This window comes from Spea bombifrons, chromosome 10, assembly GCF_027358695.1.
Source record: "Spea bombifrons isolate aSpeBom1 chromosome 10, aSpeBom1.2.pri, whole genome shotgun sequence".
Classification (NCBI taxonomy): Eukaryota; Metazoa; Chordata; class Amphibia; order Anura; family Pelobatidae; genus Spea; species Spea bombifrons.
The window spans coordinates 29,010,828-29,068,445 of NC_071096.1; the positions used below are offsets into that span (position 1 = coordinate 29,010,828).

General features: G+C 39.9%; 2 protein-coding genes across 2 annotated transcripts; one reads left to right on the forward strand and one right to left on the reverse strand.

The window, feature by feature from the left end:
* Positions 1-2,779: 2,779 nt before the first annotated feature.
* Positions 2,780-14,697, forward strand: RBL2 (RB transcriptional corepressor like 2). Its single transcript, XM_053449787.1, has 22 exons — positions 2,780-3,191; positions 5,256-5,386; positions 5,904-6,104; positions 6,508-6,674; positions 7,794-7,922; positions 8,130-8,290; positions 8,540-8,604; positions 8,824-9,007; positions 9,482-9,648; positions 9,825-9,934; positions 10,372-10,475; positions 10,565-10,702; positions 11,381-11,545; positions 11,702-11,819; positions 11,964-12,209; positions 12,341-12,576; positions 12,739-12,915; positions 13,040-13,111; positions 13,239-13,317; positions 13,552-13,757; positions 13,876-14,043; positions 14,368-14,697. Exons 1-22 carry the CDS (start codon positions 3,033-3,035, stop codon positions 14,536-14,538), a joined length of 3,354 nt encoding a protein of 1,117 aa, XP_053305762.1. The 5' UTR covers positions 2,780-3,032; the 3' UTR covers positions 14,539-14,697.
* Positions 14,698-32,707: 18,010 nt separating this feature from the next.
* On the reverse strand, positions 32,708-41,982 carry TPPP3 (tubulin polymerization promoting protein family member 3). The gene is made up of 4 exons (XM_053449607.1): positions 41,752-41,982; positions 35,329-35,534; positions 34,572-34,725; positions 32,708-33,866 (listed from the first exon to the last, which is right to left on the reverse strand). The coding sequence occupies exons 2-4, from the start codon at positions 35,514-35,516 to the stop codon at positions 33,678-33,680; spliced, it is 531 nt and encodes a 176-aa protein (XP_053305582.1). The 5' UTR covers positions 35,517-35,534; positions 41,752-41,982; the 3' UTR covers positions 32,708-33,677.
* Between the last annotated feature and the right edge of the window lie 15,636 nt (positions 41,983-57,618).

Sequence of the window (57,618 nt, forward strand, 5' to 3'; positions counted from 1 at the left end):
GCTCTTCCTTTGGCATGATTGATTTAACTACTAAAAAAGATTGCAGCACCTGGTGCAGTGCCAATGGGTGCCTTTTTCTTGAACCTAGTAAGGTCGAGGTGTCCACACCTGTCTATGAAGGAAAGGATTTTCATATAACAGACCATTCCTTGAAGGCTTGTTTTAGACCTGTTCCCCTAGGACATTTTTGAATGCAGTCCAAAGTTGATTGCTATTTCCTTACTGCCACCTTCTCCATTTTTGATGTTCCTCATCCTTGTGGTACAAAGTGTCTGAGGTCCAAGATGGTCTTGTATACAGGTTCACCAGAGAATACATTCATTTTCTTACACTTTTGGATAGATATCTGCACCTATAAATTGATTTTTTGATGACAATACATTTTTTTAATTATAATTTATACAGTAATATTGTAGCCAGGGAATATCTGTGCTTTATTATCCATAAAATGGATCCAGTGCATTTGACCCGACTGTGTATTACTATACAGTACTGATAAGCAGCAAAGGGGATTTAAGCAATTATGCATTTTTTAAAACAATAATGTGATCATTTTCCATTTGAAATCTTTATGGGCCTTAAAATGCTGATCTGCTAGTGGCTGTCATTTGTAATTTGAGTCTTTTTTTGTCATTAACTGAGACTTTCCATGTATCTCTATAAAAACAGTGTTTAAACTTGTTTAACCCACAAGTGGCTTCTTAATGTCCAGAAATTTCAGGTTTTGTCCATATTTTAATGTTAAAATGAGCCAAGCTCGAATTTGGTGTTAATAAAAGCATTTCCCTTAAAACTCTAGAGGTTAGAAACCGAATTAAGTTACCAATTCCGATTGATCTTTGGTGGGTTCTGAGGAACCTCATTAGTGAAACGTTGGATCAGTTAGGTATGTATATTTTTATTCAAAACATATTGGTGTCCATTATGGACAAATTGAGAAACTGTCCTACTTAAGTATGCATTTGGGCAGTTTGATCTCTTTAGGGTGGGGGTGGGGGGCTCTATTGTATCGAAGAACAAGTCGGTGGAAGGTACACGTTTCTGGAGGACAACAAAAATCCCATTACTATCTACTCTGTGCCCAAATTTTTTTTATTAATTGTTTGTTCATAGATAGTATGAGGATGTTGGATGTTAAATGACTTGTACTTATAGCCCCTGGCTTCTCAAACTGAGTGTTCTGTTTACTTTCCAGATACATACAATATGCTGGTTGTGTTCTGTGTGGTCTGAATCGGCTTGTAGTTGAACACGCGTCTTCAGAGAAAAGTCCTTTGTAATTTATTGAATTTCTTTCTATGGTGTTCTATAGAGCAAATGGAAGTTTAATTATTTTTTATTAAACATATTCTTTGACTATCTGTGATGTAAATCTCTTTGACACACGACCTGGGTATGATGATTCATAACTAATGTTTGGTGGGAAAGATGATGTGATATAGTGAGGGGTCTGGAACATCGGTGCTTGCGGGATCTCCTTCACCCCAGGGTTTAAGGATGAGTACCACATGGTTCTATACATGCTGTGATATATAATGTTATGCCTAGGCACATATTTAATTGGAGGTATAGAATGTATCTAAGACTTGTAAAAGACCCTATTTTGGGGGGGAAACACACTAACTGCTTGTTGGTGGCCTCTGAAGCTTTTCTAGAACCAGGGTTGCCTTGCATCCCTTGCACGTGTAGGTTGAGAGGACATCTAGTAATTTTAAGTCTTCACCGTTGACATAGTGTGTATTTTTTTGTTGTTTTTTTTTAACTTTTGTTTGTATTGAATGTCCTTACCCTCCATTTTTCTATTTTTTAAAAACTCTGGAACTAGCTGATAAGTTGCAAAAATGTAAAATAACTTTTAATCTAGAGAGGGACAAATATGGCAGCCTTCCATTCCTGCCACAGTAGTCTATATTGTGCCTTGGTAAGCACAAGAGGTCTCCAGGCATTTGCCAAGTGTGCGTGATGGATAACCCACCACTGCCAAAGCATAAAAACTTTTTCACTGCGCAATCCTTCACCTGGATGCCACATTCAAAGTCTTCAAAACTATCATGCGTTAACTAGCATTACTTACAGAAACACCTTCAGTCATACACCAAAATATAAAGGGGAAGGCAAAACCTAAAAAGCATAAAACACATACACATTCAGATTCCCGAGTTGCTGCTGGAACGATAATGACCCACAAATACATAAAACAAACAATTCGGTATTCAGCACCTTAGTAAGCAATATAACTGAGATAAATTAGATAGGGCCAATCAATATATGGCTCTATAGTGCGATGGAATCCCCAATATTTATGCAGTTGGTTTTTGAATGGTGTTCGCTGGGTATCCCCTATTTTTTTTAAATGTATACAGACAGCCTTTCCTTGTACACTGTATTGTATGTTAATATCTTAATCCACACACTGCTCATCAATACACTATACAATATATATTTATTATAGAGATCATATATATATATATATGTTTTATGGCTGTGCCTTCTATGTAGATATCTGTATTATTATTATTATTATTATTATTATTATTATTATACTTGGTAATCCGGGGTCTCCAGTAGCCGGGGGGTAAATGTTTATACTGTACTGTTGGTGATTGTATCTGTTTTAACCATAACATTAAGCACAGTTTACAGTCTCATTGACAACAAGCTCAGGTCCAGTCCTCCACTCTACAACCAAACAAATACATTTATAACGACAGCCAATGAAATGTCTAAGAGGTAAAACTAACCAATAGACTTGGGCGCTTTAATAGAACTGTCCAATCAGAGAGGCACATTTAGCAGCGTTCACCCCGCCCCTTTACACTCACAGCTTCCCGTCATATCTACGAAAACTGCGTAGCTTCGATTGTGGAAAAGGGGGGTTTACAGTGACAGAATGCCGTAACTGTGTCTGTGAATCCCGTTGCGCTGCTGTCAGACAGAGACGAGACTTTTAAATGTCTTCGCGTTGTCAGTCGCGGCGCTGCGTGGCTTTATTTGGGGACAGGGACGTGAAGGGGTCCGGGTGAGGCCTGAAGATGATTAAGGAAGAGGAGGAGGACAAGGAGAGCCGACAGGGAGAGGAACAGCTTCGTCACCGCTATGAAGAGCTTTGCAGCAGCCTTAACATGGACGAGAGGGCCCGGGGGGAGGCCTGGGACAGCTACGGCAGGATAAGCCAGAACTATACCCTGGAGGTGAGGGGCTACACGGGCACTCGACCCCTGGGGTAACCCTGCCAGTATGGTATGGGGTATATGTCCCTGCTGGGGGCAATTAGTGACAGTGGGGGCGGGAGGCATTACACCCACCAACCCCACCTTGTGGACTTAAAGGGCTTGACAGATGTGTTTATGTAATAATGCCAGAGGAGTGTGTACAGTATTGCTCAAACTCCTTGCCTTTAATGGGTTAAATGTTTAGTAAAATGACAATCAAATGTAAGGACGGGGTTTTTTTGTATCTATCATATAGATATATAAGAGGCCATGCAATATATATATATATATATATATATATATATAATGTTTATTATTTATTTAGTTATATTTATTTTTGCGGTGACCTCATATGGCTTTTTTTTGGCTTATAATGACTTTACATTTTCTTACATCAAGTGGAAGACGCCAGATGGGAGAATGCCATATGTGTCCGTACCCGGGAAATATCTAAATGAGACTCTTCTTGAAATGTTATCCCTTTAATATCACATTGTGCACTTTCCATATAGAAAGGAGTCTGTGCCAGACTGAGTGACCCTGAGAATCTGCCCCTTCACCCTGATATTGGGGCAAAAACGCTCAGTGTCCGGGTCCAACCCTGAGAGCCAGATATATTTAACAAAGTAAATTTATCAATATATTATTTTTTTATAAAGACAAAAAAAGCACACTTTTTTTTCTTTTTATATCCTATTTTCACTCGTAGTATTTATTTAGGTACAGCGATACGAGTAGTCTGGTGAGGTATAATAAATCTTGGCTTGTGATGCTGTTGCCATAGCGCGGGTTGCTTTGATGGTCCTGTTGGCTTGGCTTGTAGGCTTACAGCTCGCTGGATCACAGGGTTTGATGTCGGGTGTTTGTTTGGGGTTGGTATGGTGAGTAGTTTGATGGAGTCCCCACTGACTGCTGCTGTAGTGTAATTGATATTTTAATTGATTTCACTGTCGAGTCCTCCATTTGAAGGCAGATATTTTTTTTTTCTTAGCACTAACGAACTTACATATATAAATACTGAAATTAAGATAACTAAAGTTATACGAGTCTCAAAAACCAAAGAAAGAGGAACAGTCACCATATCCACAGATATTTTCTCCATCCAACACAGTAACACTTGTGTTAAAAATATTTATTAGATCTGTAAACATTTGTATCTCCTTGAATGTTTTCCCTGATTTGTAGTTTATAAGGAGAGTTTTAGTAATGATTTCCCCACTTTTAGAATTTTGACCGAGAATTGCTCTTTATAACGCCATCTCTATTTATTAATAGGCAGTAAGCATTGATCTCTGTTGATATCAATTTGATCTGTTAACAGCAAAGCTTAGAATTATTTTAAATTTAACTTTTTCTTTTAATTTGTTTAAAATTCGATTTTTAATTTGTTTTAATTCACTTTCAGTGTTACTGATTATCTCACAAAGCTCTTTTAGAACCTGGCCATACAGGGTTCTTATGAATGAAGAAGTCCTCATTGATTCTCTATGATGTAATGTAATTAATTACTTGAATGGATTTCATATAAATCATAAAATTCTGACAGGTTTGTGGCCCCCTGGTCCAGATTTGACCAGTCTACTTAGTTTTTTTAAATTTATATAGCTCCATCAAATTCCTCAGAGCTATACAATCAATCAGTGAGGACTCAGTCTGATTCAGTTTATGATTAGGAGGAACAGTACGTGTATATGGTTGGAGATTTACATACTCTGGTCATCAGATTATAGAATAATATATAAAATAAGTCAAGCTGGCAGCAAGAACTTTAGAAGTAATAGGTCAATGGCTCCGGGGATTTATCAAGCTTTTCATGTACATGAATAGCGTGTAGGTCTGTCCTTATTGTAAGAGAGGTTAGATCTGGTATTGTAGAGATCATCAAACATTGCTGGCTTTAGTTTAATTGTTACATGGTAACAGTCGATGGATGGGTGCAGTCCTACATCTTTCACAACGGCTTTCAATTAAAATGTAACATCTACCTTTTCTACTGAGACGTCAATGCTTCTGTCTTCAACCTCTGTCTTCTTGTTTTGACAGGGTAATTCCCTGCACTGGTTGGCATGTGCATTATATGTGGCATGCAGGCAGGCTGTACCGACGGTGGGCAGAGGGACAGTGGAGGGGAACTATGTGTCGTTGACCAGAATCCTGAGCTCTTCAGAGTTGAGGTACGTCATAGGAAAGACTGTGAAAGTGTTTTTATCTGTGGTATCAAACCATGTATAAGCCAAACCTTTAGATACCACCTTGATTTTCACCTTGAAGTCATAGACTGTAGCCTCTGTGCCAGTTCATGTTACTAATATAACTATTGGGGCCTAAAAAGCTCCCGCAAGACTCTGCCACAAGCACATCCCTTTACAGAATCATGGGAACCGTGTACATGCAGGTCTAGCTTATTGGCTTTCCGTGGTCTAATTAGCATCTTCGCTTCCATATAACGCAACAACATTTAATCAATGGCACAGTTAAGGCAGCCGGTGTTCATAACTAGCAACCAAGCTAATCATTACCTTCATGAAACGCACCAGAACTGCAGCATGACTACCAATAGCTTCTCAAATTTACAGGTCAATTCTCCCCACCGTATTATCATTGTATAGTTATTTGTTCACTGATGCAAGGCTTCAACAGTTTGGATCCTAGCTTATGTTATTATTTTATTTTATTTGTTTATTTTTTTAGTCTGATTGAGTTTTTCAACAAAATGAAGAAGTGGGAGGACATGGCAAATCTACCAGAAGAATTTCGTCAGAGGACAGAGAAGCTGGAACGGAACTTCACGGTCACTGCTGTCTTGTTCCAGAAATACAATCCACTCTTTCTAGAAATCTTCAAGAACCCACAAGAAGAACAGCCACGGCAGCACAGAGGTCGAAAGCAAAGGTGGGTGTAGGTAGCGGGGTTCTAGAACGCTGTTACAATGAGAAGCCTGGCTTGTTACCTTGGACCGGCGAGACACGGGTATATATAGTCCCAGGTGGCGAGTCCCGTCTGGACTATTCATGATTTAGGAGTATTGGCTAATGCTTAATGTATGTATTTCTTCCTGTTTGCAGTTTTCTGTGGCCGGTTGCATTAGTCATACGAGTATTAGTGAGCGAGTAAAGATACTTCTCGTTTTCCTTTTGCTTTGTTTTGTTTGTTTTTGCTTTTATTTTATTGTTTCATTTTGCCTTTTAAGGAAAACACATTCTTTAGCTGCTAATTAAACTGAAAAGTGCCGAGCAGTGATATTTCAGCTAGGCTGGCCTTTTAAATCCTTTGGGTTCAGCATCTCTTATCATAGCAACTATACACAGAAGGCAAGTTTGGGCTTGTCTGTGCAAGAGAGCGTTGCCTCTCAGACCAATGAGGAGCAGCTTCCTACCGGGACTGCCCTGCCTTTCTTGATGGGAGTCAGAGTCTGTCTGTCAGCCGCTCGCAGCTGCCGGTGCTTGTTCTTGCTTGCTGGAGGCAGGTGACTGGACGCGGTTAGAGGTAATTAAAGGGGGTTTATCTTCTGCAGCCAGCAGTGATATGACAGCACTTTGTACGTTTTATTATTATACAAAAATCATTGGAAGCAGCAGATCTATCGGGTGATAGTTAACCTCTCAAATGTGCATGTGTGTGTATGTGTGTGTATGTGTGTGTATTGTGGGATGTTCACAATATAGTTGTGTATTGATTTAGAACTTTGCCCCAGACTTGCTCTTTAGAAATGCGGCTCGGTGTCTGGAATAGAGGAACGTGTGTTATGCTTGGACAATGAAACTTGCGCAAAAGGGTCTTTGTCGTGTAAATGGTTTATTACTCTGGAAAATGAACGTACCGGATGCCGCCATCGTGCTGCTACTGTAGGTCTGTTTTGGTTCTGTGGTTAGACGCTTTCCTGTGTTGAGTTTACTTTTTCTGTTTTGTAACACGGTTTTACTAAAAACATACAGTCTGCAGAGAATTATAGGGGGGGGGATCAGGGCGCTTGTTAAAATGTGACTCTCATGATGCCCAGCAGATATCTTCCACAAAACAGAAGGCAGCGTTGTGGGTCCGCATCTGTTGGACGTTTCCCGTCCGCTGGAACAGCCCAAAAGGTGGTCATGGAACTTCAACTCTCATGATGACGAGGAAGCCATTGGGTTGCTGAGCTTGTTGGGATTTTTATTTCTACAATACATGGACAGGACCTCGTGATGTTATTGAGAGGGACGCTGCCATCGCTGCCATCACATAGCAGATTTTTGTGATAAAATGGAGATGTAATTAAGTGTTGCAGAATATGTTATATTGGCTTTTTACCAAAGTTCTACATTTTTTGTTATACTTGACATCCGGACCAAGGCTTCCATGTAAACAGATTAAGGGTTTTCGAAATCACAAGGGCCCCTTTAAAAGATGTTAGAGGCTTGAGATACAGAATCTTCCATTTTTAAAGGGACACTTCATCATGCGCTCTTTAAATTATCACGGGATGCCCCTGGCATGGGGAGATTGTGCCGAGCCCCCCATATGCATTTGCCCCTTTCTGTGCCCGTTTGGCTGATTCATCTCTTGATCTGTTCTGAGCATCTTTCTGATTTTTTTGTTTTCTAGGAAACTTTCCAATGATCAGTGATGATTTGGTGAATTCATACCATCTCTTACTCTGCACTTTGGACCTGGTTTATGGGAATGCCCTTCAGTGCGCCAACCGCCGAGAGCTTCTGAACCCCAATTTCAGTGGTATAAACTACACAAAAATGATACATTGTCCCCCCAACACTACGTTAGAAACATAAGAGCCTTACGACACATTATTTAGTTTAAATTAATCATGATTGCTGACTCATTATTATAGTATCGTAATTCAGGTAAATTCCCTTGTTTTTGGATACTGTCTTTACTAAGTGTTTTAGCTGCTTACGGGACACCATTTGTTTTTTTGAGCAGGCCTTCCTGAAGATTTCCAAAGTAAAGACTTTAAACCTCCTGCTGAGTCTCCCTGCATCATTGAGACCCTCTGTAGCCTCCATAACGGTTTACTTCTAGATGCCAAGGGAATTAAGGAACATTTCTGGAAGCCGTATATCCGGAAGCTCTTCCACAGAAAGGTTTGCTTTTTGGGACATAGGAAGCATATTTCAGGGGTTAAAGGGTTAAAGCGGTTTTCAAATAAATCACATCCTATTTCTGTCTCTGTTATTAGGTCATAACTTATTGTTTGTTTTTTAAGTGACATAATATCTAAGACTTATTGTTAAGTCTGTTGCTTTTTGACATAACCATTAGCCCTCATATGCAAATGAACCAGACTCCATGATAACATAACCAGTAAAATGGTTCAAATCTCTACTTTCCAGGTCCTGAAGGGGAAATCTGAAGCACTCACAGGATTTCTGGATCCAGGGAACTTTGCAGAGTGCTTGTAAGTGAATTACATTCATCTGTCGTGTAATTGATACTCTAGTGACGGTGAACCCGGGCAACTGCGTAAGGTAGCTAAACCAAGAATGCCGCCGGCAGTCGCTCTTGATAATACGACAGGGCCAACAGCATATAATATTAATCGGAATGAATTCTGCAGCAAGATGTTTCTTCTATAAGACAACTATGGAATCTATACGTGTAATGCTCTCACTTACAGGAAATCCATTAATAAGGCGTACGAAGGATATGTGCTGTCTGCCGGACATTTGGATGAGAGAGTCTTCTTCGGGGACGCGGTGGAGGAGATCGGGAGTATAGGTCGCTGTCTGAATTCTGCAGAAACAACTGGGTCTACAGAGAGGGCTCAGCTGACTCAGAATTTACAGCAACACTTTGAAATGGTAATTAGAAAAAAAACCGAGTCGAAATCACAACTTTGTTTTATTTATTTTTACCCCTGTTAAAGCCAAGAAAAGGCAGGCAGTGTCAATGTTAGATAAAACGTTGAAAGAGAAGGATCTGAGTCCACCCAACAGACATTTAAGTAAAAGCCTCGCTCCTTGAGTAGGGTTATAAGGCATGAAAAAGGTTAAGGAACGCGAGAGTGTGGCGGTAGGACCCGATGTTCCCTGATGAACCCTTTTATTGTAGGACAGCGTGAAAAAAGACCTTTAATGTTTGTTCATATCGTTGTTTGCAAATGAGTTTGTACTTCAGGTCAGGTGCAATAAAGATGTGGATTTCACAGTAATGATAATAGTATGGGTTTCAGTTGGCCGATACAGCCAATGCCTTAAAAGAAATATTTGGAAACATTGTATATTGGAAACACTATTGTATATTCATGTAGCACTTGTTTATTTCCTTTATCACAGATGAAATCACTTCAGATTTCCACCCCGCTTACAAGTCTAAAATACATACGGGATAGCAACCCGTACACCACGCCAGTGTCCAGCGCAGCCTACAGCGTGAGCCGGCTTTTTGCCATCCTATCTGGATTGAAACCATCTCCCAGCGAGAAGCTACTTCAGATGCTAAGGTAAGAGGAGGCTACCGACAGATCAGAAGATGTGGCCTAGTGAATTTACATTAATAAGCTGCAGACAGTATACAAAATGTGCAAAAACATACATGTTAAGACCAACCGGTACAGGAGGGTAAGAGGGCCCTGCTCTTGCTTGCTTATACTGAACCTGTACCTCAATTGTACCCTAGGTCTTGTTCCAGAGATCCCACTCAAGCAATTGTGCAGCGGCTGAAGGATATGTTTGAGACATTCTGTGAGCACACTGTTTCTGAAGGAGAAGACAGTCAATATTGCAAAGGTAAGGAAAATGATCACTTAAGTGGTTCAATCAATTTGTGGTTTTAATAGCATGAGCCAAAAAGTTAGCTTATGGCAATTGAATTTCTGATGCAGCTTAATATCAACCTAATTTTCCCGCGAGGGGTATAATGTAGGAATATAGTTGTGTAATGGGCAATATACACACTCAGGGATCTTAGCTTTATTTCATATGTAGCCCCACATCTCTTAAATATTAAAACCATGATTTGTGGAGTACTGCTAAATTAACCTAATTGACAGAATATGTCATTATCCCACTTCCTAGAGCCAACCTTGAAATCTGGTCTGTTTTGGAATGTATATAAGATTCTATGAACTTCACATCAATGAAAGCATCACATCCAAACAAATGCAATGGCAGCACGTTCTGACAATGGCCAGTATAGATGAAGCAAGATATTTTTCTTTCCACAGACATCGCGAGAAAATATTTCTGCTTTGCTGAAGTGTTCTATTACAAGGTCCTAGAAACGATTATAAACCAGGAGAAAAAGCGCCTTGGTGATGCAGACCTTTCTGTAAGTAAACTAAGGTTCTTGGTTTTCCGTTAAGAAGACATGGCGTTGCCCTGTTAAGCAATCTGATGGATGATGTCACTTTATTTCAGGTCATTCTGGAACAGGATGTCTTCCACAGATCACTGTTAGCTTGCTGTCTGGAGATTATCATATTTGCCTACAAGCCTTCAGGCAACTTCCCTCAAATAATTGTAATGTTTGACCTGGTGCCTTATGATTTTTATAAGGTATGCTAAGAGAAATTACCTTTCCCCTTTTTATTGCTACCATTCTTCTTCCTTCTCATGTCTGCCCCTGTCCAGTTAAAACCAGGTAAAATTTTCATTTTGCAGGGAATTAATTTATGTATTAGAAATATTGTCAGTATCGAAATGTACTGCGGGCATGTTTTGAAGTCGCGCCATTCCTACTTAACGCGGACAAGGGATGATGTGTCCCTTCCCAGGGCTGCCATCAGAAATTTGGGGTGCCGTCGCTAGAATCTAGCACTAGTGACCACATTTTACTTCTACCATTAATATTGTATTTAAATTATAATATAAATACAATCATTACCAGAAATTAGCAGTTTCAGGGAATCAACCCCTCTATTACCAGGCATGAGCAGTGTCAGAGAATTAACCCCTCTTTACCATACATTACACACACAGACAAATACAGTTACATACACGCATTTCTTGGTGCTGGTTGCAGCTTGCACTGAGCTCGTTATGAAGGAGAGACACCTGGGCCTTGTAAGGGGTGTACCATAATGCATCCCTGGACTTGATGTTACGTGTGTGTGCATGTATGTATGTGTATATACGTATGAATGTGTGTATATATATATATATATATATATATAGATATATAACACACATATACATACACTGAACTTTTCATGTTGCCACACTTTCCTGTTGCAGGTGATTGAGATCTTCATAAAGGCAGAGGATGGTCTTTGTCGGGAGATGGTAAAACATCTAAAACATATTGAAGAGCAAATATTGGAGAGCATGGCCTGGGAGTTGGATTCACCCCTATGGGAAAAGATTAGAGAAAACGATGGGAAAATCCCATTCTGCAAGGAGGTTAGTAATGCCGCAGAAATAAATATTGCAAAACAGCATCTATTAACAAAGAGCTCAACGTTCCTTGTTACTTTTCAATGTGTTTCATTATTTTACATTCATCAATTCAAGTCAATACTCCAAAATAACTTGATATTTGGTTTTCTTATATTTCAGGTCATGCCTCCTCAGCATTATGTAAAATCGCGCTGTAGCAGCTTGACTAGTTCCCCCACGCCTCTCACCCCAAGAAGAGTGAACGAGATCCGTGCTGATGCAGCGGGCCTGGCAAGGAGTAAGTGACCCAAAGGCTGAATATCAGATGTGATGATGTCTATAAGGAAGATGGTCAGAAACCAAGACTGAACACATTTTCTATGTTCTAAGCATAGTTTAAACATAATCAAAAGCTTTTCTTTCTTCTTTTCTCTCCTTTTAGGTGTTCCCTCTTCCCCGGTTACTCTGAGTGAACGATACAGCTCCCCCGCCGCTGGTACTACACGAAGACGCCTCTTTATTGATACAGACAGCCCGTCTGATGCTGCAAGTACACCTCAAGCTTCCCAGAGCGTTACTCCAGCTGAGCCTGCTAGTGCTCCTCCGGTTCCAGGGCAGACCTTGGTAACGATGGCTACTGCCACTGTGACAGCCAATAATGGCCAAACGGTCACCATCCCTGTGCAAGGTGACAACCTCTAGCTGTTTTAAAATGCCCATCGACATATTATAAGAAAATGCTGTACATTTTATTCAACACAAACTTGTAATAAGAGCTGCTAAATCGGTTCTAAGATGTCTGCAATACTTTTTACTCAGGCATTGCCAATGAGAGTGGAGGGATAACATTCTTCCCCGTACAAGTGAATGTCAGCAGCCAGCCTCACAACGTGGCCAGTTCGGTGCAACCCCTCACCGCTCAGGCTCTTGCAGGACCAGTGACGCCTCAGCCGATGCAAATCACTGCCACACAGGTTCCATCATCCCCAAGTCGGCAGAACCTGGCCAGCGCTAAGCTGAAGAAGGCCAACTCCTTTTCTCTATTCTGCAGAAAGGTAATTCTCACAAAATAGGTTCAAACGAGACCAAGAATCTTCCATAGCATAATGCTTGCCCGAAGTGTTCCATTAAATCAATTTGTATGTGTATTAATAATTATATCTATGATTTTTTTTTTTATTTCATCATTGTTTTTACTGTGTTTATTCTCCGAATAGGTTTACACTTTAGCCAGTGTCCGTCTCCAAGATCTCTGCCAGAAGCTGGATATTTCTGATGATCTCCGAGATAAAATCTGGACTTGCTTAGAGTACAGCCTGGTTCATTACCCTGACATGATGAAGGATCGACACCTAGACCAGCTCTTGATGTGTGCGGTGTATGTGATGGCCAAGGTAAGATACATGGGAGAACTCTAATAGGATCAGCTACCACATAGATCTTAAGATGAGGATGGTTTTTCTTCTTACAAAGTGAACCATATTTAGTTGTTTTCCTCTATTTTATCTCACTGTTCAGATCACAAAAGAAAATATATCATTCCACAGCATCATGGGCTTCTATCGTACTCAACCCCATGCAAGGAGTGATGTAAGTGTTCATTAAGTTCCTTTCCTTAAGAAAAAAAATACTTCATGTTACATTCAAGTGAATCAACCCCGTTGACTATACATTGTACAAAATTAACCTCCATAACTGATTCAATTTCTTCCCACAGGTATACCGAAGTGTCCTCTTAAAGAGATGCAGGCGGCAGTCTGGCAGTAACCCTAATGCCCAAGAGACTTCCCCGCTAGGTAACACCAGAGATCCCAATAAGGAACTTTCTGCTGCATGTCGTGAAAGGATGTGTAGTTTAAAAAAATCTGGAAAATAGCACTAGAAATAGTATTCCTGGAATGGTTTGAGAAGTTGCCTTAGGGAATACTTGAAGAAGAACTAAAAATGAGTTTGTAGTTGATGAGACAATGGTCTGTCTATATAGGCTATCTGTCCATAACCCGACGGTGTTTCTGTTAATCCTTCTCTAGAGAGCCGTGAGCCCAGTCCAGTGGTGAGGTACAGTAGCACCTTACCATTGCCGCAGCCCAGCAGCGCTCCTTCCACCCCCACGCAACCGACCGGAGCCATCAGCGACCTGGAGGCAGATGAAAGGGGGCACCTTGTTCAGTTCTACAATAGCATTTACATTGAGAAGATGGAAAGCTTTGCAAAGAAGTATTCTAAGGCTAATATGGTAAGTGCAGGAGAGCGGTGCTGGCAACTGGCGTTTGTGGCTCGCATTTGGATTACCATTGCTCCTTATGTTGCTCTTAATGTTTGCAATATTGTAACCAGCATCTCTTTTTTTACAGAACGAGACTACTCCACTCTCGCCCTTCCCTTCAATAAAAGCTCTGTCCCCGCGACGTGTACAGCTGTCTCTTAGTCATCCTATATACATCTCCCCTCACAATGTTGAAGCCTCGTCCATGACATCTGGGGAAAAGATCTGCTACTACTTTAACCTCAGCCCAGCAAAGGTGAGCTAGTGTCAGACATAGATAAGAAGGGCTTTTCGGACAGTTCGTATTCATTGTGTACGGCAGACACTTTCATTTGTTTCCCACGTGACCGGCTCATAGGCATAATAACTTCTAGATAACAATTAATGCAAAACTGTGTCTTATCAGCATAATTGCCCCATTTATCGCCACTATAGATGAAACTGTAGAGAGTCACCATCTTGTTTTTCACATATACTTCTATGTCTGGTGAGAACATCACTCGTAGCCCTGACTGCAGCACGTTTTGAGAAAACACCATTTGCTATTAATTTTTTTCTTTCCATTTATTCTTCGATACAGAGGTTACAAGACATTAACAGCATGGTCCGGACAGGAGAGACTCCCACTAAGAAAAGAGGAATTATCCTAGAAGAAGGAAGCGAGTCTCCGGCCAAGCGGATGTGCCCTGAAAACCACACTGCCCTCCTGAGAAGACTGCGGGATGTGGCTAATGACAGAGGGAGCCTCTGAGTCCCTTAAAAATATGCATTTCATGTATCATAATAATGTAAATAGTATTGCAACCATTCTGAAACGTGACCGGACCTTGGTCACCTACTGATTTTGTATATTGATTTTCTTAACTGCCCAATGGTTTGGCAAACAACAAGAATTAGCTTAATCCCTAAATGGTCGGTCCTGTTTTGGTAGGAATTAATACACATAAAGTACAAGTAAACATTACTTGTAGAGTGAAATCTCTGTAATAGCGTTTAGTACGATTTTGGGAGCTGAAGGTACACCAGAATTAGTAGACTTCTGTACACAAACCAGACTATAGTTACCAAGGTGGACATACTTAGAGGGTGCGACATAATTAATATATTCCCTACAGAACGGCTTTGCATAAAGGTGTTTTAATTACTTAATGGTGAATTGTATTGACACAAAAATGCCATCTCATTTAGGAAGGCCCAGTCCCAATGGCAAGAACATGGTATTGGGACTTATAATGGATAGTTAATGAGTGGAGATGGTGCGATTCCTCCCAACACAACTAAGCTTTGGTTAATCAATAGTGCTTGGGATACAAACTATTCATTTTAATGATACACCATTTGAGCTGGTTTCTTACTTTTTGTCTAAATTTGTGCACACTATTACTGTGGCTACATCACACATAACCAGTGTTCTGTATGTGAATTTAAATCTCTAATCATCGTCGGCAGTATTGACCATGGTAATTAACCAGTGCAAAAAAAAACCTTAAGGACAGGTGGTATTAATACTATTTGTAGTATTAATATTGTATGGATCTAGTGATTTTGAGTTGTGAGAAAGGCTTGCACCTTGTTAACCTTTCAAACCTTTTGGTGCATGTGCGCAAGGCTTTCCATCTCCAGAATCTATATTCCGCTCCAGCCACATTATTTGTATGCTCAGAATATCAAAACTCTATCCTAGGTTCCAGGCTAGAATCTAAGTGGGCCAACATTCTAGAATAATGAAAGCGGTACTGTTTGAAACCGAACAGATCACTTTAAAAATGAGTATTGTTTTCTTTATTAGGAGAATTATAGGAGAGTATAGAGTAAATCCTTTGTTTAAATGGTGCTCCCCAGTGATAGTGTTTTATTATTATCTATGTTTAATTCATAATTGGAACTTATATACGTGATACCATTGTATATAATATAAATGATAATGTTCTATTTAAAAGCACTTTTGTTTAGACTGTATATTTTATGGCTATGAAAATATTAATGTACTTATGCCCCTTGTTTTTTTTTTCTTAAGGCAGCACCTTGATAGAGCATGAATGCGTATTTTTTTTTTAATTTATTTTCAGAAACTCGCTTAAGAATTTTAGCTACTGTTTACATTGTTGTAAAGTTTAACAATGCTAGCATTTCCTTTTAAAAGTTGAATGTATAATAATGATACCTGGGAGCTTCCCAGGATAGGCTACCCAGGGCCGTCACTCTTCTGATGATGTGGTTTTGTGACAGGGGCAGCGGTAGCCACACATGGGGCAAGGCTAGCCCAGACATCCTTAGGTTGGAGAGAGTAGTCAGGACGTGGATGGTGAATGGGCATGGCCATACCTGGGAACTTTCTGGCTCCGGCGGGATGGAGGTCCTGCTGACATGGCGGGACACACACCATTGTTAGAAGTGGGCAGGGAGTGGGGCACGTTGCGATGCTCCTGTGACCCAGAGTTTACCCAGAGAAGTCATGCACTTCTACCGTAGTCTCCGGGCAAAACCCTGAGAGTTCCCGGGTATGGGCATGGCTTAACACCGCTTCTGCCAAACCCTGTGAGATTCTTAATTCGTTCATGATGAGTATTAACAAGCAATAGCTGTTATACATGGAAATGTGTTTTGGAAACTCCTAACCTCTTCTCTAAAGATTTTCTTTAGCTTGAAAATTTATTGAACTCTTAAGTCGCATACACTTTTATTTTTCTTACCCGCTAATTATGCAAACAGCTCCAGTTAAAAACGTGGTTACACTTACATATGAAATGTATTACAACAAATTAATGTTTATTAAAAGAAGCCAAAAGCACAAGAAACTTAACAGTTTGTCTTAAAGAGATCCCTAAACTTTCCTTACATTTTGCCTAAATTAATAGCCTCCTAAGAGGCATGTCTTATTCTAGCATAAAGATAACGCCTTGCTTGCCAATTGCCTATATTGCCATTTAGGGCACTTAAAGTAATCATTTAATATTGAACTATTTTAAAGTTTTAATTATTTTGGTAAATGTATATTGCGAGGTCTCTTAAAAGTGAACTCTGATAATCATACCATTTGTAGTTCCCTATCTGAATCTGGGTAGCAATTTACATTTGACATTTTATATATGTGACTTTGAACCATTAAATTTAAAGGTTTGGTGTGGTATTTAAATATTAAATGGAAACTGTCAGATTTAAAGCTGTCCTTGTATGCATGTTTCAATGTTTTGTATATCGCAACTGTAGTTGTGTTTTTGTTTGTTTTTTTTCTTGAGAACCAGTGTCTTTCACACTTACACACTTACATGTACATACATGAAGACAGTGCATACAATGATAATATAGAATTTGCAATAAGACAAATTGCATATTTTAGGGCATACAAAATTAAAAGCGGTCACTTTGTAAGGCACAAAATTCCACCTATACATTGTGCTGTGTCATATTCATGCTAATGTATAGGTGAAAAAATATTCAAGCGGGGAGCATTTCATTCAGCACATGATAGCAGGATAACTTGCAGACAAAACATACCGATGTGGCTTTCAGGAGGCACATGTCCCAACTAGGGCTGCAAGTAGCCAATTTCAGGTAAGTGTATAAATAATGCGTCATAAGGTGTATCTACAAAATATCCTACTTGGCTGCACGTGACTGTCACCGGTGGTGTACTCTGGCCTTTGGCAGCAGGTCTAAATGGTGGTGGTGATGGTAGACTCACAAAACTGGGCATATGGACCATTTGGGTGATCACGATCCACAATACACTTCTGGTTATAATGGGATCTCTCCAGGTTGTCGATCACATATTCGTTATGAAGCTAACACCAGTAGGCTTCCCCAATTAGAATGGCTGAACTCCTATAATTTAATGGCCATGGGGATGTTGAAGAAATCTCAATGATTTAACTATACATTATAGAAGATCTTGCAGTGCATGCTCACTGGGGTTGGCCTTCATGATGTATAAGAGATTAAACACAACTCTTCCTTTAGTGAATAGACCCCTTTACCTGAATGAAGAGCAGAACAAGCCGCTCATCCTCTAGAAGATCGATAGCAGAAATCAACTCACGGGACCTGCGCCATATGAACTGCCAAGGGATGAGACCTGATCTGAAGATGGATGACCTTCTCTTCGCTACTTTACGCTACCAGTTGCAATAAAAGACCGGAAATAACATTTGAAATAAAGGACAAATTAGCAACTGGGCTGAGAATTGGACCTGTTTCATTTTGATACTTATCTGACACTTATGCATATGCCACAGGGAAAAAAAACTAAGCGTGCGCGATTATTCCTACCCGTCGTTTTATCTCTGCCTTATATTTAAGTCGCTGTTGATTAATTCAGACAGCCTTTGCAAAGTGGGTGGAGAAAAGATAACTGCTTCCATAAGATTAAAACAAATTATCTCCAAAACAATTATACTTGTCAAACAAAAAGAGAAAACTATGGGTAATTTGAATAGATTGGTTTAGTTAATTTAAAGGTGTGGAAGCAGCAGTCCTAACACTGCATGGGTTTGTGTTTGATGAAACAAGGGCCAAAGCGGGAGGAATGAAATAACATGAAAGCAAAGTGTCGGTTAGGGGACACCTTGCTCTGGGTTTAGCTCTACAAACATAGCACATAGTCTCTTCATTGAAACCACCCATTAAAAACCCATTCCCATGATGGAACTTGTGGACATGACAGGAGTGGATTGGTCAGCACCCCCTGTCCCATTCTGAGGTCCAAGGCTGGTTTATTGTCATCAATGTAGCTGTCTCTAGATTCATATTCTGATCAGATGGTCCCATGTTAGCAGCTACTGCCACTCCAAAGCGCTCAGCTGGCCAAGCTGGAGTTGCTGAAATTGTCATGTTTCTAAATTGGTCGGCGACCACAAGAAAACTTAATGTAAGTTCTGTCAAGCTGCAATGATTGTGTACTTGGTATCACTAATAGCAATTTTTCATATTTCTCATATCTCCCCATTCTACCTCTATCCCACCCAGAAAATCTTTTATTATAAGTATTATTTCTATTTACTCTTTTAGTGCCTTGGGACACCTATAGTAATCCTCCTGAGGAAGACTTGGAACCTGAGATGACGAGCCCTAAGTCGTGTAGAATTGAGGTAAGCACCCTCACTATGAATACTTGCGCAAACAAAATGTAATGAGAACTATTGTCTGTGCATGTCATCAATCTATGATAGACACACCTGTGTTCATGCAGTACCCCTGCTCTGGTGCCTGGGGATATGATAGGTTCGGAGCAAATGGTGAAACTTGTCACATACATTAATAGCCGTTTTTTTGTAGGGCCACAGAAAGGCCATGTGGACAACCTGGTACTTTCCATGAACATCTTTTCTTTTCTGTAACCTAGTTGAAGAACCCAGCATACATTGGACTTTACTACAGGTGGGTCCATGGCCCAGAATCTCTTCACCTGCTACAATTTGCTTTAGAAGATGACCTCTGTATGACTCTAGTGAATTAATCAGCATTTATATTTCAGATGCGTACTAATTAAAGAGCCACCTGTACAGAAAGAAAAAAAAAATCTGCATTACTGGGATTGAAGATCTCAGGACTGAAACCAAGGAACTGGTATCTGCTGCTGAACAATAACCAGGACATCACAATTCTAGCATTTTGGATTACCAGGTAAGACACAAAAAAATGCATGTTTTGGGTATTTCACTTGTTCTGTTCTTTTTGAGAGACAGAGTGGGTCCTCTGTATTAAAACAAAATCCTTTAATATAGTTGAGATTTATTTTCCAAGAATAGCTCGGTTTCATGGGATTTTTTGAATCGAAAGGAAATTGTGGCAAGATTGTTTCCAGTAGTTATTGCCTTCTCGATAGCATGGATTTATGATGCTAATGAGTCTGTCATGATGTAACTTGAAGTCTGGTTTAGACTGGAGACTTGATGTAACCTGAATCAGTGTAAAATGTGGACTTACCTGTATTAAGTTATATGTAACCATATTACCTGTGTCTCTAGCTATATGGATATATATGTTTGCCACGTTCTATAGGAGCGTGTGCTGTGTCAGAGGGACAGGGCTCCATTCATATTCTTTTTCATGTTGGCTAACATGTTTTTTTTTAACCTCGTCTCGGAGGAGTTAATATGTGTTGTTGCATGTATGTTGTTCAACCACATTTTTCTCCTTATCCAGAAGATGGTGCTCAAGCACTTTAATGTACCTTTAAAGTCTATACATCTTTGAAACATACTTTGCACAAGAGCAGCTTTTATGTTTTTATGTTTATTATATACTAAATCAGCCTACATACTGTTGTTACATATTCTATGTCCGTATAAATACATGTGTGTTTTACGTAAAGGCATTTAAAATGTAGAGCAAGTTGTGTAGAATATATGCCAAGGTGTAAATAAAAAAGCCACTGCAGAAATATCAGTGGGTATTTTTCCCGCCATTTTGGCATAGAGATGATCTGCTTAGGATTCTTGTCTAAGCAGTGATGTCTTGAAGTGAGACCTGATGTATGCCAGCTATTAAAGGGTGTCTGGGAGCAACCTCCAAGGAGTCAGGAGGTCAGAGAGATAAACTTATGGAGATCGCACAATTTCCATGTTTAATTTCAGTAACATAGAATAAGGTTTTTAAAACTACCTGGTTTCTCAGGTCTTATTCTCAGTCATTCAATTGTCAAATATTGGCTGCTCCCTTTGTGCAGCTGTGTAGCAGCGCCTGGCTGGAGCTCGCCATTGGGTAGCAGCGCCTGGCTGGAGCTCGCCATTGAGTAGCAGCGCCTGGCTGGAGCTCGCCATTGGGTAGCAGCGCCTGGCTGGAGCTCGCCATTGGGTAGCAGCGCCTGGCTGGAGCTCGCCATTGAGTAGCAGCGCCTGGCTGGAGCTCGCCATTGAGTAGCAGCGCCTGGCTGGAGCTCGCCATTGGGTAGCAGCGCCTGGCTGGAGCTCGCCATTGGGTAGCAGCGCCTGGCTGGAGCTCGCCATTGGGTAGCAGCGCCTGGCTGGAGCTCGCCATTGGGTAGCAGCGCCTGGCTGGAGCTCGCCATTGAGTAGCAGCGCCTGGCTGGAGCTCGCCATTGAGTAGCAGCGCCTGGCTGGAGCTCGCCATTGGGTAGCAGCGCCTGGCTGGAGCTCGCCATTGGGTAGCAGCGCCTGGCTGGAGCTCGCCATTGGGTAGCAGCGCCTGGCTGGAGCTCGCCATTGGGTAGCAGCGCCTGGCTGGAGCTCGCCATTGGGTAGCAGCTTATGGATTCCCTCATATGGACACCCAACATTGTCATGTCATGTGTGTCTCCTACCCCATTGTGCGGAGGTGCCGTGTCATGGTTTGGCTTTTGTATGGCAGCTAAGGGTATTGCTGATGCACAGTAGCCTATAATCCTAAAACTTAAGCCATATCAGGACTGTTGGCAAATATGGGATGTTTGTGAATTTGCCCAAACATATAGAATAACCAATTGCTCCCGGGGTCCACTGTTTACATGCAAACCACCTATCTTACTTTGCTAGAACACCCATCACCCAGACATCTCACCATGACTAGACAGATAATGCTAGGGTTAACTATACTTGTAAGTTAATAGAAATGCTCACGTTATAAATCAGTTTACAATTTTATTCTTGCTTGGCAACCTTTGTGATCATTTTTAAATGGTGGATTACGGATTTAGATCTTAATCTTTCATGGGTCGCCCAAATATGCTCCCTCTGCTGTAATGATGTTTGGACAGTGTGCCAAGATTTTTAGGCATCCAGTGAGTGAAGAAACGGACGGTGAAGTCAGGATCTGTTTCCTCTAGTGTTCAGCGCCTATGCGAAGAATCAACAGTGCAAATTCTTCAATCGTTTCTCTGCGTATAAATAAACCTGAGATGTTCTCCTTGAGTTATTGGTTGACCCGGTAGCATGACAATCTCAGGCCAAAAGTGCTACTGAACTAACTTGCCCAGGGTAAAGTAACCTAAGATAGAACTGACACGTCTGCTAAAGTCAATGAAGTGTCCTTAGTTATATCCTTTAGTCCATATCTTTAATATAATATGATAGAAATTTGGAAGGAGTTCCCAAACCCCATTTGATTTTTCTCATGGTGTCCATTTTTTCGGATTTCAGGCTATTTGGTATTCTGGAAGTAGTTCAGCGTTTCAGTAGCATTCAGGATGACGTGTTATGCTTCTTTGTTGCTTGAAATGAAGTCAACTTAGGTATCCATAGGTCGTGACATCATGGTAATGCTCTGTTTCCCTAACACATATCAACCGGTATCAGATCTAGCAAAATGATTCACTCCTGAACCATTTGAAATATTGGGCTACAGGACTGGAGCAATACGTCTTACTCCTACATGTTACTCATAATTGCTCTCTGCAGATATATCCCCCTCTCTGACTTCTGGCTTCTACATTTGATAGCCAGGCTACAAGACTTCTCGGTTAATGTGGCACTAACTTTGCTATATGTTTTTGCACTGGTTCCAGAAGCAGGACCATTACAATAAACAATTGTAGGCGCTGACACACCAAGTGTCTCATGATGCTCCTCATATGTCATAGGTGAGTAGAAAACTATTAATTCTTTTGAACAACGTGTACAGCCTCCGTTGATACAACAGGTGTTGAGGTTACAGAGCGGTGAGTATTACAGATACAGAAGGAAAGATTCTTTCTGTGATACTACATGTCTTATTGCAACCCAACCGTGAGCTGCCGCTTGATGTATTTGCATCAAAATTGGTTTGTTTGGGGTAACCAAGACTGAGCGTAAAATAATACACTAAGCAATAATAGCTCAACTAAGACACTTTTGACATTTTCATCCATGCTTTATTGAAGAGACCTGTCCAAGAACCCCAGTTACATAAAAACCAAACAAACCGCATGGGTTATTGATTATATCCTTCTCGTTCTTTATGGCAGTGGATGGGTTACGTTTCTGCATTCCTGGTTTAGGAGGTGCAGATGAGATTAGAAAATAGAACAATATATCCTAAAACCTCAGTGCGAGAGTGACAGCTGCTTCCTGCACCCTGGCCTTGTTCTGACCTCCTCGTTTACGCATCATATTCCATTTTTATTACGGAGACCGCAAGATCCACTGCTGTCGTACAAATTTGTGGGGGAAACCTTTGTGTAACCAAGCTGCGTATTTTGATGTCAGGAGACAGGGGGTTCTCTTCCCCGTTCTTAAAGCAGTCAGGGCTGTGTGCTTGACTCTGTTTAAAATCTATAACGGAATATGGTTCAGGGTTCGAATGACACATCTGACTCATCAGAATATTGAGTGTATGGATTATAAAGAATAATTAGCCTCTACGCCTTGTACTAACATGCTGGAATACAGCCATAGGTAATATTTGTGTATATAATGCACCCCAATTATTTATTAGTTAGAATCCTATACAAAACTAATGCTTAGTGATTAATATTAGAAACATCTCTGTCTTTAATAATTGTTTATTTGTGGCCAGGCTGTAGTATGGGGTAAGCATCCTCACTACCTTTACTCGGGTGGTCTGGTTTAAGGACGCTCAGCTCCCACGTATAATGAATTAACCAGACGCCCCATATTGGAATTAGGAATTCAGAACTTCTGGTTTGATCTAATTATTAACCTAGAAGGTCAAATTAAAGTAATAAGATGTCTGATTATATTCTTCCCTCTGCAGCTTCAAATGGACGCAAAACGTGTAGTTTTTCCTCTGCTGCGATGGCAATAAAGGCTTTCAGCCTATCAGTATGGTTTGGATACACATTGATTAAAGAGATGGCATTCTTAATGCTTTAGTTATTTGTCGTTATATGTTGTTGTTATACTCTTTATAGGGGTGAGTTTTGCAGGCAGGAAAGAACTTTCCCAAGCAGGTCTGCTACTGTCACCACATGTCCCAATGAAAAAAAAATGGAAACAATAATAGGGCGAGTTCCACTACAATCCTACAAATCTCAGTTTCAAGGGGTAATTCGGTAGCAGCCTTTGTCCCCTGCCCTATGGAAAGAGTTATAACGTATCCAGTGCATAAGCCACCCTGGCTCGTTTTTATGTCCTTTTGAGGGAGCTCGCAGAATGACATCCACACATGGATTTAGGGTGAGCTGGTTGTTAAGCGTGACAACGTGTGTGTCCCCGTATAAACACTGGCTACCGAGCAACACACGCACACAAACACAGCACACTACTTCCTGCTTGGGCCCGCAGGGAAGGTGACTGTCACCAGACCGAAAAGCTGCTTGCTATTATTAACACTTACTCATCCATAATGGACACACGGCACACAGAATATGCATCCGCAGATATCATGGCAGCAGTGGGATTCAGACTATGTAAGGGAAACATAACTCCTTTCATTCCCGGGGGGGGGGGCAGCACATACCTGTCGGGGGGGAAAAAAGATTCCAGGAACACTTTGCCACTGGCTTGGCACATCTCTCATTGCTACGTGTGCATGTGACGTTGTGTCGTCCCCAGCAGAAGACGTATCTGTGTAAAATAAAATGAGTTTACTGCTTCTGAATGACGTTTTTTAGGCACAGTGGTGGTTGCAATGGTTTTATATTTCTTTCCTCTATGTGGACTCCTGGGCCGTTGCCTTTACCCTTTCTATAGAGGCTGCTGGTGTTGAGGGTGCATTTGCAACTGGACCATCCAGGGGTCCCAACAGTCCTTCAACCCCACCATCTTGGTTTCTATAGGTGGCATTTAACAGAGGGGGTCTGTACTATTAATGGCATTGATATTTTACTGATCTCTCACTGATCCATGCTAGCAGAGGCTTGACGAGTTGGCATATGATGTCATATCTTGACCCCCTTATTAGGTAAAGCTGTAATGGCTATCTGTATCGGGTCTATTGTCATAAGCCAGCCTGAGAATCTCTCCTTTACCGACGGTTCTTTATGCACATCTGTTACGTGTTAAATTATTTACATCCATATTTGTCATAGACAGGCCATGTCCGCCAGTCTTCCATAGAACTAAACAGGTAAAATAATGGCTTAAACGCAGTGTATTACATAGAGCAACAATGTGGTTAATATAATCCCTATGACATCATCATTAAAAGGCTGCCCCGGGACAGAAAGGAGGCGAGAAAGACGAGTCGCTGTTGTAGTGTACTGTGCTAGTTGGTGCGATCTGCATTAATATCTAACATTTCTGGCAACGTTCTGCATACGTTCTTTGTCTAGATATTGTTCTAGCAGGCAATGAGTTATTATTGCTAGGATTCTTGCTACGTCACCTTTGGAATTAAGAGTCTGTCGCTCATTAGCTACTGCCATTCTTGCGACAAACACTCACTTCCTGGAGCCTTAAACAGAATAAACAAAGTATCTTATTTATGTTACAAAACGACATTCCTGATGCCACCAGGATCCTACTCACACAGATTATCAGGCTGTCAGAATGAAAATGCCATTAAGGGGAAAAGTTAGCCTTACTAAATGATGGCTGACGTCACTGGGTCATCCTTCTTGATCTATTAAGTGTAGAGGGCTGAGTGGTATGGAGAAGGCACTCAAGATCAGCTTAGTAAGTAAGCTTTTGCAAGGAACAATTTCCTGCCCTCTGTGGGGTATGTTCCACACAAAAAGTAGTAGTCTATGAAAAATACTTTGTATTGAACATCTAATGGAATCCATATTGTTCTGAGAGTAGAACTCGAATCTTATATTGATGGAACTCTGCTTGCTTATTAAGTAGACCAAGGAACACACAGAATGGTGCATCATACCATTGCATGGGTGAGGAGGCTTCTACCTCAAACCAGGGCCAACCAAACTCTGTCACAGTGAAGAACTGATGAATACTGTGAAAATAAAAATCATAATGCCAGAACTAAAGACAGTTATGGAGCTTAGGTAACATTATCCTCCACCCCAAGCAAAAGATAGGCAAGACCGTCGACTAAGTAAAACAAAGAAGGCTATGTTGAACCTACCACACCTGTCGTTTAACAATGCATGCAACTTCTGTGACTTCCCCACACTGCATACATATTGTAAGTATGTTCCCGCGAGTGTCAGCGGGTCAAGGACCGGAGACACATGTTGATTTAAAGCTAAGTATTCCAGGCAGATTTATATATGAATGTGCTAAGCTAAAAGAATCTAACGTATTCTGATCTGATTACCCAGAATGCTTTACAAAAGGGCTTTTCATTCAAAGGGAAATATTTGATTTCATGAAAGTATATCGAGGGGAAGGGAAGAGAAGGGAAGTGACCATGAAAGATAAACTATGAATGACCTGCCTAATGCACGTGCATAGGAACTGCCTGCATACAATGTATATATATATATATGCGAAGCATTGCAGTTGATGTCCATATACTCGGTGTATTTTAAGACTGCTCTGGTGGATGCTCCATAGGAATGATGAGATTATTGGAAGTCGCAGCTATCTATATAGTTTATTCATGAGAGTTGGCAAAATTAACAAAGCGTGATCAAAACATGGGCGTGTTTGCAGATATCTGAGACTAGATACGTCTGCAAGGACTTTGATCTCGGAGGCGGACGACCCAGAATAATTTCCAGTATGGCTTTATGCCAATCACAATCTTCATTCAGATATTTACACAGAGAACAAAGTAATCGCAGAACAGCAATGCTTTGATGCCCCCTTTTACTTTACTGATAGGGTGGTAGATAAGTTCAACAAACTCCCGGCAGAAGTGATAGAGGTCCATAGAGTGAGGGGATTTAAACGTTCACGGGGTAGGCGTATGGCTATCCTGAATCTAAGATGAGATCAAGGACTGCTTAAGGTTTGAGTCTGTACAATAGGCAAACTAGATGGGCTGAATGGTTCTTATCTGCCGTCAGATTTTCTTTCATTCCACTGGCTATTTTCTCGTAGGACATCATGTTTACGATGGTTAGCTATAACGGAAACATTATTGATTAAAACCATCTGCACTAAACAGCTTTCAAAAACTACAGAGATGAATCGTTTACATGTTCTCTGTGGCTTCTCAAAAACGGCAAAAGGTTTAAGGTCTCAAACATATTTTGATACACCCAGTACGCAGAATACCCATAGGACGACATGGTGTGGTCAAAGCCTAAGGCCAGCGATGAAGGATTTTTCCTCTGCACTCACATTGTAATATTTGCCAATAACAGAAAGCTCATTGTTCTGTGATCATTAGGAGTCAGAATCTGAGTGTCTGTTGCCTTGGAGCTTATGAATCAAGCTTAATCATATCAGCTAAGTTTCCATATTTTTGAACATCCCTTTTCATGGCGCACATGAGAGTAAGGCCACACACAGCCAGCAACTACGCTTACATACTTACATACTATACTAACTAACCAGCAGACCACTTACCCACCATCAGATATGACCACGCTCAAGTAACCCACCCCACCGGTAGACAATGTCACTGTACTCCAACTCAAGACCCAGCACAGTCCCCAAAGGCATAAACCTGCCTCTAAGTACAGCTGTATACATTCATCCCATATGTAGGGTACGGTTCTTCGCCTAAAATATCCTGGGGCAGAACCAGTTGAGGATAAAATATGAGTGCTGGGTACTGATGCTTTAAAGCGACATCTGGCATTATGGACACAGTTTCTGTGCCACAAATATGACGTGTATTAATAGACTTTGCCTCAGTCGGGAAGCGTGTTCAACACGAAGCAAAAGTACCCTAGCTGAAAATTGTTTCCAAAATGTGTAATCCGCCAGGGTGTTAGAGAACAAGAATCCTTCGCAGTCAATCACTGAATAAAAAGTCCTTCTCTAGACATAAGTTGATAGCAGTCCAAGCTGTGACTCTTTGAAGAGAGTAACTTAGATGGATCAGTATATTATGTTAACCGTATAAAGTATAAAACATATAACGTATTCAACGTGCTGTTCTTTATACAGTGTCCCTTGTAAAGTTTTGACTCAAACTTTGTTCCTTTGCATAGTTAAATCATGTAAGGCGTGTGGATATCAACTTTTATGGGGGTTTATTCACTAAGCCAGAGTTTAGGCTGCTGATCAGGGTATTTTGGGTGCACTCCTGGATTTGGCTGTGAACGCGGAATTTTGAGACTTCCATGATCGTTTGGTTCCCATTGGGGCATGTGTCTCAATATGGACAAACTTAAAGTGAATGAGACGGTTCATTTGAGGGTTATGAGACGGACTAAGGTCTGTTACTTGTGACCGGTGTTTTTCCATGTACTGCATCTCTCTGGAATAAATAATAATTAATTAATATATCCCCCACGCCCTAACTTTATCTCTTTGCTGAAGGTTCTAGTTTAAAAGTGTATAGGACCGATTTCTGAAGAACCCGCGTTTCCATTTGCCCACAACGTGAACATTCGATTAATTCCATAGTTTTAAACGCGCGGGGCAGCTGTAGGTCAACTATAACTGAGCAACCTGGAATGTGTGGGCTGTCAATGTTTTGTCATTGTGATAATCTTACTCATTAAAACTGGAATCGCTTGCTCGGACATTTGTTGTACGCTCACCGCATGTGGGATTAAAACTGAGTTCATGGAGAAGATGTTTGTGTGTTTCGGGGATATCTATAAGAAGAAGTGTTTATGTGCCAGACATTCCTTGGGGGTAGCCTGCAGGTAGCCCTCCAGCTGTTTTTTTTTAACTTCAGCTTTTGGGCAGATGAATGCTGGTTGAGGGTCTTGGGAGAGCCGTTATCTGATGACTACCTCTGCTTTACTGTAAGGAACATGATAAGTAGAATTAGGCTCAAACTGCTATATATTTATATATATATAAAAGTTATATATCTTGACGTGAAACTTAATTTAAGACAGTGCCAACCTTGTACCCCTATCCTTCTATTCTTTACTCCTGCCTATGTCCTACTTCTCAGCCCTCCCCTGCTCTTCTCTCATGTTACAACACATGCCAGGCCTCCTCCATCTATGCACTTATAGCCATCCCTTCCTCCTCTTGAACTTGTAGTCATCTTACATTCTTCCCTCTGTTGCTGTTTCGGGGATTTGATGGATAGAAGGACATTTCAAAAGAGCCCATGCATATTTGTATAATCCCGGCCTTCCATGTTCCACCCGCAAGGAGTCGAGGCCCCGGCACACACTCATCATTTACAATTTGCTGAAAGTAGACAAAAAGTTTTTGTTCTTTTTAAGGAGTGATGGTCTTCTTGTTTTTACTCAGCTATGTTGTCATATTAGAGAGACAGCTGTGTAGAGTCAGGAAGTCTACGAGCTCAGGCATGTGCGACACTACATCACATAGACAGGGAGAGGTACAATGTGATTTTTGTACGTGTTTTGTGTGAGTCGACTGCGTTGGAAAACAGAATAGACTGGCTTAGAAGAATGCGTAGGATGAGCTCCGTATCGCATTGATGTGGTCAAAAATGGTGGTGAATGGGCATGAATGAAGCTTGGCCATCTTGCTTAGACTTAATAAGTATCAGAACTGGTTCAGGAGGGTTCTACTGTGGATTTTTGTCACATTGGCAGCTACTACACTTAGGCACCCACCCATAAGAATAACCCCATTTTATATGATGTCTCAGGTACATCTTCCACCACTCAATAAATCCAACTGATCACAACATAGGATTAGCTTTACAATTCATGTTCCAATCCATTCTCATGCTCCATGGCGCGCTGGCTTTTCGTAGACCGTACATCTCGTCCCTTAGGGGTTCATTCCGTCTGGAGGTAATTGTCATACGTCTCTCTCTTGTCAAGGAATGATAATGTGGAGACGTGAATGTGGTATAAGGTCCTGTCAATTCAGGGTCATGAAAAGTAAAGTAGAGACTTTCTCGCCATGGAAACAGTAACACACCAGCCAAAAACATTGAAAACACCTGGTGCTAACGATCTTCATGTTTTTGTTACCAAAACACAAGGCCACATGGCAACGCATGTATATATTGAAATATTAACCTTTCATCTGCCAAATACACCTCCTGAAAAGTAAGGCTTGGTTATTATGTACATCAGAGTTATAATTAACCCAATATTCACCAACAGATGTTCTCCTACCCCGGAAATTTAAAAAAAACAATTATTATTATTAGTTAAAATAAATATGATAAGGTGTAGACATAAAAGTCTAAAAAACACACATTAAAAATAGATAGATTTATTCCAGAGTAATCATGTTTCACAAATATATATATATAAGTATACTGGTTGAGAAAGATTAAGGATTTTTAATACAGAAACAATTAATTTTCATATGAAATAGAGTTAAATAATACAGAACCAAAAATCCCCAAACTCACTGCATAGAATTTATTAGAATGAATCTGTGTGGAATACAACTGGTTAATCTCAATTGATAGAATGCCAAAAATCAAATGAATAATATATAAAATGATAAAAACTGCAAGTGAACCAGTCAGTAGTTAGATTTTATGTTAATTTACCATAAAATGGTTCGGACAATTTTTTAAAAAAAATAATTTACGCACTTTTGGATAGATTATTTCCCAGAATGCATCTGGTCTGCCTTCTTGATTGGCTCATCTTTTTTTGGGATCGGATTCTGTTTAATAACGCTGGTTAATGCCTAGCGGAAATGAGATCTGACTGACACGACAGATCGAGATCTATAACAAAAACTGCTTTTTGCATAACACTTATATACATGCTGTCGATAAATGCAAAGACTTTGGTAAACATATGCTTGGAAAATGTTTATTGGAAAATTGTAAAAATAAAGAATAATCAGGTACGAGATCATAAAAGAGCTTCCAAGCAATTCATGAAGAAGAGACCCATCTAGTCTCAAAAGCTTGCAATCTAATACAAATCAGTTTGCCACTAAATATTCATATCATATTTACCAAATGTACTATTCAATTCTATACCTATATGAGTATTTCACGGAGTTCTAAATATTATTATGGCCACGTTACTCCATGCACAAGGCACATCATGCATTTCTTTAAAGCATCGTCCTGGTCTATAGCGGGCATACATGTGGCTTCAACTTTTGATCATAGCTTCGATTATCCTCGGCAAGCAATTAAATGGTAACATTAGCCACCAGTTGGTCATTGCGGTTCTACACAAAAGAAGAATTAGCAGTAAAGGGTTTATTAAACCTCTGAATGTAACTATAATACTCTGTTATTTTAGATCACAGCCTATGGGCCAACATCTAACCCAGCCGCCGGCCACCATTATATCACCGAGCGGCTGCTGGCCTTAAAGTGCCTGGGCCGCCCTGTCATCGCCAGTCTGACCCTGTTTTTATTAGGTGAACAAAGTTATATTGAGAAATATTGCTTAATAGTCTTCACCTTTTTTGTGAAATTATTTCTTTTCTTTTTTCTAGTTTCAGGACCTAGTATATAAAATATCCTCAATTATGCCAAATCTCTGAATGTTTTGACAGTAAAAAGATTTGATGTGGATATATTCTTCGAATTAGTAACTTGATTAACGTATCTTTTATTTCTTTACATTTATCAATTTGAATGTGTTTATGGAAAGGTGTTAAATTTTTTTTATCCTTAATCTGCAAAAACATTTAAAAGATGGTGTAAACTCAGATATCACACTCACGTCTTCAAGCTGCTTCGAATTGATGTTTGTGTAGATTATTGGCTTTTTATCTAGAATTTCCCTTGAGATTACGGTGTTTTCCTTTAACACAAATGTTTACATTTTTTTTTGTTTATCAACAAATGTATGAGCAGTAAACCGTAAATATGTGAAACCGAGAAATGGTGTCATCAGTCGTTCCCAACTGTTATGTCACCAGGCATACTTAGGTGTCCACACGGAGACACACAGTGTGTGTCCACACAATTGCCCCACAGATCCTATGGGGCAATTTGCTACAATGTCAAACACAAAACCTGTTGATACCCACCCCTGTGTATTACTTTCAGGGGAAAGCTGGCAAAACTCTGCTTAGGAAGCAAGTCCAGCTCTGAAACAACGTAGCCCAAAAACATTAGTAAGCAAGACACCTACGAGCCACATAAAGGATCTAGTCATGGCATAATTCCTGCCTATAGTCTTAAATCAGAGCAGCCCCGAGGGAAGTTGCCCCTCCACCTCCTTGGCCATTGTGATGTGTCTTGCAAACATAAGATACCCCTAACATGCACTGTAGCTTCTCCTTACTGTATAGTAACCCGCACCATGCTATTGTGTTTCAGTATATTTCTTGCAAATAAGTCAGCCAAGAATGTGTAATTTTCCATGAACATGTTGTGTTGAAAGCAAAATAATTACGACAAAAGAACATAAACAAAAAAAAAATCAACAACATTCCAAATAATGTAAATGATGTAAGCGCACACGATTATTGCCACGAACAGACATTGGCCCATTGCAACATCAGCATGGGTTCGGTATATTTACACATTTATGATATAATCATTCTGCAAATACACTGATCCGGACATTTAAAAATAACATACAAAGGTATACGTTGTATTAAAGATAAATAGTGCTAGGAATTGGAAAGACGCATAACATTATAAATAGATATACTGTATATATTTTTGAAGTCTGGACGCTTAGGTCAAAAGAGCACCGGATTGAATCAAGACAGTAGTGATGGTGTTGATGATACCCATTGTAATAAATATAGCAATGATAAATGATCACTGGTGGGTACAAAAACTCTGAACTGTTGGTGGAATCAACCATCAATTCTAGTTAGTGTCCATACAAGGGTCACAATGTCTGTGATTTCCTTAGCTTCAATTTCTGTACCATCACACCTTTTTATAAGATTTTTTTTTTTTTAGTCCTGGTGCCATATCTTTAAAGTATTTTTCCTAAGAGAGAAGACTAAAAAAAATATATACATTTGTAGTAATCGGAGACACAAACCCACATTTACAAAGCAGTGCATTTTACAAGTCGGTTTAAGATGCCAGCTGGCGTACTTAAGTATGCCGAGTTAGACATTTGATTGACAGGGTAGCACGGAATTTCGCAATGGTGCGAAACTTTCCATGTGATGTAAATAAGCGCTTGACTAGTGTTATTTGATTTTGCGGTGCGCATGAGACAAATGGTTGTGGTTAGACGAGCTCCTGTTCTACTAGGTATCATCCCAGCCCTGACTGCAAGGGAAATGAACCTCTGGAACATCGACGGTGATAAATAGAGTAGCTTGGTAAATGTGCGCATTAAAAGTAACAAGCATAAAGGTTAACATCATTTTTTGTTCAACATACCATTCATAATACAACATAGTTAGCTAAGGATTTAGGTCAAGATATAAGTGCCACAGTGTATTTATAACAGAATCCTCCATCTGCCACATTCCATGTGCTCTGGAGATCAGCTCCAGCCTAATTCACGGGTGATAGGTCTTCACCAGCCATGGAAAGAAGCCTCGCAGCACCCTGGAGCGAGGCAAATACGGCTTAAAACTGCAGTCCCACTTAGCACCAACACAAAAGACATTGTAAACAACTTATTAAATGTAAATGATGACAATTACAACAAAACAAAAAATTGTTTTGCGTTTTTCGTGGCTCGGCATTTTTTTATTCACTTTTGGAAGCTTTAGTTATCCCGATACCAACCAAAGTAGGGGTATGTAGAACAGCCGGAGGTCACTGGTTGTGGAAAGGGGAGAGCAGCTGCTTTTTGACACGTCATAATGTCCCCTCAAACAAAAAAAAATGCACACAGCAGTGTATTAGAACTTTCGGTTCCTTCCCAGTGTGATACTGTAGCTTGTCCATGTTTTTGGTTCTTCGTGGCTCTTGAAGGGACAGCCTGGTCATTGGCATCTTTGAGCTGCTCTCCCAGCTGAAGCAGGATACAGATGTGGACTATGGCAGAAGTCATTGTTTCTTCATTATCATTGGTGCTAGATGGGACTGCAGGATTGCCATTAACCAAATCAATGCTAGGTATGCCTGCCCAGCTACCCTGGCATTGAAAGGGTTAATGGCACCTGCCCGGGAGCAGAGTTGGTGCGGGGCAAAACCCCTGCCGCCTTATTTCTTCACTTTAGTATCGTATGTGCCAGCGTGTTTGTACGCGCCAACGTATCCGGTGTTCTCCACAATATTTTCACGTCCGCTCTTGCCTTTGCCCCTTCCGGTTTCGTCGAAGCGCTCCTTGTGGGACCCTGTGTATTTCGATGTGTCCGTAAGGCGTTCCACTGCTCCGGTCGCTGCTGCTTTCTGCAAATGTGAAAGCAGGACGATAATATGAAATGCAGTTCTTTAGAAAGCATGATGAAAGTTGTGCTTTGAATTCATAGATTTCCATCCTATGTCGTCATTTCATGGAACTTCCCACAATAATACTTATTCTGGACCACTACGTAAATATTGTTTTTGAAAACTGGTCAAAACACATTGCTAGATTATTAACCACCATTGGGAATCAACGCGTTCATTCAAAAACAGCAGGAGAGCTATCTGTTGCCACCTGCTGTTTATTCTCTGTCCTTCTTCACCATTGATTGCTATTGTTCTAATAATTTAGTTTTTTCTTCCCATAATGTTCACCTATCGTATCCCGAGCCTCTCCTACTGCTTTTACTCTACCGATGAGATAGCCTTCCAGAAGAAACGTAAGAGGTCAATAGAGTGAGGACATTTAAACATGCATGGGATAAGCATGTGGCTGTCCTGACTCTGAGACAAGAACAAGGACTGATTAAGGCCTGAGTCTTTACATCAGGAGAAACGGGACAACTAGATGGACCTCATTATCTGCCCTCAAATTCTGTTAGAAAGCATGTCTTCAGGTCTCCCATTGTTTGCACGCAGTTCTTCCAGTAATCTTCCCCCAGTAATTTATCTCTCCCCTATATCTCCACCGCCGACCACAAATATGACGTTTGCCCTACAACCTGAATGTGTATTTGTATATTGTCTTACCGTGACCCCAGTGCTGACAGGTTCTTTCCCGGCTATGAGTTTGCAGACTGCCTCAAATGCTTCTTCTTTACTCTTGCCTTTAAATCGCTTTGGCGAGAGCTCTTCGAGCGCTTTCTGAAATTCCCCGTAGGTTATCACCCTGGCAGACTTTGCTCTGCAAATCACAATAATAACATCTTTACAGTTCTGCTTTCTGCTTGTAATTGAATAAATACCCAGTTTTTTTTCCCAGGAATGCCCAGTATATATATATATATATATATATATATATATAAAAATATATATATACAGTATATGAGTAGTGGACTCTGTATGTTCTACTGGTGGATGAGATGTTTTTAGTAGGATCATTAGACTGTCTGTATGTGCAACTGAAGGAATACATTAGCATGTAAGATTTCAACAATGATGTCACACGTGGGCTGGTCAGTTAAAACAAATTACATCATCAAAACACCACAATGGCAACAGCAAACATAGACTGTGGGGGAAAAGCGTAATATACGTTACATCACCACCCTTATTCTTCCCATGTGCTATATAATTATCACCTGCTGTGAGATTACATTTATGACTTTGTGGTGATGTAACAAATGGGCGGAAATACTTTTCAAACATTCAAAAAAAAGCATTGGGTTGTCATAGACAAATAATGGGTTGCCAGCTCGTTCATTTGGGGTCCTGCAGGAAACCCGATGGGATTTGTTTTATAAGCTAAGCGTAATGTGTATATTAAGCTTCTCAACATTCAACTTACTTCACTTTAGTAAACACGATGTCCACGTCGGTCCCCGTAACGTTTTTCCCGTCGATTACTTTGCACTCTTTACAAAGCTTGGCCCAGTTTTTCCCGGTCATTTCTTGACCCGTCGCTTTGGTGTCACCGTAGATGGCAAACTTCCGAAAGCTTTCTTCCAAGTTCGCGATATCAGAATTTTCAGCCATGGCTTGTATTTTATTAGTCTAGAAAAAGAAAGAGGGAAATAATTAAAGTTTGAGACTGATGTCATTATGGGTGCGTAGAGAGAATCTGACTGCCATTGGTGACTCTAATCTCTAAAATGATGTCTTCTCTCCATTGATGGACGTTTCTCCATTGATTGACATCTCTCCTGACTGTGTTCTGTGCATTAAGACATCTTACAATTTGAGGAAGAAGCTTAAAGATGCCTAGTAAATACACTGTTCATAAAATTATTTGGAAGGCCATGATGGCCCCACAGAGTTCTGTAAACCCTTATTATGGAAAAGGAATAAAATACAGCGGAGGATCTGTGACCTTCTCACATCTTAACATTTCACTGCTGTTTATCCCCACCTAATGTAATTGGGGGGTACGGAAGCTATTATGTTCATGATGTAATCTTTAGGTGGAACCTTCAGGTTTCAGACTGTAACCAGATGTTTCCTAAACATGTCAGCTTCCAGGTTGGAGAACATGTTGAGGTGCGGGGCTTCAAATTTGCTGAAGCTGACCAGAAATGAACTGAGGATTGTTAAACACTCTTTAACATCTCCTGCTTTTGCATGTAGAATTTATGGCACTATGATTCTTTATAGGAGGTCACACTAGAGGAGTAGTCCAGCTTGTAGTAGAATGTATTTGTCCAAAGACAAATGGGGATGGTTTGCTATGTTCAACTCTAAAGGGACAGTAAAAACATTTATCGTTACTATTATTTTTATGGAGCCAGTGAGGTTCATGGAGGTTCCAAAATAATGAAATCAGTGATATGAACCTAAAAAAACAGAACCTAGCCACAATTAGATGGACTGCAGAAACACGTTGTCTAGTTAGATCTCAGCCACCTACTTTGCTGACAATGGCACCCTAGCCCATTCAACAGTTGCCAGTGGCACGGATGAGGCACTGTTACGTTCACGATGACCCTAGGTTTTTCTAATGCCCCTGAACCTCAACCCTTAAAATGAGGAGGCAAGGCTGGCCTTGGGTACTGGGTGTATGTGCTGTTGGGTTACCTGTGCACACACATGCGCATGTACCCAGACAGCTAAACTTGCTTTTATGTCTTAAATTCACATTTCACGTTAACCTACTGGAGGGAGTAGAATGCAGTTAACTTTTAATATAACTTTTGCAAGATGAATTTGTTGAGGTAGAAAGTTAGGAATGAACGCATGGGTGCTATAACACCTTCCGAAGCCTCCTGTTAACTGCCGGCACCCGCCTGTCACACTAAGGTGACAGAGCAAGGGCATCCGTGCCAGACTTGGCAATGAAAAAATATGTCGGAGGTGAGTTTAATTAATACAACAAATCCCATTTCAGGACGGCATTAATGGACTGTAATTCACCTGCAAATGTCATTTGTACCTTTAAACTTTTAAATGCTTTCATATCTTTACTGCTTGCTTGGTGTTACTGCATTAATACGGTACGGTTACCCTCTCCTCTGTACTCACGTCACGCTGGCTCTGTTACTCAATCTTCTGCCATTTGAGCGACGGCCAAGATAATATTACACGGATATGTAAGCAGCTTCATTTTCCCGGGGAAGAAGAGCTGAACACATATTTTGTTTTGCTGATTATTTAATGGCAACGAGCAGTTGCTACCTGGCACCCAACACAAACGTTCTATAATGGCACTTGTTCTTATACCTTGTTGCTAAGCCACCTGTTGGTTTACCAATATACAACGTTTATGCAATCATTAGAGAAGCGATGTACCGCTTCTCCCGCAGCAAACAAAGGCTGGATTTCCAATTATTGTCCTATTTATCAGAGCCCACAAAACTAATATTTGTATTGCAACATTTATGAGATATTTGAGAACACTTTCTATCCCAGTTGCTATTGACCACAACGGGATGGTGAAATCTGTTTACACCGTAATGGAATTTAAACATACATGTGGCTTTGTGTCTTTACGGCAGGAATAATGGGCAGCCTAGATGAGCCGAATGGTTTTTAATGCGCCGTCAAATTCTATGGTTCATGAACTTTGGACTAAAACCGCGTGTTTATACATGTAACCCCCTGTATATGTGTTTTCTGTATCCCTATAATCCGTAGAATCATTATCAGTTTCAATAAACTCTCATCCACATAATTGTTCTGCAAACGTAGAAAACAAAAGGCTGCGTATTTGCGATTTCTTGGTCTGGCAAACAACGTTATCGGCAAGCCGCTTGCACGGATGATAGAGACGTTAATCCAAATATTTGGTTGCAGTAGTAAATGGTTTTGCAATATGATTAGAAGACGATCGGTAACACGTGACATACTGCCACTGTTTGTACTCTTCTACTATTGTTTTCCACCGCGAGTTCCATGATATAGGCTCGGGATAGTTGTATTTGATATGGCCTTTTAAATCCCTAAAATTTAAGCCGCAGTAATTTTAACTATACAAATATTTGACACCGGAGACTGGAATCAAATGATCCATCACGACTAGCTTTAAATCATTAACAAAAGGCATAAGAATCCTCCACGGTCACTTTATTGTTTTATATATTTATTGTTTTATTCATTTATTGCGGCAGTGTTTTCATTTTGGAATAGTGGGAGTTTAAAATAAACTTTGAAGTGAAAGCAGATGTTCTTGAAATGGAAGCATAACATTACATGTGTATTTGTTTTGTCTCCATTTTAATAATATGTTTTTTATTAGAAAACTAATTAAGTCAGTGCTTTGTTTAAAGAACAAAGTTCTACCATGTTCAGTTTTAGGCTTTCTGGACTGTTTTATGTTCGTTGAGGTCCATCTCCATGTCTCACTATGCCAATTTGCCGCGTGTCAAGCCCATTCCAAGTTTCCATGAGCGATGCAAGCTCAAGCATCTTTGATTTGATGCAAGTACTATTCAATTGATTTCAAACTCAAGAACACCGCTCGCTTGCAACAGTTGAGCAAAGATAGTCAGTCTGATTCTATAGGTATCACCAAGGTTCTAAGCTAGAGAGGGACCCTGGTGAGAGTTGATATGGACTTCATCTGATACAAAGGGCCATCTGATCATGCTTATTGTTTGAGCGGCTATTTAGTTTACCTAACAGTGAATATGTTGGGTGTGCTCTTCCTGAGTTTTATACACAATATCTATTCTCTGCAGATAATCACCGTCCTTCTTTATTCTCGCTGGCACCACTGTTGGCACAAATGGGAGAAAACAGCTACAGGGTGGGGAAATCACTAGGGTATGATCAATCTAAGATAACCCTCTCCATGCTCTGATGAATAAGCTATAGACCACTAGTGGCCCAAAGTGACTTTTTTAACTCTTTATGGTAGCCCCATCTATAAAGACTTCATCTGGCTGGGGTTGGGATCACTCAGATCCGAGGTCATTAACCCCATTAAGTCCATCATGCCAAGCTACATTTCCAAGGATTACCGTTTTCAAAGAGCACATGGAATAATATGGTCAAATAGTGAGCCACAACAGCTGTCTATGGTGAGAATATTTTGTTTGGCCGATAGTAATATAGTTACAGTATGGATGGTTTCAGGAAATTGGGGAATTTTTGTTTGTATAAAGGATCTGAGAATGCAGCCGATGGTGTTTAATAATTGCACAGAATACATACATACTCATTAGTCACCTGCAGACTTTTTTAATCATTATTCTGATCCATATACTTTATACAGAAGCGCCCACCCACCTACCCTTTCTATATATGACATAGAACCATACAACGCAGCATTCTGTACATAAGCCATGCCTTAGAATGTTGTCTTATCTATAAACATGACAGAAACTTGCAATCTATATATTAAATGTTTCTCATTAAGAAGCCAGTAGCAGTAGGTATTCGACCCATGTAAGGAATAGCATTTAAGGTTTGCAGAATCATAGGCCGGCTCACATTTATTTTAATACACAATGCTGTATACTGTTACAGGGATGCGTGCATGCTATTTAACATATGCTTTGTGTGCCCATAAACAAATGGTATGCTTTATATACACATGATACAGTTCTTTTGCAATTCCTGGCTGGGAAGTGGTTAATTGGTGACACTGGGTAGATGCGGATACACAGCCCTTCTCTATATCCCGCAGGCAGATCATGTCACTGCTATTTCTCATCACGCAGGTTGCCATGGCAATAGTCTGTAATGGTGTAAGCAGTGTGTGTCCCAGAGAATGCCTGCGTCTGGGTGGGAAACAGCAGTCTCCTTCCCATAGTGATTGAATCAACATTCTCCGAGTTCATGGTGTTCTTGCTATAACAGGCATTAAAACCCAACGCTGGTAAAGGGGGCTCTCACTCACATTACCCCAAGTGTTCTTCTTGCCCAGCTCTAGATTGTACGCTTGTCTGTCGGTTCTAGTATCGTCAGACCCTGTGAACGCATGGACTGTAAGAAGCGCTGCGGAAATTGTTGGCGCTGTATAAATAATAGATGATATCTAGAAGCGAGTTAATGCCTGTTCTCTGTATGCCGTGGCAAGGCACTGTCTTGTGTTCTGTGATCAGCATTCACAGAATCTCGTGGGACAAATACAACAGATGTTGCTGCACAAGATGGGCATTCTCTGAGGATTCGAGCTATTCTTGTTTCTTTGGGGTAGGTTTAACGCCTGCCTTTCCAAAGAATGAAATGCAATAGGTTCTAACGGTGCCAAGCGGGCAGTATTCCTCTGGAATGGATGGGTTTAATTGGTACATTGCATGCATCCAAGGTAATTGTGGGTTAAAGCTACTTAGCATATATGAAAAAACTAGGAATCACCTATATTTTGGTCATTCAAAAAAAGGAGGGACCATGCTACAGAAAAGCACAGTATGCATATAGGGGCCATGCTACATAACAACACAGTATGCATATAGAGACCATGCTACAGAAAAGCACAGTATGCATATAGAGACCATGCTACAGAAAAGCACAGTATGCATATAGGGGCCATGCTACAGAGTAGCACAGTATCATATGGGACCATACTACAGAATAACACAGTATGCATATAAGGACCATACTACAGAATACCACATTAATATCACAGAGACATGCATACTGACAGTATGCCCAGGGTAACACTACAGATACACATTATATAAACCATAATACATACAACCCTGGAATGCTACTATTATGGAGTAATAATATATGCCAATATTCCAGCAAAATAACTGATCACTGCTAAATACGATGGGAATAGCCATCCTGGAGATGTGCATTGATATCCCGCATATGCATGGTTATATGAACCAACATAGTCTATGATTCATACGGTAACATAATGTTTACTAACACACTTGCTACAAGTTCTACACTAATGTCCCAGTAGATACATTTCTACAAGACACAGTCATACAAAGCTGTGAACACAATATCATATCACAGCTGCAGTGTAAGAAAATAGCTTGAATATAGTATTAGTTACACATTTCTATCACAAAACCACCTATATGCTAAATCCTGATGCAGAGGTAGAAGTACTATACAGCCAGACGCACTGGGATAAACAGTCTAAATGCAACACAAGTTATGCCTCCCCACTAAATCACTTATTCAATGCATAGAGAATTATGGGGAAGCATACTTAAGTACACTGTCCATTCATTAACACAGTGCTATACACACACAGCTAATACACTCTCAATGGTACCTATATACCTGTTATCATTCCCCATCCATAGTAATTGAATCTGATGTTCAATGTAACAGATTTCAAAAAAAAGAAGCCCATGCAAATACAATGACCTTATTAAATCATGTTTAAAGAATGTTCTTTCCCACCCTCTCTGAGCAGATGTAAAAAAGTCTGTCTTCTATAGCACACAGTAGCTAGGAGGCAAACATAATATTCATTACCAGGGTTCTAAAATAGAACTAGGCTGAGCTGTGTTTATAACAAAGCATACCTCACTCTGCTTCTGCATGTGTGACCTTATTCTGCAGCATGTTAGAGGAACACATCCCTGGCTGCTACTGTAAACCAAGGAGGGCTTTCATGTTTTATAGGAGAAAATATAGAACAGCTGGCATAAATAATGAAAAAAATAAATACATTTGATCCCTACAGCAATGCAATGGTCTTCTTTTAGTATGCACCTGCAACAGAACAGAGCAGAGCCATGCAGAACCTTGATGTGCAAATCAGCCTCTAAAATAACTACTGGGGTTAAGCAAATACACACCTGGGGTTATGTTGCCCTTTTGCCAGAGAGAGATGTGTTGTGTGTCTTAGACAGAATTCTGCTCCTACCTCTTGATGCCTTCTGTTCTTCCTTAAACCTCCTCTCTCCTCTTGGCCTGTAGAATGAAATGCTGCTTTAAAGACTGTAGGACTATTATCTCCTGTTTATTCCTGTATCCATAGAGACATCCTGTAAAACATCAAGGGAGTGTAACATAAATACAAATGACCAAGGTCATTTAAAGGCATAAGAGATGTACCCTCCTGCCTTCTTGCTGAAGCAGACAAGATTTCACTTGGTGGATTCTCCTTTGCAAGTTGCTGGATGCAGTTCTTTCAGGGAGGGTGTGTCATAAAGCACAAAGGCTGACAATTAGTCCACCGCCTCACTCATTCCCTGTCTGTCCACTGCATGGCTTGACTAGCAGAACACTTCTCTTTTGGCAATCCTTTCTGAAACCTTGAAGAATAATATTTTTTTCCCCAAAAAACATATTGTAAAATATTTCCAAATTAACAAAATACCTATTTATGCTATTTTATAGCATGGCATAGAGAGTTAAACTAATCTGGAGCAATTTTAAAAATTATATTTTTGTTTCATAAATATGTGCCATTGATTTTTTTGCGATTTGCATGTTTGATGATTCTTTTGTATATTTAATACATTTGCAGTTGGAAAATAACCGGAATGTTACAAAAATATATATTTTTGTGATAAGGAATAGTAGTTATACAATTCAACACATATATTTGGCTAAGATCATGCTTTATCTATCCATATCTTCTCTAAACCTGCTGACTGCATCTAGATACAGTTGGTGACATGCAAGTTTCTATTTACTGAGAAGAGAGAAATGGATCAGGGCTGCAGGTTCATGAAGACCCATGTCTTTTAAATTCCATAATGTGCTTGCATTAGATGATGTTTTCTTACAAAATTGTAAACAAAATATTGTTTACAAAAAATGATTATCATACTAATGTAGCTTCAAGGAAAAGAAGAATGACTTTTAAGGCTAAGAAAGGACAGAATCTACATATAGAGACATGAAACAGTTAGTGGGTCATAGATGGAACTATGTTTATAGCTCAAGTCACAAATTGTTAAAAAAAAAAAACAAACAAACAAACAAAAAAAAAACCTACAAGTACACTTCTGGAGTGGATAACAGGGTTAAGTAAATAAATTGTGTGGAGTATTCATTTATTCTTTTTGTTAAAACACAAAATGTGTCAATCCCCACATCATTCAACAACAAGGGTAACCATCTTATGAGGCTAGTAGACCATAAGTACTAGGCATACACAACATTTTTTTCTTTAATAATAAATGGTTATGGCAAAAGGTATGGGCACTGTACCTGTCTTTAGGTGCTTTGTTCAATGTTTGTCACCATGATCACATAGGCGATAATCTAATGTCTTGGCCAAAAGTCTCTGGTGATAGCTACAAGGTAGAGCTAACAAGACACAAACGCTTACTCAAGAATACGTGACTGCTCAAATGTATTTGTATGATTTATTATTCAGAAAATCGTTCTTCTCAAATAGTGGCTGGAATTCCATTCATTGCCCTACATTGCTGTGGTCTATGACATATCCAACATATTTCCAAAACCCATATGGCAAAGCTGCTAAACTTGAGCAGTCAGATCATGAAGCTTATCCAACCATTAGAGAAAGCATTGCCATTCGGCCAGCTAAATTTGTTTGGATTAGCCCAAGGGATTTCCAAAGATTAGCCCCCCCCCCCCTACACACTGGTTAATGCCATTAGGAAGTAAACATTGTTATTCAAAAGTTGTTAAGCTGCCTCTACAGGGACTTTGGGAACATAGCCTGCATGACCTCCTGGGGCCTCCTAAAACCTACATCTCATCAATCAATCTTAAACATCTTCTGCTTATTTAACTAAAATGCAAACATGGATGAAACATTTTACAAATGATGAGATAATTGAAAAATCTGTTTTTGACGTTTGGGTAACAAAAAAACCAACTGTATGTTTTTGTAAAAATTAATTGTCAAGGTTACCAGTCTGTTTAGAAAGATTTGGGGACAAACAAATTTGAAAAATGTATGATATGCAGACAATGAGCCACATTAGCGGCCTCTGTTTGCACAGTCTAAGATTACTTTATAAGTGGAACCAGACAATCCTAGGACATTATGGCTTATTCAGCTTCACGCGCTACAAATATTGCATTTGTCAAGAAGATAAATGTGTTATTTTTATACCTGAGGACAGGGCGGGACTGGTGCTGACGAGGCACTTTAAGGCCGGCATCTGCCTGATGATGTTAGTTCAGGCGCCGGCATATGGAGCAGGAGGTCGCACACCGTAGCACCCAATCTACTGATGGAGCAGCAGATCGGATGAGCATGGGGCACCATTGGCCAGCAGCCCAACGGCCATATACCTTCTTTGCCAGATGGCCAGTCCAAGCCTGCTTGATGATGTCTGCGTAAATACAACTCAAAAACTTATTATAGTTTAGAGCAAAAATATTACTTTTGTTGTTCTGTTTTTCAGTGTTGTGTTTGATAGAATGTGCTTTGGAGAAGCCTCAGCTTAAAGTCACTAGAATCAATTTGTCAACTCTTGGCTCTGATGGTCCTAACGCCTAGCCCCATTCTTGTTTAACATTTGTGTGTAGCGTGTGCTACTACGAGCAAACCCTTAAGACTTTGTCACTCTGGCATGGCTCATTAATGAGGTCAACATGAGCGGTCATGCACCTTCTAAACCCTCTAAGAGAACCAACGAGAACCATTTATGAACAATAAATTGTAGGATCATGACTTGTGAACGTATATTTTAGATTTTGGAGACAATACCAGTTTTAACTAGCTTAACGTACAAATTCTTCAATTCATGGGTTCCAAGTTGTCTTTTGGCCAAGGCATTAGATTATCGCCTATGTGATCATGGTGACAAACATTGAACAAAGCACCAGAGAACAGACAGAGACTGTAGAGCGATGGCACCAACGATTTGTGGCACATGGCCCTTTTGTTACAGCACTGACATGTGTGATGATGCAAACAAATGTTTGTTTATTCAACTCGCTCTAAAGCAAAGTCGTTTACCTCTGACTGCCCTCAATCAATGGAAAGTCTGTCCCGAACGGCTCGCTCGGTTCTCTGGCCGCCAGGAGATGCATAGCCGATCAGCGGGTACAGCAATATTTAAGAACAATCCACCCATTATTGACATAATCGATGTCTTTTAAAAGCCACTGTCAATGGAGTTATAATAATTCAGATCTTAAAGCGCAAATGATGGGATTGAAATGCTCCCGCCGAACTGTATTATTTAAACCTCGTATCTCTGAAACGGTAAATAAGTATAACGCGTATGTTTAACCCATATAAAAGACCAATACTAATACATACTCAGAGTGGCTCCTTGCATACAGCTATGGTCATAGAGGACGCACTGTATATTAACCCCGTAAATCCACTCCCTTTAATGGGACATACAGGCGAGATCCCTTAAATCACCATAAATCAGTATATAGTCACTTAAAAGCGATTAGACAGAGATTTAGCAAAAAGCATGTTAGAACTGTGTGGCCTGGTTTCCGTCAGCTCTTGACTATTAGGTACGTAATATATCTGCTGAATAATTTATCCCCTCCTCGTTCTCCGCTGCTCTGGTAATGAATCAGATACATTTGCAAATCTTTCGATAAACCACTTACAGAGCCGTTTTGATATGAATTATAACCCAACAACTTTGCAGACTTAGGTGCTGAGGACAGCGGAAAAGCAGGAGCCAGAAACAATGGAGCATTTCTAGAAAAAAAAAATAAGTAATAATTCTGGAATCTCATTTTGGTTCCTTTTTTTTGGATTAACTCTGAGTAAAAGAGACCAGACCAAGAATTTTGTTGACCAAAACGTTCCTGAAACTGAAATTCCTCTAGAATATACAAAGAAATAGCAGTGATGGGTTTGTTTAAGAGTTCTTTTGTGTAAACTCTGTGTTTGGAAAGCTGTGCGCGTTCCTCATGCAAACAATCCAATTGTGCCATAGAAAGATTTTAGCTACCGGCTACTGCAACAAACTTGGACTCTCAAGTACAAATAAGGAAGGTTTCTGAGCCTAAACGTTGCACTGTAAGTGCATTTAGATTTCTTACAAGAATTAATCACTAAAAATTAAATATTTACAAGACTATGCTTCATACTTTTGTATTATATAACCATGTTGTTGGTTTTAAAGTGATATATTTTCTCTTTGAGAAGATAGATTTAGTAGGCTCAAAATTTGACCACTCTTGCCAACATTTTGACTGGTAATACCAGATCCGCGCTTATTAGTTTACCCATACATTGATTATTTTCCAAAATGGGTATGACCATGTGAATGGCCTCATCTCTGGATTGAAGAGACGTAAGAGTCAATCTAGGGTCGGTAGAAGACCTGTGCATGGCTGTTGGTTGTTATGGTGTCCTCCAAACAGTTCTGGCTTGGGTCTCTCTGGCTGGCTTATTCACCTCCAGCTTTCAGTGGCCGGATCTGTGGCCCGTTGGCTCAGAAAGTCACTTAGACTGCTGCATTTATGACTGTACTTCTTAGCTGAATGGAGATTGGAAACTTATTCTGGCAGCATGTCTTGTCTCGTTTATCATGTCTTGAGCTACTGTTGTGTCATTGTATAAATTCTACACTGTGATGGGATGCAGTTCTCAATCCTAGCGCTGTTGGGTGATGGGTGGACTGCAGACTTAAGGAGTCTGTGGCTGAACAGGACCTGGCTATTCAGACACGAGTCAGTATCTACAGCTTGGATATCTAAGGCCGCTGGGAAAATCTATATATTTATTTTTGCTAAGCTGTGCAAGGGAGAAGAGGATCTGATCTAAGTCCTGACATTGCCTTATAAACCCAATCAGTTGAGAATTAGGATTGAGATTTTGCATCAGAGTGTTATAGCCTTCTATTGGGTCCCTCAGAATAGAGTTTGCTCTACTTTTGTAACTAACAAGTGGCATTTACATTGGCTGTTAGGATCAATTTCATAACTTCCATTCGATCGGTAAAGCTGCCAACCTACCCCTAGTAGAAGTCACTCGTATAATACAATATATCCCAATATGTCATGTAGGTTGTTCTAAACTGGCATTTTAGATTAATGATGTACATGATGCTCATTAAATATCTATATATATATATATATATTCATGCGTGTGTATGTATGCATACCATATAATTCGACCAGCATTCCCAAGAATAGTGGAAATGGCTTATTTCAAAGCCAGTACTCTATTGATCATCTGCCAAGAAGCTCTTATTGTATTTGACCTTTCCTTATCCCATCATGGCTAAATGTACGTATTGGCTGGATAGCATCATTAGACTTCCCGGAATAGGCTGCGGGAAAGGAGAGATAAATCATTTCTAATTTAATATTACTCTTCTAGATTAGATATCTGATGTCGGGGCCAAAATGATGCTTTTTATTAGACGAGATACTCTCTGTCCGTGTTTTTCTGGAGGCATGTTTCAAGATTTGTCATGATAGAAGATGTTTCTCAGATACTGACACACATACAGTATGTTTCAAATAACTGTACTTTAACACAAAATGCATTTGGTCAACATATTTATTGCGTCTTATTGATGTCTGAAGAAGGGCCTGAGAAGTAAATATAAGGAACACAATGTTTCAGACAATTGCCCAATGCCCTCTTCTAACATCTTCTCATTTTCATGTTTATAGCACATACAGCAAGAAAGGCCATTATTCTCCATTTAATATATATATATATATATATAATCGGCTCGTAGGGCCAACTTAGATAAACAGAACTCTGTAACTAAAGCTTTATTTCCTCCAGATAAGGGATAAGGGTTTCTCGCAGGTGTAATTTCTCGGATAAGAATCTATTATATAGATGCATTCGTCTTTTATACTCTGTCCATATTTCCCAGCCTGGCCGGATGCCCGGTATTGATCTAAAAACAATTTCCACCATTTTTATAGTTATTGCTGTTAATGCTTTTACTGGAATAGATTTCACTATTTTCCCTAAGTGCAGAACAAAGAAAAGGGCTGAGAAGAAGGGCATGGAAGGAGTTTATGTACAGAGGTAGTCTGTAGGGCAAAAGGGTTTCTGGGGTATTAAGGGCCATTTTTCGTAGCGGAGGCCATGTGATTTTATGTTCTTATTAACATGAGTAAGTTGAGTTACACGCTGGTACATCATGACAAACGTTCCTGGTATAATATGTGAACAGGTTCAAATTGTTGCCACGTCCTAGCACTCGGCTAGTCCTAAACTGTCACGCTCCGGGTGGGCAAATTTGAGTTTGTTTTAAGAACAAAGCCTTTAGGTTATAATAACCTAAACGTAATTACGCCACAGGCTGACGTAAAGACGACATTGTTATTCTTCTTAATAAACTACATGAAGCAGGGGTCAAGGTCTGAAGGAGCCCTCGAGGCTTCTCGGTTCATAGGTGAGCCCCTTGAAATTAGCCCTAAGCATTAATGAATCTAGTAAATAAGAATGAAATTACCTAGCGCACACGCCCTACCTTCTGATACATTTTCTTTGTGGTGGGAACCGTGCCAAGCACAGCACAAACATGAACAGAACAATGCAAGACAAGTGAAATGTTTTGTGCTAGTTGTGAAAGCAAAAAGCTGTCACCAAGGAGGCTGTCTCGCTACAGGGAAAAGCATTCAAATTTTATAAACTTCAAACCGAATGATAAAGGAGTTCCTGATAAAATCAGAAACATAACATAAGGATTAAGTAATCGCTTAACTCCATAGTTGCTACACAGCTCTTTAATCGGTGGTAAGTCCTTGGCGTGTAAGGAACCTGCTCCCGCGTGTTTGATGTGCGTAGAAACTGGAACAGATCCATGCAATTATCGTGTTGTTACATTCTACTTTTATAGTTTACTTTTGAGTCGTTTCTGAAACAAAGAACAGTTTTCTAGATGATGCAGAAGCTCAGACCCGGACTGGTCATCCGGCCCGATGGGCCACTGGCTGACAGTGCTACACATTCACCCACTATGCAGAAGATTCCAAAGCTAAACAATGCCCCAAGAATTTTGTGACGTCATGATGTACCTTTTGAAGTTCCAAATTGCTTTCTCCTGAAAACCCAAGTTGTCTTCTTCTAGACCGTGACCTGATTACCAAGAATAACTTAACAGCTCCTGCAGTATGCAGTTCTGTCTTAACGTAGGTCATGGAGGGTGTCTTAACCATCCAGTTGTCGGCACTGCACAGTAAGATTAAGCCTTAATTAAATAAATTATCCCTCCTGTACAAATATGGGGAGAAAATCATCTTCTCTCAACTAAACAAGTAGTGGAGAAAAATAGCTCAGGATGCTTTACATCTGTGCTCAGGCACCTACATCAAGTCAGCTGCCGGGCAGCAGCTTCAGAGAATTCTGTGTACAGAAGATACAACACTCTATAAAAAATTCCAAGGAAACGTAAAATAGAACTCTGGCTTCTTAACATGCCAAAGTTACATTTTACTTGTCCTGGAAAAGTAGAGTTGATTTGTGCTTTGAATTCTAGCCATTGGTGTCTAAAGTCTCTGATGTTCCTTAAACATAGAATTTGACAGCAGATAAGAACCATTTGGCCCATGTGCTCTGCCCATTATTCACGCTGTGAAGACTCAAACCTCTTTTATTATTGTCAGGATTCACCGTATGCTAAAATTCCCTCACTGTATTATCATCTGCCGCTACTGCTGTGAGGCTGTTCCACTTATCTATCACCCAATATACACCGCCTTACTCTGGTTTCCAACTATGATGTCTTTTCCCCCTGTGAAATAAACTTCCCCTCTGTATGTTTCCATCATATCCCCTCTCTCGCTTCTCTCCCTTCTAAACTATACATATTGAGATCCCTTAGTCTTTCCTGAATACAAAACCTTGGCGTTCCAGTACGATATTTACTTTTTTCCTACTATTGGAGAATTTCACAGTTACCTTATCGAATGCTCACTCATCAGAAGTTCCATGTTTCAAATTAAAAACTTAAATTAGTAGATCACTTACCAGTTATAATAAAATCATATCTATCAATCTATCTACTTTATTTTATTTTTTTAAAGTAGTAGAATATTTTAAAGTCATAGTAAAAAACTATGCATGCCCCTTAGATAATGAAATGTTGAGAAGACAAATGGTAAAAACAAAGATTGTTGGGTGTTTGTTGGCAGCATGACATGTTCTCTTTTAAGTGGTTTAATGTGTCATCCTGAGGTTTAGAGACTGTAACTATGGACCTAGCTCATCAAATATCAGTATAAACAAGAAGAAGTAAGGATTGGCTCGTATTCAATGTAGTTCCTCTAGTAAAAAGAGTATATAGACACAAAGGGATCTATTCACTAAAGGAAGAGTTGAGGAAAGTTGAGGTTTCATCTCCTTGGCTTCACCGGTGAGCTTCTGTCGCAGGAAGAGCTTCACTCTTTGGGATTGTGTCAGATATACTAAATAACAGTTCCGCTTTCATATACCACACTGTAATTGCACATATATAATCCGTTTTCGCGGTGCTGTACTCAGAAAACCACTTTTTGTTTATACCATCCCTAAGCGAAGAGAGTCCTCTTTATTCCCCACGTGTCAATCTCCATAACATTTATTTGTTTTATTCACGATGCCAAGTGGGGATGCTGGCAGCATCGCTCATCATGAGTCATGATACATCATCGTAACATAAACGTTTCTAGCTAAGTGCTGCCAATAAAACGTACAGGCTTTCATTTTAGAAAGACACTTTGTGTTCAGCTGTGCCAGGCCTTCTTCCTGGTTACCGAGAGGAAAGCTCTAAATCTAAAAGTTTATGATGAATAAATTCACTTAAGGACTTTGAATTAAAATGATATATTACTGCCACAACAAAAAGTACTGAGTTATATGCGATATGAAACTTGCAGAATATTTAACAATTTAATATTTTTTTTTGTTCAGACCAAGATGAGAGTTAAATGGACATCTTTGGTTGTGTATAGATGAAGCCCACCTTAATGTATCGCTGTTTTGGGTAAATTAATGGATTATGTTATCCTTCTGTCTTAAGTATGATCAGGAATTTTTCATACAAGTTTTTGTTTAATAAAGAACTGTGGCAGAAAGAAGACGTTTTGCCCCATTTACATTTATTTCCATATATATTTTTTGATAGGCCTGATCCTATAGACATTTTAAAGACGTTAAAAGACGATTATTTAGGGGAAGATGGAATTATTTTTTAATAATGGGTATTTGAACTAGATTTGTCTGTCCTCTTTATTAACATAACATGTTTAGAGGCTTCACTAGCATGTGAACAATGTGTTCTAAATTCATCCCAGTTCACTCTTCTAATGGCCAGGACCAGTGTTGTTCTGTCCATGCAGTTGGCCAAAACGTCACGCTGCATGATATTTTTCTCTGGGAACTACCATGCTGAGCTATAGAAAGCGTGGAATTTACTTTTATATATATATATATATATATATATATATATATATATATATATATATATATTAACTAATACTGTAAATGAATGTAACATTTACATGATTTTGTAAGTAGAAAAGTTCTCATAAGCTGACACATAATTTGTGATTAGACCTCGATCACACATCGCAACTTGTACCGACGCTTCTAACGTCTTAATATCTGACACTCCACCTATTCCACATTCATGGATTAAATTGAATTTGAGAATTGTGATTGAAAAAAAATGTATTTTTGGTTTTTTTTTCTGGCTGTTATTAAACATGCGGCTACATGTTCCATTAGATAAAAACGCATTCTGTTACTAAACGTCTTGCATGGGTTTCGTGACACGTCTCGTAGTAATTAAGCACTAAAGCTGCTTTAGTATGGGTTTGTATATAAAGAACAAGCCTTGCTATAGTGTATCTATTGTTTCGGGGGCGGGGCGATGACTTTAAGCAGTTGTATACTGGCAACACTTCTGCTGTTGATGGTGTTGTGAGTGCCAATCCAACTAAAGAGTCATAGGAATTGAATTGCATTTCAGGGGAAGCTAGAAATGCATGAATTGGTTGTCTCAGTAGCATTTTACAGAAGGACTAACTGTATCCATTGCCACGAAATCCGACTCCTACTATAGTCACTACTATATTATGTTTTTTTTCATTCCGCTCCGTGTGTTTGAAGTGCGCTCCTTGTTTTTCCTTTTCTACATCTCCCCGGAGAAAGGAAAGACTCTTTCCTCCAGTATAACAGAGCCGGCCAAAGACATCACACCAGGTCACACCCACCTAGAAACCAAAACACATAAAACAGTTGATGGAAACCATATTCTCCGGGACCATGTGCACATGAAAAATGGATTTATCTCAAACAGAGACCCCTTTTATTAAAGGATATGTGGCACGGTGTAAAGTATTCGGTCCTCTTCAATGGTGCCAGAAGTGGAAAATACTGGCTGACATTTCTAGACTTGAGGACCGTTCAAATGGTTTCTTATTATGCATTCATTATAAGCAATCATTCTTACTGTATTGGATTCCTACCAACATTCAGCTCCCAACACAAATCAAAAATGTGAGTCAGGCGGAGGCACTGACTTTTAAAGGTCTTAGCAGGTTGACAAACATGTTTTATGGATAATAATAAAATACTTGTATTATACACTTCATTATAATACGTGCAATTTATTCTACTTGATAAATATAAGAATATTTCATTCAGCTTTTCTGGTTTCCTTGACCTCTTTTCGACCGATAGGAAAGCAGAGGGTGGATACAGTTTAGAATGGAGTAGAGTTGGTGTTCCTCATAGTTCTTATCTTCTACTTCTTATAATGCTTGGATGTTTGTTGTTGCTGTTGACAGAGCGTGATTAGATAAACAAGTAGTTAGTTATTTGTCCAAACGACACTGTTTGGCTTTTTCAAGAAAAGAATATCAGCTGTTGAAAATATCTCAAGCATCTTCTTATCTGGAGAATATCTGCAAAAGCAAATACCGGCAGGCCAAAAGCTCCTTAACGGCTTTGCAATAGTTGTTCAAACTCAAAAGCCAACGTGTGTTGCTAGGATGCCTTGTGGGTCTGTTATTAAATAAAGCCGCATATCATAACTTTGCCCTCTTGCACTGTACATACATACATACTACAGCTCAGCTTGAACTTTGCTTATCTAGAGGGATGTGGCTGAATCCAGAAAGACAAGAAATGCTATTCAGTTAATCCTACGATCATGACCGGTAACTCTCAGAAAGCTTGCTTTAGATCAATCAGTTTTATTGGATGAGCGATTTGCTCCTTTTTAACGTTTTTGCACATATTCAGGTTCATTTAAAAGCTTGGAGAACCTGTATTCTCTGGCTTCAGGTAGTCCCGTCCACACATCACTTAACTGTCGGTGGAATCCATAAGCTCCATGAAGTGCTTGGCTGTGGTGTACGTCTCTACTAACAAGGCATTAAATCCTATGGCCAGACGTCTATAAGTAATAACAATACCTCGGTTCTTAGTTCTGAATATGAACGAGAATGAAATTTAAGCGTGCTACTTATCTACATGGTTTTATGAACTACAATCATGGTGACATTCTGAGATCCTTATCTAGAATGAAGAGGCAATGTTAATAATTCCAAAACAATACAAATATAGTATGAGTTGTTTTTTTCCCCCAAATTGTACTTTACCCCTTCCATAAAGAATTAATTTGATATATATATATAGCTCATCAACCGGAAATACTTGTCTTAAACGTCTGTCATTTGCTTACGAGTACAAAGTTTGTCTTTGGTAAAAATGGCATGTAATATATATGGAAAAATCTGCTTCAGGCTTCCCGTCCACCTTACTCAGTGCAGAGAAATTATAGCTGTTTGGATAGTTCTGGAATTGTCACACCTTCTGCAGGAAAGACTCCGACAGTAGGAAAATACAAATATATTTGGTATATATATATCATATTAAATTATGTTTTGAGTAATTATATAAATTCCCGTAAAAACGGGAAGTAAAAACTAACAACAATATTACAATTTACAATATACCAAATTGGCAATAAGATGAACACACATTCAAGGGTCCTGCTCCTGCGAGCTTATGCTCTATTATAAGTACATTAAAGGATATTCAGCATAAACACATGGAATAAATATTTAGGTATTTCGGTTTTCGGTGAAATAAGGAATTTTTATTGCTAGTTCTTTTTCTAAGTGTTTTCCTTGTGGTATTTCTAGACCAGTTAAAACTAATAGTAAAGATGTCTGTGCAAACTCCTTGTGGCATCAGGGGAACAACGTCTTAATAGATCTTTACAAGGGCCAGTGGTCATAGGCACGTCATTGCCATAGATCCAACAAGGTCTACAAGGAGGAATTCTCTACCTTCATTTGTTATGTGTCCCCAAATCTCCACTGCATACGAGACGGACTGTGCTCTGTAGAGTCCATGGATTGTGACATTCACATTATTTATTATTATTGATTGAGTTATATAGCACCATCATATCTTCGGCGCTGTTCAATGGGTAAACAGGACATAACAAGATTAAAGTCTAGAAGGAGTTGGGTTTCTTAAACATGGCAGATTGAGTAATCTATCAGAAGTGTGTTTGGGGTATTATTAAGGCCCTAGGTAGACACAGAGTGCGACGCCGGCAGTATCTTTTTGTCCCCGTACCGCAACATCGTAAACAGTTCTTGCTGGTTGAGAATGCCATTAGTGTAAGTGTTATCTGCTAATGTGTAGTTTGAAGATGATCCTCGGAAAGTTCCCTATAGCTACTTTCCACATTAATACATATTTTAGTGCTATTTCTGTAACCCTGATGAGCACTTATCCTCTGCATCAGCATAATTGTATTCATTATTTTCCATAACAGTACTTTCAGATATTGGTTTCGCGTTGAAAATGGTTGTATAAATATGTTGCGTAAAATGTTTTGTGTTATCAGTTCCAAGTGCCTACGTTGGTAAATCACCTATTTGTCTCTGGTAAAAGGCAAGAAGTGGACTCACACATTTAGCCCTCAATAGTTAAATTATTGTTTTCATGTATACCATTTATTTATCTCTTTGGAACTTAATAAATGGTCACTAGACATCGAGCAAGGCTTAATGTCCATCTTTTTTGGGTGGGATGTTTGTACATTGAATGGTGAAAAAAGTAAGAAGCAAAGCGGCATAACTGGGGTTCCACCCGGAGTCTCAGGGTGACGCGCTGGTTCCTTTGGGCTCCAGGTTGGTGCCATCAGTCTCGAGGAACTTTGCAGGGAAGTGGCATTTCCCTCCCAGGTTCCACCTATTCTCAGTCCACCCCCCCTTTTACTTTGCTAGTCCTGTCCCTTGATGGCAGCTACACCCCCAAGCTAGCACTCCGTGCAGCCAACCTTGGAAAGTTCACAGGCATGCTAGGCAAGAATGACCTGGTCAAGAGGAAATTTTCATTGGGCTTTTGTGATCGGAAGCCCCGATGCAGTTCGGAATTTGGCCACCAGGTCTGTGCAGTCTGAACAGTTTTTATAAAGTTAATTTGGGTATTCTGCAAAGTAGAAGTTCTTGTAGGCCACCATGTTACTTGGGTATTCTTGCCCTCTGGAGGTCGAATATGCCACCTTTCCTCTTGCACATGCAGGATATTATTATTGTTGGAATATTCTTCACAGCTACAGAATTTCCGGTCTTGTAACAGATTTGTATGTTGTCAGTTAAACAACTGATACTGCCCTGGCCTAAAGTGCCAAGAAGCATTTCAGTAATGTGCCTTTTGTACAGCGTGATGGCTTTCTAACATCTGGCATTGGCAGTGCCCAAAATAAAACTCACCATTTTATGCCAGCCATTCAGATCGCCCTAAAATAGTGCTGATAATGGCCATGATGTGTGATAAAGGCATGCTGTGTCCGTGAACGGAAAGCGATCGGATTTCATTGTGTTTGTGCTTCTGTAGAAAGCTTAACCAGAACAGAAATAACCGGCAGTGGAGGTGGTGACAGCAACGTAAATTATGTTACGACTACATAATGGGCACGAAACCCACCTTACTGCCCAACAATATAGCCGGTGCCTGATTAAGAAGACAAACAAACCTTCGTTACAGCATGGAGAATGTTTTAGATTTTTAGATATATAGCCACATTTCCATGGCATTTGCGTTTTGAGAAGGCATGATGGCGGCGCATTACCCGTAAAGTGGGCTTATGCCATATAATAGGCTTTTTAAGAGGCCCATGAGACAATGCTAAGCCGTTTCATTAACTACACATTCTGTGAACGAGATTTGCGCATTATATATTGTAGTACATCTGCCGAATTACGCACAGAAAATCACACGCAACAAGAGTCGTTCAGCTGAACACATCTACAGCACGGCATGTAGTTGGGGTTGGCGAAGGGGGCAAATGCGTATATGGGTGGACAACATGACATTTTTGAAGGAAAATGCAGATAATCGTATGCATTAAGCTGCACTTGAAACTGCTGTGGATAGTGAGTAAGCACTTCCCCTTAAGAGACACTCTCACCAGCTGTTGGATAACCCTGTTATGATCTCAGCAATGGCGCTGGGAGTGCGGTTTCCTTAGGAACAGTTGCCGCATTAAACACTCGGAACTGGAATTCACAGCCTTAATTGTTAACAGGTGAAGGATTCCTCCGCACTCCGAATGAAATGAATCTCTCGGTGCCTGATTTACATACATGTGTGCCCACCGTATGTTAGAGAAGCGTTATTGCAGCTGCGATTTGGTGGAGAAGTTATCTAAGGAAGTGGGAAACTCCGTTTTTTTTATGTGTCTCATAGTTACACATTAACAAAATCTTCGGATGGAGAAGTGAATCAACCGCAGACGTTTTATTTTATTTTTTTACTGTTAATTTATTGAATAGCGAGGTGAATTATGATCATAATAATTTCCTGCAATAAGAGCCTGAAATAAACCATGTTCACTGGAGTTGATGGAAGGGGGGGGGCAACATATTCTGTGGGTCGTTATTAATATAATTATTATGGAAAAACTGTGGCCAAAAATATATAAAGATGGCCAAAACAGTTCCATTCTAAAGTTTTTGCTGCTATTGGTGTAAGGGTGACTGACGGCTGATTATGCTATGTTTTTATGCTCGCTAAGCGTGCAACCAGGCATACCCAGCCAGTTTAAACGATTCCCTTTTATTGAAGGTTAGGATCATACTCAGGTCCGTTAATATCTGAACATTTTCTGAGTCGCATCTTTGCAAGGTCACATTTCAAATCTGCACATAGCTAAACTTATCAGATGTTGGTGACAACAGAAGTTCCAACTTGCGTCTGTAGCTAAGATACAAGCAAAGTACACAAAATCAGCGGTCAGTTGAAGTGCTACACTTAGCCTCTACATGCCTTATGTAAAGAATAGATTACAGCCGACAGAATCCAATTAAACACAGATTGTTCTTTGTGTGAATAATACCGCTTTGAAAATATATTTGAAATCCAAGGCCCATCACACAAATCTGGAAAAAAAAAAAAAAAGGATGAACGGATCGTTTATGTATTGCTTTTGTTTACATGGAGATTACCATGGAGAATAACATCTTGGCAGCCAGAAGAAGAGATGAAAATTAAAAGTTCATGCCTGCTAGAGAAATGAAAAATGATTGGGATTATGCGCGTTGGCTTTTAACGCTGTTTAATCTCAACCAGATATGTTTTTTAATTATGTAGCCCAAAAGAAATTGATGACTGTGAAACCCTTGTGGATAAGTTGGCTATCAATCTCATTAAATGTATTTATATGAATACTACAGATGGAGTGATGTTCTCCAAAATGCTACCCATGGACTCTTTAACCTTTAAGATACTCTTTAACCATTTAACCATCCAACAGCCAGAGTTTTCTGTAAATATGTCTGCTCGGACCCGTCCTCCTCGCTGCCCTAAAGCTGTGATGGATGCATATGGTCCTCTATGTATTTGAGGAAT

Bases quoted from the DNA above. Each gene is read 5' to 3' on its own strand.
- TPPP3 (XM_053449607.1), bottom strand. From the start codon at position 35,516: ATGGCTGAAAATTCTGATATCGCGAACTTGGAAGAAAGCTTTCGGAAG. The intron at 34,726-35,328 runs GTAAGTTGAATG...TGTGATTTGCAG, and splicing joins ATCGTGTTTACTAAAGTGAA to AGCAAAGTCTGCCAGGGTGA. The intron at 33,867-34,571 runs GTAAGACAATAT...TCACATTTGCAG, and splicing joins CTGTCAGCACTGGGGTCACG to AAAGCAGCAGCGACCGGAGC.
- RBL2 (XM_053449787.1), top strand. From the start codon at position 3,033: ATGATTAAGGAAGAGGAGGAGGACAAGGAGAGCCGACAGGGAGAGGAA. The intron at 8,605-8,823 runs GTAAGTGAATTA...TCTCACTTACAG, and splicing joins GGGAACTTTGCAGAGTGCTT to GAAATCCATTAATAAGGCGT. The intron at 11,820-11,963 runs GTAAGTGACCCA...CTCTCCTTTTAG, and splicing joins TGCAGCGGGCCTGGCAAGGA to GTGTTCCCTCTTCCCCGGTT.